General features: G+C 34.7%; 4 protein-coding genes across 4 annotated transcripts; 1 reads left to right on the top strand and 3 right to left on the bottom strand.

Annotated features, from left to right (window-relative positions):
- The first annotated feature begins 13526 nt into the window (after nucleotides 1-13526).
- On the top strand, nucleotides 13527-28294 carry LOC129000763 (uncharacterized). Its single transcript, XM_054427750.1, has 8 exons — nucleotides 13527-13735; nucleotides 16123-16247; nucleotides 17065-17313; nucleotides 23035-23266; nucleotides 23820-23921; nucleotides 24986-25125; nucleotides 26704-26854; nucleotides 27406-28294. Exons 2-8 carry the CDS (start codon nucleotides 16140-16142, stop codon nucleotides 27447-27449), a joined length of 1026 nt encoding a protein of 341 aa, XP_054283725.1. The 5' UTR covers nucleotides 13527-13735; nucleotides 16123-16139; the 3' UTR covers nucleotides 27450-28294.
- Nucleotides 27985-45097, bottom strand: LOC129000762 (uncharacterized). Its single transcript, XM_054427749.1, has 12 exons — nucleotides 44953-45097; nucleotides 44006-44152; nucleotides 43105-43289; nucleotides 42103-42216; nucleotides 41341-41426; nucleotides 40855-40990; nucleotides 38913-39052; nucleotides 36436-36809; nucleotides 35683-35856; nucleotides 33519-33635; nucleotides 30026-30136; nucleotides 27985-28199 (listed from the first exon to the last, which is right to left on the bottom strand). The coding sequence occupies exons 1-12, from the start codon at nucleotides 45092-45094 to the stop codon at nucleotides 28063-28065; spliced, it is 1863 nt and encodes a 620-aa protein (XP_054283724.1). The 5' UTR covers nucleotides 45095-45097; the 3' UTR covers nucleotides 27985-28062.
- An 18029-nt stretch (nucleotides 45098-63126) lies between these two features.
- LOC129001596 (GPI mannosyltransferase 1-like) lies at nucleotides 63127-64574 on the bottom strand. The gene has a single exon (XM_054428951.1). It carries the CDS (start codon nucleotides 64423-64425, stop codon nucleotides 63235-63237), a length of 1191 nt encoding a protein of 396 aa, XP_054284926.1. The 5' UTR covers nucleotides 64426-64574; the 3' UTR covers nucleotides 63127-63234.
- Nucleotides 64575-65761: 1187 nt separating this feature from the next.
- LOC129001597 (cx9C motif-containing protein 4) lies at nucleotides 65762-69834 on the bottom strand. The gene is made up of 3 exons (XM_054428952.1): nucleotides 69522-69834; nucleotides 66834-66943; nucleotides 65762-66071 (listed from the first exon to the last, which is right to left on the bottom strand). Exons 1-3 carry the CDS (start codon nucleotides 69577-69579, stop codon nucleotides 66042-66044), a joined length of 198 nt encoding a protein of 65 aa, XP_054284927.1. The 5' UTR covers nucleotides 69580-69834; the 3' UTR covers nucleotides 65762-66041.
- Between the last annotated feature and the right edge of the window lie 2255 nt (nucleotides 69835-72089).

Below are 72089 nucleotides of genomic sequence, written 5' to 3'. Positions count from 1 at the left end.
AGCGAATTTCCATTTGTCTGGTTTGATTTTTAATTCAAACTATTTAAATAACATAAGGTTAACCCTAGGTTTGCTGCTACAGGGCTGCTAATAAAGTGTGTTTTTCAGTGAAATGTTAATAGCTTAGTATAAAATAAATAAATTTGCCAAGTTTGATCAAAATGTATCCATAAACAAGCAAACTACAACAGTTAATAATATACTCCATAAGAATAACTTGGAAATTTTAAATTAAATAACTTCTTGATAAATTTTTAATTTAAAGATTGTTTTAATTTTCGGCATAAACAATAAAATATGAAAAACACTTTGATATATAATATTATTTTAATTTTAAGTTCTTTAAAATGGTCTAGAGAGAAATTAAGAAATTTTGTGTTTTGGGGGTAAAAAATTAAAAAAAACCTATTGTTACCCCATAAAACCCCATTCCCATGGTTTAATCATGCTGTTTTGAGAACTCATTCAAGTTTATTCCGCCCTACACTTTCAAGCCGAATTTTCGTCAAAATCGGACAACAATTACTCAAGTTATCACTTTCACACCTTATATAAATCTCATCAGTATAACATTTTGAACGGATGCTGTTTTTGGCCTCTGGGGACGTCAAAATGAACAAATAAATAGGTCCCGGGCCTAGGTCTCATCGTACCACCTACGGTAGGTAGTAGCTACTTCCCTAAAGGAAGTTTAATAAAAACAAATATCACCCTACGTATTAAATATCATTGCTTTAACCACTGAAACGATAAACCCTCTGTTTTTCCATCACTGTGAGGAAAATAAACAAAGAGTCTTTGAAGAGTCCGTAAAGGAATGGATGGATGTTTTTGTTTTTCGACGATCATTAAATCTCTGATCTTCTTTTCCAACAACAGTAATACAAGTTGCTTTATCCGAGCTTGCACGCTTGGTTGGTTTTATTTGACATATAAATGTTCAGATAAAATGATTTTCATGGAATTGTAAATCCCTACAAGACATAAGTACTGTATGTTACGGATATATAACCAAAAGTAAGTATTGAGAAAATAATGCATATCGATATGAAAACAAACTTAGTTCCAAAGTGGATTATAAATACTCATAATAATCTTCCAACTGCCTAGAGTATAAAACAAATGGTTCGTATGAACCCTGTGAAATTAATGTATTCATCATAAATTAAAATTATGCTTAGTCATTAACACTTTTAATTAAATTTTCCTAAACAACGACGAAATTGAGGTCACAGGCACTCTTTCTCGACTATAATCAATTAAAGTCCCCTTAATTGAGAACAGTGCTACTCCCCAAGAAAACATAATTATTTTTCGAAGAACCACGAATTTATAATTCTGGTCCTCGTGAAAATAATGTTATTGAGATGAAATGAAATTAAATAATATTTTATTTCCCATTAATTATATATACATAATTACAGCATTTTTTTACTTAAAAATAATACAGCAAATATTATTATCTAGAAAACAAAACAAAAATTATATTACTGTAGAAATAAATCGAAAAAAGTGTAAAACAAAAAAAACTTCTATAACTGTCGACATAGGCAGGGCCTGTGCGTAGACTCGAGTTGCGAAAAAGTTAATTTAAATGGGAGGTAAAAAAATGGGAGGTATTATTTTTCCTATTGTGAATTTGATCTCAATTAACTAATTTCTTGCTTAAAAAAACAACAGTTAAAACTACAAACAAATAATATACATGTAGAAATAATGTCAGACTATTACAAATAAAAAAGGACTATATTTGCAAGCTGTTAATCGGGGTTGTGTTCATAGTTATAATTTTTCTCATCTTCTTCAAATGTTATGGTTGGCTTTAAATAATCCATGCTTAACACCCTTCAAATATCTACTTTCAACAGATTTATAGCTTTTATTCTGAGAGCAATGCATCCAACATAACACCTACAGTTGTCGGCTTGAGAGAGTTCACTTTAATGGGTTAAAGTATATTTTAAAATACAAGGTTCGAACTAGTTTTCATGTAACTCGCATTACAACGAATTATTATTACTTCTTAATATTGTTTGTTTGTGTTTGTTGTGGTTTGTTGGTTGTACAAACCTTGATTGTTTTTTAATCTTCATTAAAATGAACACAAATCCAATCGCACACGGTTGTACGCATTTTTCAAATACACATACTTACATAAGTGGACCTTGTTTAGTTCGGTGAATTAACTTCTTGAAAATAAACATCGATTGCTCAAAAATCGTTCAGATATTTAAGAGCTATAACAATAGACGGTTTACTAGCAATGTTTCCACTTTATTAAAAATGAACTTTGACAAAATTTAAATTCCATACAAATTTATCAAACGTACCCCGTTTTACTGTATACGATAACTTAATTTACAACAAGACTTTTATAGGATTGTGTAAAGACCGTTATTTAGGGTTCCTCTATTAATTAACGTCGATCTTGTCAAACGAGTGTCAAATTAATTATCAGGAGAGCCGTATTGGTTCAGTTTCACTTGAGGATAACTATTTACCAATTTGCTCGTCATACCATGAACCTGTATATATTTAGCACCACAACAGCTTTGAGGAAAGCAGATATAAACTGGTAAAATTAACGCACAAAGATTCTATGTGAAACTTCAAATACAATTTACCCTGAACAAGCCTTCAAGAATAAGGCTCGTCACACACTGCGTCCGGTCCGGTAAAATCGGATCCGATGTTTTTCACCGGATCCGGCAAATCTCCACACACTGCATCAGGCGTTCCAGTTCCGGCGACCAGTCTGAGTCTATGCGAGGACAGCGGTATTGTGAGTTGAAGAAGTGTTGAACCAACAACATACAGTAGTTTGTTTTAACCAAATTTCAAATCAATCAACTAAAGCAATGAGTGACAGTGACAGTGAAGAGATCTTCGTAGTTGCAGCAGCTCTCGGACGTATAGCACAGGGTACGCATGTACTAGCACAATCAGTAGTTTCTCTTCCAATGGAATTTTGTAACAAGTCGTACAGCGTAAACAATAACCACACAACCACGTCTGCTGCTACTGTCAGTGCCCACTGTCACTGTCACGAGGTGAGTAGAAGTCGTCTGCACATGCGCGAGCTCTCCGGCGTCGGAAGCTTGCCGGAAGCCTATCGCTTCTCGACCGAAATAATTTTACCGGACCGGACCTGAAGCTCCGGACCGGATGCAGTGTGGGGACTTCCATTTGAATTAATGGTTTTTGAATTCACCTGATCTGGCATGCCGGATCCGATTTTACCGGACCGGACGCAGTGTGTGACGAGCCTCCACTCTCTCAGCATTTGTATTTGTAACTTGTCATAATAATCTGGAACTATCTAATGTTTAGAAGACAATTAGTCTTAGCTACTTTACTGAGCGTGTCACTTTCTTTACCTGTGACAACTCTTGCTTCATTACACAACTATTATTAGACAAAATAGACCAATGTTTAGTTAATCAAACATAGGCTTATAAATGAATTATTGTTTGTATTTCCAGAAGTGAATTGGGACGAATAAATAATAATTGCAAAGTTTATACTTATAACCAGTCTCGAATATCTAATGGAATTTACGATTTGGTTTCATGTCAATAAACAAAGTATGTTTGCTTGGTTCCATGAAAGAGAAAGACGCTTTGCCAACACCCTCAAGAGATTCGACTTTGTGAATGGTCTGAGTTTGTTAACAACTTTCCATCTGTAAAAATCTCTCACGTCCTTTCGTACTTTTGACCTCACAAGGAAAAGAGCTTATTTGTGCCTTATTTATTTTTATTTTTAGGTTTATACATTGCATACTACATTCATACCATGTTTTTTCATTACTTATAGCTTTTAAGATCACCTACATATTTTCTCAATACTAAATAACTATTTTCTATATCTGCCAGATAAGTTTAATATCTGAAACTTTTGTTTATTATTAAAATCATCTTTTAGTGTTTGTATATTTTTAGATTTCTTAACATGTGCTTTTGAAAGATTGATTAAAACACGATGTGTATATATAGCTTTAAATATATTGAAGGTTATTTTTTTCCAAACTGAATGTCTTAATAAAATAGTCTTAAAGATTTAAGTTAGGTGGAAGGAAATCCCATTACACGTACACAAAGGATTTAACTAAGTCCCATTAACTGATCCTACTTTGGTTCAGGGTAAGGTTTCCTAAAACTGCTTGATTAATAGAATAGTTGCAGGGTTCATTGAACCTGTGTAAATGCCTCTTAATCATACAAATATATTTTAACATGAATAAATTATTGACCATCATCTTGGAATTGACGTATTTTCTACGACTGTGTACGTTGATACCAAGTATTTAAAATGTAGTTTTCGGCAAGGATATTTCAACTCGTTTACCAACACCAAGGATATTTAACTGATAATTTTACAACACCCAATACACTGCTTGTTATTTAAGTACAAAGAGTTATTATTATTATTATCAATGGAGATGGGGTGAAACTGGGCGCATTTAACCCCAAGTATAAGTGAAAGATGGGCGTGGAGATGTAAGATGCCTTGTGTAGCTTTGTGCTGACTAAGACAATCTGTTACTATTATAGCCATGACTATTTATTAAAATTCCAATCATCAAGGTCAGCTGGGCATAGTTTCCTAACCTCAAAAAGATTCACCAATTAGGTTCCCAGAGTTAGAGTTAATACAGTACTGTATAAAATAATACTGTGTAGTATAATTTTAATGAAGATTGAAACACTGATGTAGCAATCTCATAGAAGCGTCAAATACATTACCTCAAAATCAGTCTCTCTGTATGTTTGTAACTGCCTGTTGTATTAAATTTCAAAGACCAATTTTCTATGTGGTTTTAAATATAGCCGTAATACGAGTTGAAATGTGGATGTGATGATATTGAGGAAGCGTTGTATCCATTACATTGTTGTCAACATATTGGTCCTTTAGATCAGCTGATAGTTAACACTAATACGATTTACTTTGTATGATTACTGATATGCAATGTTACGACTTTGAGGTACTAAATTAATAACCAGCATCATAATTAAAGAACGGTTAAGATCATTTGCTTTAACCGATTATACATTGTTATTATACATTGGTTGGGGAGCGAGATGGCGTAGTGGTTAGAGCGCGGGACTTCAGTCCCTGAGGTCCCAGGTTCGATTCCCGCCAAGTCACCAATGGATTTTATCTAAGTGATAATGCCGCAAACCCTGGGTGTAGTCTGAAGTAATGTGAAAACCAATCCCAGGCTCGTGCCTAGCGTCCTAGGACAAAAAAAACCGCTTATATGCATGCATGTTATACGCTGTGTATGAGAAAAGCACACAACAAGCTTTTTAGCTCTACATAAATCACTATAAAAAGCTATATGGTGAACCTTATCATCAAAACTGTAAGGCAATCAGACACAGCTTTTACTGGAAATACTGTATGAGTTTGCTTAGTATAGCTAAATTTGTAATAATATGGTAATACCTGTTTAATTCAACCGTATTACACTTCCTAAAACGTGTTAATCCATTACCAACGTATTCCTCTTATATATAATTTCTAAATTACCGAAGATGAATTGAATAGACATTGCAGTATAAGTTTGCTGAACATCTTAACATAAACAACACATCCTTCAACCATGTAGCTCTTTTATTCGACAACCAAATTTAATAATATCACATTAACTGTTTAACTAGATTACTGCAAAATGCAACAAAGCTGTTTAACAGTAATGTCCAAGTAACAGTGTTTGGGGTTTTAAGCCAATTATATTAACAGGTATTTTAGGTTTTAAAATTAATTGCCTTGTTTTAATTATGCACTGTCCTTTATGTAATTCATAGAAAGTTGAGAACACGAAGGATATTCAATTGTGGCGTAATTAGCTGGAAATATTTTAACAGTTTTATTAACTATTTTTTTTATTAGTGTCTACTTTATAAGTTTCTTGTACAGTAGAATTTGCTTCTTTAAATTTACAGTATACTATAGTATTACACATCCACCATAGCCATAATGTTCTACCACTTCACCTAAACAACAGAGACAAAATATTATAAAAAATTTGCAAAATATCACAAATTATTCATGAAATTTCAAACATAAGCATAACTGTAAAGAGCCCAACTTTGACAGTTCTCATTGCATATCAAATTTTTTGTTGCTGCTTAGTTCAAATATTCAATGGCTCAATTTGCTGTTTTCATAAATGCAGAAAAGGTTATAGTGCTGCACCCTGTTGGTAAACCTTATAGCTTGAAATGCTTTTGCATATCATTAAACCAATTTTTGAAACAGCTGACTAAATTCTTTAATTCCCTTTAAATATGAATACTCATAAGGTAAACATGGGGAACTGCAGAGCCACTGAAGCGGAGCCCGAAAAAATTTTTCAGGTAAGAATTTGCCTAAATTTTAATCGGAAATGTGAGCTATCATCATGCCAAATTTCAACCCAATCCGTCTAGTAGTTTATGCGTGATTGAGCAACACACACACAAACTCACAAACTTTCAGATTTATAATATTAGTAAGATAAGATAAGATAGTTGACATTCATTACCGGTATTTACCTCTTCACTTTGAAATATCATGATACGAAAATTATTATCTTGAAACCGAGGTAAAGCTAGCTAAAAGTTAAAATAAACAACACAGTTCTACTTAAACAAAATGAAGATGACAAGTCAGTTATTCCAGACTGAGGTGAATCAATTAGAGCAAAGAACTGGGAAACTTCAAAGTTATTATTATAGTTCATCTTGCTAAGTTGGTTTTCTGAATATAACCTTTAACACGTGATACATATTCGACTCATCTTAGTGTTTTATGTGTCGATATAATTAATTTGTTGTTTATTTTTTACCATTATGATTACTACGTAGTTATACTGGGGTTATTATTTATATAGTATTTTTCGAGTATTTTCAATTGTTTGTGTCTCTCAGCAGTTTTCGCTAATTGTTATATCATCTCAACTATTGTAAAACACGTTTAAAAACCTTATTTGCATATCATAAATGTATTTCCATTATTATTTAATTGAGTTTTAATCGATGGCACTAACATCAATAATGATTTTCAATAAAATGATACAATATATTATTTAGTGTTCATGATTTAACTAGCAGTTTTAATCAAATCAAATCAAATCAATCAAATCAAAAAATGTATCTTCCTTTATTTGGAACACGATCACATTATCATAGAAATAATACATAGTCCTTACAAACCATATAGATTATGGAGTTGTCCATAATTAGTTTAAATGTAATAATTGTACTTATGGAACATTTCTCTCGAGTTTGAGGCCTAACAGATTCTAAGATCGGGAATAAGTTAAGCTTTTCTCCCGTTAAGGCTACGGCCACGCGGGCGTTTTTTCACGCAAGAACGCAGCGCGAGAAAACGCCCGTGTGGCCGTAGCCTAATTGTTACTAATGCTACCAATTATGCACACAACTATTGTAAAATACAGTTAATTTCTATTTTTATGAGGAAAGTGATAAACGTATATATTTAGGCGTGCAACTAAAAGCTTAAACACATAATTGATTGACATACGGCTGGTGTCTCACCAAAAGTAAACAAATAGCTATCTTTTGTATTATGAGATGTATAGTTAACTTCTTATAGGACACTTCTTTTTTAAGATGTTTTTTTTTAAGATTTGGATTTTGAAAAATATGTCTATAATTTTTCAATATGGCCGACAATTTTTTTATTTCCATTTCGGCCCCCTGTATTTTATAAATGTTTTAGAATGTAAATGCGATTTAAAAACGTTTTTATTCTTTTGAATGTTTCTCTAAGGCTACTCGTATAGGAGTTACAAGGTTTTACACCTAAAAAATTGCTTATGGTGTACATCTGGATCATGTAGCTCCTAAACATGCAAGTTTAGAGAGAAAACGCGAAGAATAAATAAGTCTTAAAATTGCATCTACATTTATAAAATCATAAAATAGCTTACGTTAAAAATATTGAATCCGTTGTTTAAAAATATGGCCACCATTTTCAAAGATGGCGGCTAACTTAAATATTAGAACACTCGGTGTTTTGGGGTCTTCATTGACAATAATGAAAGTGCATTTTGAGGATATCGATTCAGTAAATTATCAAAATGATGTAAACGCGTGTTCTGTAGCTTATTACTTATAAAAGGGTATTTTTATCGTATTATTTTTAACGAAAGTGTAGAAGGGAAAGCTTCAAGCTTATCAAAACAATTTTCCGCTTTACAGACCGCTTGTTCCTAAATACCTTTCCATCTTTCACTCTATTGAAAAGTACCTGTACCTTCTCATCCAATGATTCATCTTGATCTCACTTTCAAATGGCTTAAACATCCCATTAAACCACAATAGTGTAAATTATAAATTAAGCTTATTATAATTGTCAAAGGTTACAATGCCTATTGTTATTATTTTTTTTATTAATTGACACGATGTAAAAGTGACTAATGGCAGAAAACGAGCTTCAAAATTTACAATGGGATGGGAAGTCTACTTGTCTATGCCAATAGTCAATGCTATAATCTACTGTTTGTTAGATTCCTTTGTACAATGACCTTTTTTACTATAACGTTGATGTACATTAGCACAAAATATGTAACATTTTACAAAAACATTTGTATCATTCAAGATCTTTTGTTAAGATGAGTTAGGCTTTCCTGTAGTTTTGAAGGCCGCTTACAATTTGAATATGCCATTGATTAATGTAATGTTGATTAAGTAAGTAATGTAGTGTCGTTGTAAATTAAGCCATCTTTTAATTGCTTATAAACTTACTGCTTAAAACTTTATACAACTACTATTGATTAAATGGTGTTACCGTGTATAAATAAATAAATTATGTAAGTTTATTTAAATTAATAACGCGTATTTCGTTTATTGAATTCAGGACATATTTTCCTTGGAAATATATAAAGTGGAATGTATGTCACACAGTTTTTGCAAAAGAATCAATCAGTCCAATAGTGTAAAATGGATTAAACCTTTAACGGACAACGAAAAATGTGTCGCTTGAAATAAGCGCATTCATTAAAAAACTCAGCAATCTGTTTGCTTCCGTGCCTTCCAATAATTTACAGACTGCAGCAGCGAAACAACTCGTGATTGGCACTCCTTGAAAAAGTAAAAAAAAACTACCAATGAACGTGTTCAGCTTATATAATATCCTGTGACAAGATATAATATGCGTTTCTACACAAGGATGATTAGTGTGAAAAAAAACATTATTTATAATATATACCATACAAACAATAATTGTTTACGATTTTCTTAAATTTTGTTTTCAACTAAAAAACCCTAATATGCAGTAATGAAACGACCAAAACTTTTTTGAACACTAATTGATGTGTTTATTATCTGAAAAAATAATTGACGAATGAAAGAATTGTTGTCAATACTTGATGGATGGATAGATTAATTGGATTAATTATTGTCTGAACCAATGAATTTATGAAAACTAATGAACAAATTAGTGAATTTGTAGATGGATCAATAAATTTATAAAAGTTATGTTGAAAGCTCACTGCTGGTCACTGTCAGTTTATTTACGTTGTCAGTCACCATTTATCGTGTTATTGTGCTTATTTAAAATCGGACCCTGTCTTTAACTTACTGATACTGGACAAAGAATATTTAAATGAGCCAATACCAGAGTGAGCTACAGTATACAATAATATGTTGTACCTTACTTGTTGCTACCATGACAGTTTATGTGACATGAAAATGCTTCAGTTTACAAAAAGTCGTTCTTTTGGTTCGACTCAGTAAATGTTCAAATTCGCCAGAAATTAATATTTAACATACACACACTCTTTCGAATCAACTCAACTACGTTCGTCAAGTAAAACTGGCTACAAATGCAACATTGAAATGGAATTTAGCTCTACTAATAGTCAAAGACACATATACAAACAGAAGACAACAAATGTACAAAATATGAAGAACCCAACTTGAAATTTAAAATAAATGCAGTTGTTAGATATTCTACCTTTGCAGTTGCAATAAATATGTGTATTTAAATTATGAAACATACTCTTGTTGGTTGTTTAGTTATACTTCTAACTATTGATACAACTAGACATTTCATACCTATATTAAAGTTGTCGCTAGTTTTAAATCAAAATCTATATAGTTGTGAGCCACCGTTCTTGTATACGAAATATGAAATTTGAAGGTTTTGGCAAGAATTGCTATGACAGGATATTATTTTGGAAATGCCATGTTCAGTGTTAAGTAAGTTGAGTGAATTATTTATAGCAGTAATTGAAATTACGTTGAAGTTAATCAGACCGATTTAAATACCTCCTCGTGGACGGTTTCAATTGAAAAGGGTTTTATTAAAACGCAAGTAATTATCTTAAACTGTTCTGAAAGATTGGGATCTAATGGTTTGGGTTCCAAATTGTAACATAAATTACATCACAACTCGCGATCCTTAACATTAAAACATTAATAATATAACATTCAGTATTTAATGATAAAATGGAAGTATGTTTCATACAAGCTTAATTTATGCAGCAAACTACTACCAGTTTACAGTTACTCATATATATAGGAAGCTTGTGGTACTATCTTCCCAAAATAAATTTCGTGTTCGGTAAATTTATTGCTATCAAAAACCACCAAAAACTGGTATCAAACTGGTATAAAAAATTTACTGGTAGTGATTTTTATTTGGATTATAATAAGCTCACACTAGTACACTTAATTCTGGTTATGACTAGAATTCTATTATTTACTATTATTGAAAAACAATATCCAAATGCTCCCAATTTATTCAATAAATAGATCAATAATGGAGTAGGTCTACCTATTTTTAATTAAGCATTAGGAAAAAAAGTGAACAACTTCCCATTTAAGCTAAGAGATTACTACTGATTAAATGAGAGACTAACTTGAATAGTTGTTTTATCAATCATTAATATAGGGTGGACCAATAAAATATGAACATAATAATCCATTGACAAGTTTTCCTATTCTAATAAACAATATGTAGGCCTATAGCCTACATAAATTACGGCACATAACTACCCTCAACTTCTGTAGTAGGGCTGCCTATATCTAGATTAGGTATAAGGTATTAAATATACCACCGTCCAAAGATTGTTTTTAGATGTTATTTAAAAACTGTTTAAGTATCAGAATGATGTTTTATTTTCTTTATTGATTGTATTTTCCGTAAAAATTTGAGCAACGGTCAACAAGGAATAAATAATCCATAAAGATTTAAATTAACATTATTGAATGAGTCCAATCAAAATTTAATGGCTTTGCATTCTGAGCAGTAAAATAGGATTCGACAGATAAATAACGAAGGTACTGGTAATCTTTATTTCGCAGAACAAGCTTTTTCTCTATGTTAATTAAATATTTTACTAGATTTCACACCAATGGCAATGGACGTGTTCAGGAGGAACACCTGTTACTGTAGTAATTAATCGAGCAAACCCGTAGCGATTTACAGGTAAAATTATCTGTCGATTGGTTGAGATGCAGTTTTATTTAATATAGTAGCTATTCTCATTCATTTGCTGAAGGGCTTATGTGTGGCGTGCAACTGGAATGGATTTCTGTAACAATGGTTTTTTTAAGAATCTTTTTACGAAAAAAATGTTAATGTTCAACAACATTTTTCTGTGCAATGCAATTGACAGAATTCAATTTTTCTGAATTTCTGGAACATCGTGTTAAATAGTTTAATTAATACTCTTCAAAAAAATACCAACTTTTTTTATTCTAAATTGTTTTTCAGCTGAGTTGAATAAACTTATAATTGAAAAAAAAACATTGCCCACAAATCTTACAAAAGAATCTAATTTTACTCCGATCTGGTGCGATTTAGAACACTTAGAGAGAAATGCAAAGACCTCGCTGCAACAGTTCAGGAAGACAAAGTTGAAGAGAGCATAAACCACTAATATTTCATCTTTCTGGTCACACGTAAGAAAATCTCAAATCCAGCCCTGCTATTCCTCAAACCTTATATCTGGTTAATACTACGAAGTATCTTTTATCTATGGTACTGTGGTGGCCGTAGACCCGTTGGATAAATGTGAAGCCTATGCCAAATAGCCTACTTTTCTTCTGTCTTCAGCTATTTCCTTTATTATTATCCTATTACCTGCCTATTCCTTTATGACTCTGGATAGATGGAGCAGTGTATAATATTTTTAGGTGTAACCGTGTTAAACAGTGTATTTTGAACTGCACAGTAACTGTGAAAGAGGTTATCCAGATATTAGAGTTCCACGATTCCAAAATAAGTGCTGGCCCTGACAACATACCACCCCTAGTGTTTATTTTAAACATTGTGCATCAATCTGTACTTGCAAAAAAAAACTACAGAACTATCGGTAATCTATCTTCACTGGAAAATGTCTGAGAGTGAAATCACAAAACAAATCGTTAATGTCTTCCATACGGTCACGGTAAAATCGAAAACATCGTTCGTGCATGGCAAAATCGTAAACATCCTCCACGGTCACGGCAAAATTGAGAAAACCATTCGTGGTCTTGGCAAAATTGTGCACATCCTCCAAGGTTAAGGTAAAATCGTGTACATTCTGTCGTGGTCACAGGACATCATCGTCTTCCACGATCACGCTAAAATCATTTATTTTCGATCGCGAATCTTCATAAACCCTATCCGTGGCCCTCGCGTAAATTTACGCGTTCGGCTCTGCACGACTCTACCCAAGCTTAGCCCGAAGCCCGATAATAATTTTTCTGCCCGTACGTTTCTCTCGTGCAAGCAGTTGATCTGACCAGACCCGAAAATATGGAGTACCTGCAGACCCCAAGTAAAAGGTACACTGGGCGATTAGGAATCAAGACCGGGAAACCCATGGTTTTCTGTCGGGAAAACTATAACAATTAGATAATTTTGCCTAGAAGTTCGCCATGCAACAACCCCATTTTTCCAGGTTGTGGAATGAAAAGAAAAAAATGTAAGATATACTTATTACTTACCGGTACATCAATTCCACTCAAAAATCCGAATGGTGAAATCAGGACATGTTTCGACTCATTACTGTAGTGTGTCATCATATAGGTACTAGTGAAGTATATTCACCAAATTGGCTTCCTCATGGTTCTTGATTACACAAAACATGAACACAACATATGTAGACATACAATAATAAAAATACTACAAAAAAGAAAGAAATAAAGAAGAAAAGAAAAAAATGATACTGTTGATACTAAAAACACATACGGACAAAGTCGCAGGCCTGCTGGGACGATCATACAGTCGTGCAGCGGTTCGGGGCCAGACTGACTGTTTCCTTGTAAGGAATAAAATAATAGAAAAGAAACACAAACACAGTAAAAGTATGTATTAGAGCCCCGCATAAATCCAAGGATGACACATATAATAATAAGGTAAGTATAGTAGTATGTTTAATAACGTTATGTTTAATCTATGATTGCACCGACATATATTTCTACCACATCACTACTATTGAGTACTGTACTTGAAGGTCTGTCACTGTCACTGTCTGTAGTCTTTCTGGTCTGCACCGCACCTGCAGCTGCAGTCTGCAGCACTGAGCAATCTCTGATCTAGATCTCTCTCTTAAATGCTGTTGCAGTTATGCTTTAATTTTTATCTAACTTAACGTTAATATTCATGATTGTACAGTTTGAGTTTACACAATAAATTGAATGTGTTTTACTATGATTTTATTAGTGTCACTAATTTTTAGTAGGCCTACCTAACAGGTTTTGGTGTTTTGATTCAATATCTTGCAATATTCATAGTAAGTAAGGGTTGTTTTGGCATTTATTTGTTATACTGTATCTATTTGATTTAGTTATTTACATTGGTTTCCATTACTAGGCTATATTGGGACACACAATTGTGTCTACAGAAAAGTCATAGGGTACTAGCCTATTCAATTCATGCTTTCATTTAAGATATAGGTAGGCCCTATTGCATTCACAGTCGAAACCTTTAGCCAAGTAAGTTAATTGTTAACCTTTATATGTCTCGTAACCCAAAGCCCAATAATTGTTATTAATTTTGAACCCAAAGCTAACACAACTCAATGACATCTCAGTTAAGCCTGATTTACATTGGTCGAGTAAGCTCGGCCCATTTACTTGGCCAGAGCTTACTGGTCGTGTTTTAGAAAATTGGGTTTAACTTACATCGGGGGTACAGTTTCTTAACTGGGCTATGCTAATATCGATTGAAACTATCAATTCGATTAGTAAACCTTCATGCGATTTTTTCACCATCAGCAAGTTTGGTTGGTTAGGTTAGGTTATGATAGTTTAATTTTATAATAGAAATATTTAAAAATATCGTTTATTAATCAATATTTTCAATTTGATAGTTTCAATTGATATTAGCATAGCCCAGTTAAGAAACTGTGCCCTACATCGGTATAGTTAAATCAGGGTACAGTTTCATAACTGGGCTATGCTAAGTAATATCGACTGAAACTATGGAGAATTGAAACTATTGATTAATAGGCTAATAGATATTTTTAAGTAGGTAGGCTACAGTATATCTATAAGGCCTACCTAAGTTATTAAATGAAACTGTCATAACCTAACCTAACTACCGGTAACCAAACTTGCTGATAATGAACAAATCGCATGAAGGTTTACTAATCGAACCGATAAGTTAGTTTAGATCGATATTAGCATAGCCCTGTTAGGAAACTGTACTGGTAGGCCTACCCTTAAATCGGCTGAGTTGACTAACTTGAAACATAAGTTTAATTGGTGATTAATTTACATATACAGTTGTGTAAATTATACGTAAAATGCCCTGTAAAATAGGTGTTACATTCCAAAGATGCTTGAAAAGGGTGTACAATTTGTTGGTTAGTTAGAGTAGGTTGATGAATTGGTGGGAGAGGAAAGAAATAGGGAATTTGGCAGATTTTTAAATTTTCATTAGTTCTTGGATCTATGTGGACCTGATGTTTTTAATTTTCTGTTTCCCTTCTTGTACTTCAAACCCTTCCTTACCTATACATTTTGCAAGGTTGTCAATTGCTGTTTAAGTGGCATTTGTCTGTTTTTGTAAAGGGCTTGTGAGATTTAACAGACATTCTTCATCACGATACAACTCAACAAACTTAAATGTTTCCTCTTTTGTTCACTGCATAAAAATATTATTTATATCAACTTTAAAATAACAAAAACATGTATAAGATTGCTAAAATGTGACTTGAGTAGTTGGCTATACTGAGAGTGGTGGGGGAGGGCAAGTGCTCAGGTTGAGTGACTGTCTCCCAGCCGAAACTACTTGACTTGTCCGCCAGCTGGGTCTGGCACTCGACTCGTTAAATTGTCTACACTGGTCATGTTGACGGTAGAGTACTGATTTAATCCCGGGCGATTAAAAAAAAGTAAAAGGGCCCTTTTACTCAACCAATGTAAACCAGGCTATATGATGTTTGATGTTATACAACTTAAAAGATAGGACTATGCTTCTCTGGGTTCGAAACAAAGGTAGGCTAGGTCTAATAATGTAAACTATTTCCTAAGTCTGTAATGTTTGATGTAAGTTAGGCTAACTGTGGACACAGAGAAGCAAGATGCACAACAGCACAAGATACAAAGCCAGGAACAACTAAGCGATTTTAACTTAGCCAGGCTATTTAATATCCAGACAAAGCATATCAAATATTGTTCTGGAAGTATGTGCAGCATTAGTTTGTACATTATCTTCTGCTGAAGAATGGGTTGAAGTTGCTGATGAATACCTAAGTAGTAGTGGCTATTCGACTACTGTCTAGGTGCTCTTGATGGTAAACACGTAGTGTTTCAGCCACCGTCGTATAGTTGACCACCTTTGCTCTCTGAACATTTGTTGAACGTTCGGCAAAGCGCCCACACTTAGTGAACATCAAAAATTCGCTGGCTGGCGAACAGCAATATGTTAGTGAAAATTGTTCAGCAAACATTGTTCGTCAAGTGTGGTTGCCCCTTTATAATCATTCAATATTTTTATAAAGTGTAGGCTATATATTTTCTATGTCATTGGCAACCTCATTTTTAAGGCTGATTGGTTGATATTTATTAATAAATTCTTTTTTCTAACAACTGTTACTTTTTGTATTTCATAAACAATTGGACGTAAGTAGGTGTACAAGATCACTCACCCATATATTTTAATATTTCCCCGCAGACCAATCATTGAGAACAATGGCAGCAACCACTAAGCCAGGCATGAGTCTGCTGGACCTTCCTGTGGAAATGGTGGAGAAAATACTCTCATATCTGTCGTATGACCAAGTAGCAAAATTGAGACTTGTAAGTAACCTATTAAATAAACAACTGCCTACATACCTATATTTACTAATAATTGTTTAAATTGGCCCACCTTCTTTTCTTTCTGTTTTCTTCTAAAAAAAGAGGTTGGCGACCTCTTTTTACCTTGCATTTGCCTGTCCACGTAGACTAACTGCCCTTGCGTGGATCGTATCCAGCAAAGCGAGGGACCTTCAGTCATCCGATCAAATAAAATTACTTTTCTTCAACCTTGCTTTCATTAAAAGACTAGGTCACATAAGAGAAGGATTACAAAACTCATAAATATTTGGGTTGGTAAGATTCATTGTTATTACTTATGATGATAATACCTTCTTGTCAATAATGGTTTTAAAAGCCCTAAACTCTGTGTACTGGACTAAAGGATGTCAGTTGGTTGGTGTGTGGGAATGACAATTAACATCTTCATATATAACTGTTAGGAAATCTGCATCCCTATCCACTTGTTGCAGAAGTAACATCTAAGCCTTTCACAAGTTTTTTTTAAGTTAGTACAGTGGCATCGCCCTCTCTGACCTCATCTCTCATGTTTCGCTTTTTCTCTTCAACTAATATAGGCTAATAGGTATATGCCCATATTATTATTATTAATTAATTTGATAACCACTATAAGAACAAACTTCTTGAGCCAACAAATATGCCTTGCTCAAAATTAAAACACTGTTAAATATTATCTAGGCCCTAGGCCTATTCTTAAAACTTTATAATTTTTGATAATAAGTCATTAAATGTACCTGATAGGCTGATAGTGACCCATATATCGTACACTTAATCCTACAAAGTTATGTTGTTTTTTCAGGTCAACCGAACATTCAATGCCATTTGCGGTAATAGACTGAACCAAGGGATGGATTTGGTAAAAAACTATCACATTAAATGCCACAAGGCAGTGAAGGCCAAGTTACCACGTAGAGAGTCTGAGCGAAGACATCACCCGTTGTCTAGACACATAGACATACTGATGGCAGTGGAGACTAGGTTGTCTATGTTGGATATGACTTTCACTAAGTACATTGATTTCGACGAATGCTGCTTCATTCCTGGAAAGGTGGGTGTGATAGATGTAATAAGTAGGCTATATTACATTACAAAGCCGTAAAGTAGGTGTTTACAGTACAAGCATATTCCCCCGTATAAACTTTCCGAACATTGGATTTCATGTAAGTGTAAGTACACCTTCTCTGATGATTCAAACTATAGCAACAATACTATAGACAAGTAAAACACAACGAATACGTACAGTCACAACACCGTTTAATACACAGTACATTTTATGAAAGTGCCATGAGCCAGACCAAACATGTGAAATATTATTATTGTCTCGCTTCATTCTTACTCCGGTTATACTGTTTTCTGTGAAAAAATCATGCAATTACAATGATAATATTTTTTGTAATAGCCTATTCCAGTTTCAATAGCTTGAATTACAATGATACCTAACCTTTTTTTCCCTGCACCCTTTAGATAGTAGTTTGTATTTTGCTCTTTTAGAGGAAATCTACCTTGATATATCTGACACCATTTATGCCTTTCCTACAACATGGCAAAGGCCTTTTACCTCCTTGAGCATGGTATTCTTCTGAATGAGCTGCAAGCTCTTAGAATTTCTGGAAATCCTCTGCGATGGATATCTTCCTATTTTAAAGATTGACATATATATGATAGTCCTTAAAGCACAGGGGTCCTGACAACATCCTCCGGACATGCAAGTCATCTCCTTCCCCAGCATTGGACAACGGTGTCCAGTGGGATCGAACCTTTGGTTCATTCTGATTGTAGTGCCTGACGACTACTTACCTGTATATAAATCTTTATTTTAACAGATGATATTTATTTGTTTACTAATTCATTCAATTATTATTGTTCACTTTAACTTTTTACTAAATACACGTATTTTTACTCTTGTCTAGCATTTGTGAGTTCACAACTTCAATTGGTGACCCCGACGTGATCCGAAATGTCAAACGGAGAACAATCAGTACACAGAATTCAAGTCAAGATCCCTCCTTTCTGGCACTCAGATCCAGAATTGTGGTTTGCACAAATCGAAACCCAGTTTTCTCTAGCGGGGATCACGGTCGACGAAACTAAGTTCTATTACGTCTGCGGTAACCTAGATGCGAAATACGCAGCGGAAGTGAGGGATATCCTCACCAACCCTCCAGCAGAAGAAAAGTACAACAAATTAAAAAAAGAACTTATAAAACGGTTTACCTTGACCCAGGAACAGAAGACGAAACAACTTTTGGAACGAGAAGAGTTAGGTGATCGGAAACCATCACAGTTCCTGAGGCACATGCGTACTCTAGCCGGAACCATGATACCTGATCCACTACTGAAGTTTCAATGGCTTAGCCGTCTTCCTTCAGCAACACAAGCCATCTTGGTAACACAAAAGGCTGCAGACCTCGATACACTGGCGGAGCTTGCGGAAGTGTCCATGAAGTCAGTCCTCACCATCAAGTATCGGAGGCGTCCTTATCAGCTCCCTCGATGGAAGAAATGATGGAACGCTTTACAACCACGTTGACATCAAATATTAGACACAGAAAAATTTCAACAAGAAATAGCAGGAATCAAAGAAGACATGAGACGTCCAAAATTCCACAAGACATCAGACACATATCCTCGTAGACGATCATGGCAATGCTCCAAGAATCGATTTGATCGCCATGACGTCTGTTGGTATCACTGGCGGTTCGGCGACGCAGCAACGAAGTGCACCGACCCTTGCAGATTCAAAGGAAGCAGATCGGGAAACGACCCAGGGAGTCTCTAATGGCGACAAGCGACTCCGACCTCACATGTTCCCGTCGCCTATTTGTCACCGATAAGGTAACCAAACAACAATTTCTAGTTGACACGGGAGCTGATGTATGCGTCTACCCTCGTAATATGTTAGATAAAAAAAGACCTAAGACTGACTATACTCTATATGCAGCTAATAATACTGAGATTACGACGTATGGTCTTGTATCTTTGCCTTTGGACTTTGGTCTACGCCGCTCATTTGTTTGGCGTTTCATCGTAGGTGATGTATCCAAACCAATAATAGGGGTAGACTTTCTACACTATTATGATCTGCTTGTTGATGTACGACGTCAATGTTTAGTTGACCAGTCAACTTCGTTTTTTTCCAAAGGTCAACCTCCTTCAGTTCATTTAGTGAGTAGTGTCAAAACTATTAAGTCTTGTCAACAGACAGTTTTCTCTCAATTACTTCATGAATACCCAAACCTCACCAGACCTTCAGGTAAACCTGATTGTACTTCCAAACATGACACAGAACATCATATTGAGACAACACCAGGACCTCCGGTGTTCAGTAAACCCCGCCGCCTGGCACCGGATAAATTTAAACTCGCCAAAAAAGAATTTGAATCCATGGTTCAACTAGGTATAGCTAGACCCTCTTCTAGTTGCTGGTCTTCTCCCCTTCACATGGTTCCCAAAAAAGGCGATGAGTGGAGGCCATGTGGAGATTACAGGGCTTTGAATGCTAGAACTATCCCTGATCGGTACACTGTTCCCCATATTCAAGATTTCTCTCACCAACTTCATGGTAAGACAATATTCACCACCTTAGATCTTGTTAAGGCTTATCACCAGATTCCGGTTGCTGCTGAGGATGTCCACAAGACAGCAATTACCACACCTTTTGGCCTGTTCGAATTCCCTTACATGTCATTTGGACTATGCAATGCTGCTCAAACGTTTCAACGCTTTATAGATGGCGTACTTAGGGGCTTAGACTTCTGCTACGCTTACATCGACGATATCCTAGTAGCTTCAGAGTCAGAAGAACAACACGTATTACACTTAAAACAGCTCTTTGACCGTTTTTCTACTTATGGGATCCTCATTAACCCAAGTAAGTGTGTTCTAGGAACATCAGTCGTTAACTTTCTAGGGTATGAAGTATCTGGAGAAGGTATCAAACCTTTGCCAGAAAAGGTTAGAGTCATCAACTCATATCCTAAACCTAAAACAGTTAAGGAACTAAGGAGGTTTATTGGCATGATAAATTTTTATCGAAGGTTTTTGCCTAACACGGCGGAGCATCAAAGCTTACTAAACGAACTCCTGAAGGCTAATGTGAAGGGAAATTCACCTGTCAACTGGACCACTGCAAGTAATGAAGCATTTGAGGCTTGCAAGCAAAGCCTTAGTAAAGCTGTGATGCTGTCTCACCCTGTACCAGATGCTCAATTGGCCATTTTCTGCGATTCTTCCGCCCATACTGTGGGGTGTGCGTTGCAGCAAAAGATAGGTGATAGCTGGCAGCCGTTGGCCTTTTTCTCAAAAAAATTAACCTCTGCTGAACAAAATTACAGTGCCTACGACAGAGAGTTGACAGCAATATATTTATCAGTAAAGTACTTCAAACATATGTTAGAAGGTAGGCAGTTTACCATTTTCACAGATCACAAGCCACTCACTTTTGCATTTAAGCAAAAAGCTGACAAATGCTCTCCCCGCCAATTTCGTCACTTGGAATACATTGGGCAGTATTCAACGGACATCCGTCACATCTCTGGACAAGGTAATGTGGTAGCTGACACCCTCTCCAGAATTGAGACGATTGCCGTTCCATTGGACTATCAGGCATTAGCAGACTCACAGAGCAAAGATGAAGAGTTAATACGTCACATGCAGTCTGATTCCAGCCTGAAACTTCGACAGATCCCAATACCAGGAACACAGGTTTTGCTTTACTGTGACATATCTACTCCCATCCCTCGTCCCTTCATCACAAGGCCATTTCGACAAACCGTTTTTAACAGTTTACATAATCTCTCCCACCCAGGTATTAAAGCTTCATTGAAACTTGTCAGTCAACGTTTTGTCTGGCCTTCAATGAACTCTGACTGCCGTCGATGGGCCCGTTCTTGTATGGCATGCCAAAAGTCCAAGATATCACGTCACAACTGGACTCCTGTAGGTATGTTTGCTCCTCCATCTTCCAGGTTTGAGCACATACACATTGACCTTGTTGGTCCACTACCTGTCTCCGAAGGTTACAGGTACTGTTTGACCTGTGTTGATCGTTTCTCAAGGTGGCCAGAAGCAGTACCAATCGAAAACATAGAAGCAGAAACTGTAGCACGAGCACTTTTTACCACTTGGATTTCTAGATACGGAACACCACTACGAATTACAACAGATCAAGGTCGGCAATTTGAGTCAAGCCTGTTGAAACACCTAGGAGATTTGTTAGGTTCGACTCGTCTCAGAACAACTTCCTATCACCCATCGTCAAATGGACTAGTTGAACGTTTTTACCGTCAACTGAAGGCAGCCATCAGATGCCACGCAACAGCTTGATGGACTGAGGTATTGCCCGTCATACTTTTGGGAATACGGACAGCATGGCGTGATGATCTACAAGCTTCTTCAGCTGAACTCCTGTATGGTCAACCACTTCGCCTACCTGGAGAGTTCCTTACACTTAGCGATTCCAACCATGAACTTGAACCACAAAGTTTTGCCAAAAATCTGCGTCAACATTTCAACAACTTAAGACCAGTTGATGGAACAAGACATGGAGGTAGGACGCCATTCGTGTTCAAGGATCTCAACACATGCACTCATGTCTTCGTACGTACCGACATTTCTAAGGGTGCACTCGATCCCCCCTACTCAGGTCCTTACCTCGTCATTAGGAGATCTGACAAGACTGCAGTAATTCGGATTCGAGGCAATGATGTAACCATTTCAATGGATCGACTTAAGCCAGTCTATTCCTTACAACTCGACCATGATGACACCAGCGTTTCCAGAGGCACCATAACTACTACTGCTCCCTTTTCTCATTCTGACATTCAACAACGAGGTACCTCGACATCTAAACCTATTCTGAGATCTACACCATTAACTACGCGCTCTGGGAGGCAAGTTCATTTTCCAGTACGGTTCCAGAGTTGATTTTTTTTGTGTTTGCTCAACTACACAGCTCAACCACTGGCACGGGGGTACTGTAGTGCCTGACGACTACTTACCTGTATATAAATCTTTATTTTAACAGATGATATTTATTTGTTTACTAATTCATTCAATTATTATTGTTCACTTTAACTTTTTACTAAATACACGTATTTTTACTCTTGTCTAGCATTTGTGAGTTCACAACTTCACTGATATTTTACAAGAATCACTTGAATGGTTCCTACCCCTTCTGGAAACATTCCCCCCTCTGGTTTTTGCTGATTACGTTCATTGTCTCATTTCAAGCCCTAAGTGAAACATTACAATTGAAAACCCCCTTGCTGGCTTGCTTAAAATGTCCACTTGGTGAATCGGGCACTTTTAAATTCTGAACAAAAAATAATTCAAGAAATGTTATAACAGATAGCCTGGTTGTTGCTTAACTTGTAGTGAAACTAAATCCCCGGGCCTACTCATTCAAGTAAGTACCCAAGTACAGTATTCAGTATTCACTCAATGCACATTTCACCATCTTGTGACGCATCTTCAGAGGTTTTAATTGTACTATTACACTAACTTTAATGACTATTGTTCATATCTACAAATATTTATCTGCAGTCTGAGCAACGAAATGGAGGAAGCACCTCCTACCATCATTACAACTTCGGCGCAAGTCCGCCGTCGTTCTACAGTGAATACAAACTACTATTTCAAGAACGCAAGAAACAAAAATAAAGGTGATAATTTTAGCCTTAACATGAGTTGGCTAAGAAATGTTGTTATTGTACTGATTAATTTTAGGCTTTCAATTAAATTAATAATACGAAGAATGTGGATGTTAAAGGTCCTAGACGAAGCCCTCAAAGTTATCCGTATGGTCTACAGTTGCTCAATACCACTGCCTTCCTCGGGTCCCCAACCACAGTACCCGATTTTGCCTCGTCCTCACGAATTTCTTCAAGAGTATCGCGACGTCTCATCAATGGCCATGGAACATTTTGATGAAAAAATACTCCCCAGAATACGGGAGAAAATGCTAAAGAAAACCACCTGGACGCGTCTGCAGAATTGGAACAGTAAGTTGACCTAAGTTTTCAAGTTGTGTGCATACTTCTTTACCTAGTGTCTTTTTATCAAGCTATAACTCATTTATTAAGCCAAGTACAGGAGTGTGTTTTAGCCGCTCTACAAACATTATATTTATATTTTGTTTTATATTTTTTTTACATTGATAAATGTGTAACAAACACTTAAGACAAGACACAGTGAAGTAGTATGCAGAAAACACATTTAAATGTTTGTCGTTTGAGTATCTTCAGTAGCAGATTTTATACTCTGATGTGTTTGACAAGAGTGTTGTCAGCCTAAAGTATTTAAGCAAACCAAAGGATACTGTCCTTTGTACTCTTATTGAGAAACTGTATGGTGTCTTCATCTGGATCTTTTGTCTTTCTTCTACTATAATCAGCATAAAAATGACTACCATTTGCTTTAATTTTTCTTTGTTGTCCTTTTGTCAACTCAACGAAATATTTTTTGTATTGAGTCACATCAACAATCTAAATAAAACATGAGTTTTCTGAAAGTGATTCTGTTCTGTATTGAATACATTGAGCTTTTTGTTTTCAGATTACAAACTTCCAATTAATAAACGGTTCAAATGTTTGGAAAGCACTTGGGTTCGACATCAGCCAAGTTTTATTGCCGATGTTAAAGAATTACAATCTAATGGTAAGTTGTAGTAGTGTTTGAAATACTTTCTAACATAAACAATGTAACATCAAAAATTTGATTTCACTTGTCTCGTTGTATACCTAATGTTCCTGTCTGGCGAATGATCCGTCTATTGGGTCTGATGATGATTGGAGTGTCGAATCAAAATCGATCACCACTTACCATCTTTCATATGTATTCACCATCTTGTGAGTATAAGTGAAAATATTTTATTACTAGTGTTATTAGACGTATATCCTTTTTTCAGGTAATTTAACAACATGTACGATGCTGATCAAGAAGTTATACAATACAGATCGATAATACAGTTGCTTTTTCCATGTGCATTATCAATCTTAAACATGGGTTGCGTTTTTGAGGGAAACATGTTGAATTTTATTCACAATAAATTCTTGATAATACTGAACCATAAAGGCCATTTCCACTGGCGTCCTGGACTTCCGGTTTAAACAAATTTTTGTTTTTGTTTAAACAAATCGCTGGCCCCTGCTATGAAATGAGACCATTCACAGTCAGCGATGGTCTCGTGTGAATCCATTATGTGATGGTACTCACCAAAACTCATTCGTATTTTATTATTAGGATGAATCCACTTATTTCTTTTCATAACCGAGTATAATAAAACTAGGTCATCATCACTATCGCTATCACTCAGTTCGTTAATCCAAGGAACGTAAAACCCAGGCTTACACCAAGGAACTTGCGGATAAGACATATTTGCACATGTAAAACAAAATGCACGAATAACAATAATAATAATCAATGAGGTGAGGTAATAAGTGAGATTGTTACTGTTTTGACTCCAAATTAACAAGTGGACGCTTTGAAAGTTTCTGTGCGGTGTGGAAGGCCCACGTACTGGACGTCAAGCACGCCGGTGTGAAAGGCCTTAAATGCAATATGCATATAAGCTAATGGAGAGGAAGCAAGACTGCCTACTTATGAGCTGCTTTTGTCTGTTTACAGTGACTCTTGGGTAAAAAGAAAAAAAACTGTATGAGTGTTTAAAAATAACCATATAAGAATAAGTAAAAGTTATGGTAAACTATTCAATTTTTCAGTTAACAAGTCAAGTTTGGTGAAGAAGAAGACAGCCACAGCAACCAGCCCTCCTAGTAATGCTGTGTTGTATAAGCTGTACCAATCCGCGGAGAAGCATAACCAAAGATTCAGGCATACCTTAAAAAAAATTAAACATGAGGTGAGTTTTTTTATTTATTTGTTCGTAAATGTGATAAAAAACACACCACATGTCTGTGGGGAGTGATTTCTGTAGATGATTTATCATACGTTTTCGATTACTGCAACCATCCACATTGTTTTGACAAAATACAGTAGACCCTCATTTATACTTGATAATGGGTGGCTGAGTAATCGTGGGTAATCAAAATCTTTCTTCAGAATCAAATTAAATTAAAACACACACAATATTTCATTTATCAACTCATTGGTTAATTAGTTCCATTGGTGGATGGTGGAGTTTACTATGGAAACAAGGTAATCTGCCTGCAAGATGATGGTTCTTCTTGGTCTTGCTGTATATTACTTCCATTTAACTGACACACTATATATATTTTTTTGCAATCGTAGTTATTCTGCAGTGTGGTTACTGTAATCCACTCGTAGATAATATGAAGTCTATTGTAATTCCTTTGACTGAAATATATATGCAGTAATACATCACTGAAGGGAAGGGCCAGACAGTTGTATTTTTCAAAAAACATTCATTATCTTATCGCTTTAGGCTTCTTTTATGCACCGCAGTATGGCCCGCTCCATTGTAGCCGTCCACAAGTCCAGAGTGCCAGACTTACAAACTGTTACTTTGTCGTGATTTGAAGTTACATTGGGTCTTGTAGGAGCATTTATGCACAGTGGCGGGGTTCAAGTTGTAAGTGCTGCCAACCCTCCTTGTCCGGTAAATACAGTAAATATTTTTTTTTTTTTTTTACTTTTGTTAACATCCTTGATTCTAACTGATATTTTATGATTATACTACCTAAACACGGATATATCTAGTAATAAATGTAAACTAACATATTTTACAAATTATTTTGAGTTTAGACAGAAAGGTGTTAACTGTTATCACTCAAGAGTCCATGTTACCCGTTAGTAACTGACTAAGGTTGGTAGTACTTACTGCCCCTTCCACCTAGGTGACAAAAAAAATTAGCAAGTTGAGAATTTTGGCAGTCGCTTGTCTTTAGTAAGGCATCACAAACCGCTGCCCCTGTGCATAACTGATTTTGTATGTCAGGCCTCTTAGCCTAAAAGACGTATTTAGTTCCTCGATAAATTAACACTGAAATAATTCAGTAGCTACTCTTTTCTGTTGTGTGCAGAATATCTATAAAGCACAAGGTCATTATAATATCTCTTAAATATTGGCTAATAATGATGTCTGTGGCCTCAGAAGGCATAAGTCATGTTATCTGAATCTATACTAGTTAGTAATTTATCTAGATTCAATGGATCCAAACTTTATATGTATTGTTTGTTGGTATCCCTATTCTTTAACCAATAAGCGATGCTGTCATCCGTAAAAAAATGATATATCTACTTTAATTTACTAATTACAGAATGTGTAGATGCTTGCATTGTATCACATTTTAGTCCCTTGCATTTTTTCCCATACAGTTTATGCATATTCTTTTTTGTAAAAAATCCAACTATCTGAAATGCTATTTCATCTAAATTGCTTAGTTTGATTTGAACCCTTCTAATCAGAAAATGCTACATATTTTGTTTGCTAACAAGTAACCAGATTGTATTTGTGCAGAGATGTGTGCTGAACAGACGTTTAATTCGACAACAGAATTCAATTGTACGTCTACGAAGGGAACTGCAAGAAGCGAGAGCTGAAATGAGTGTTATGAGCAAAGATATCAACCAGATCAAGCTGGAGATCACTCCTTCCAGAGTAGCTAATGGTCAGTTGTAGCGATGAAAACTATTTATCTAATTAAAATGGACGAATAAGCATTTTATCTAACGACATCATTACTAAAACAAAAGAAAATAATCAGTCCATGTAATCTTCTAACATGAAAAATATGGTTGACTAATAACATAACACTATTATATCTCCCTTTGCTTTAACTAACCTGTAGAATTGTTCTCAAGCTCTTTCCAGAATAGACAGTAGAGAATCAGAGGACAATTCACCTTTAGCTCAGAAAACCTGATCTTTCAATTGGAATGCACCCAGTGCACATTACGTAAAAAATGAATTGACACCGTCATTAGGTTAAAACTAACAAAAAAACCATAGCACAACATGCCCAAACCCACTACCTCAAATTAGTGAACATCAAAAATCGTGAATTGAATATCAATGTACTGTACTTGTGTTACTTCTCCTAAATAAAAGTGAATAAATTCAGCATTAACCATTTACTATTAAACATCCATTGGACCGCTTAGACTTCTTCACCAAAAGATCAATACACCAAACCTAAGTGTATTTTTCTTGTGTTTTTAGGATTGAAGAGGAAAAGAGAGGAGTGTGAAGAAACCTGTGATTAACGGTAACATTTTCAGTTGATGCAGTTTCACTCGAAGATTAGATGAGAACGAACTTTCATATTGTAGTTATAAAAGTAGAACACCACAAATTGAGGAGTGTATTATACCACTTTTGTAAATACTTTTTTTCACAGCCTACACATGTATTTTTTCAGTACCGTGTAGGATAGAGTTTTAATCTTATTTATTTATTGTTTTTGTAAAGTAGTTAAAGGTTTTATATGTTTTACACTTTAGGGGTGGTTCCAAATTTAGAACCACAAATTAGGAAATGTGCTATCTTGTTTGTTTTCTATGTTATTTGTAAATCTTTTCCACATCTTCAGAGATTATGTCAATATGTAGGATAAAGTTTATAACCATATTTTTATTTTGTGAAGTAGGTCAGAGTTTAAAATTATTTTACGTTTAAGTAATGAAGGTTTAACATTGGGACTTTATCATAAATTGAATCGATTAGTTTACTAACCTAGTTATAAATAATCTCAAAACTCATAATGCTAAGTGTAATAAAAGGTCAATAAAACACTAAAAATATTGTATAATAAATAAATATTGATTTTATTCAGTTTTAGGTTATATTTAATAAAAGGCCCCACACATAGAACATTTTTTAACTTTCATTTACTATTTGAACTTTGATTTTTGCCTCTTGGATTAAATCGGCCAGAAAGTCTTCCACAACTATCCGCAGTACTTTTTGCTGGGCTTCATTTATTACATCTTCAACAAGAACTTTGGCTTGATTTTCTGTAAATTGACAAAATTATATTAATGCATAAGCTTAAATATTATGTACCGGGTATGGGAATCTCAAAATATATTGTTTGTGTTTTAACAGCTTTCTTTGCCTCCCTGTCTATAAACCTAATGCAATACCTAGGGGTTTCATTTACATACCCTTTCCATCCGTCCTGCTCAACTGATTTTTAAATTTGAGGTGTAATTTTAAAGCTTACAAACTGTTGGCCCGTCCTCGGTACGGGAATCAAGCAGTCCATTTAAACTGTATATAGTTATATCAATATGTCTATTCCTAATTCAAGCTTAGTTTAAGCAGTTCAAAATTTATTGTAAAGAAAAAGCTGCCAAGATTAATTAAAACTTGGATCGTTGTTAATTTTCCAACCTTTCCTCAAAAATTTGGGTGGTAAAACAATTTTGATAAGCTTTCTTTTTTAAGCTTCGATTCGTATACAGCAATGGTTATAGAATCTTACTTAATTTCTATAATCAATGACAAAATCACAGAGTAAATAAACTGTTAGTTATATCAAATTATATTGTACTAAAACAAACTAAAGATTTTTTAGACTGTTCAAAATATAAATTAGAACATCTATTATTTTACTATGTATATTTAAATTAAGTATAAATAACACATAGTATAAATAAGTCAATTCATTTTCAATTTTATCCAAATGCTGAATTTGTGTCGAAAACGCTGAATGTTCACAGCTGTTACGTTAAGTAAATTGTATTATACCAAAATATAGAATAGAATGTCAACATCGACTGCTAGACTTTTTAAAATTTAAAACTTAATTTCTAAAATCTAAAACCCTAAACTAAAATTATGGCTTCGACATTCCCTAGTTCTCAAAATTATCTTTTCATCACTCCTTAACGAAAGTAAGTATTTTCGATAACAGCTGACATCAATGAAAGTAGTCGTTTCCCAACCTCTAATTTAGGGCGAGGGAAAATCGATCAGCTGATTTTCTCTCGCTCTAAATTTACTTTCCCTCGCTCTCAATTAGTTCTCCATTTATTCACTACGCGCTAGTGTTTTGTTACGGTTTAATTTAATGATTTTAATCAGCTGTATGTATTTTTAAAAGTTGTGTTATTCTTTTATTTGGATGTTTGAACAAAATTTATTGAGAAATATACGTAGGTTTCTTTTTGGTTTTTTATTTTATTTTGATGTTCCATCAAATTAATTGAGAAATAAAATATTTTTAATATTACTGAGGTCTGCTATTCTGTGTTTGTGTATTTTTGCGTCGTGGTGAAAAGTACCGTTCATAACTCGTACCGAAAGTTATTATCCGACACTTGCTCCATTATTCCCGTCCTCAGCTTCGCCTCGTACATGAAAATAGCTCTCACATCTTCGCCTCAAACAAAAACTTGAGCGCGCAACGGAAAATGCCACTTTTGGTCCTAGTAATGAAATATACTATTCTTTCAACACAAAAATTATGAAAATCCATCAAATAGTTGATTCAGAGCAGAAACAAAATAATTACGTGATAAAGGTAGAAGTGGAAGATACTGAGAAAAATCATGATTACTAAATGGCCAAGAGGTTCTGTTGTGAAGGTTGGATACGATAGAATGGTGGATTAGTGCACTTAACCATTTCATACAGACTACACTTAAGAAAATTAATTCACTAATTGATTTCTTTTACAAGAGACTATAAAAATCTCATATTTGAATTTTGTTAACTTTCATTTTTGTTATAAGGATTGTAATAATTATATTATAATCAATCCTTTTCTTTAAGTATAAAATAAACGTCTCTCCAGTTGTGGAGGTTAATAAAATGATTAAAACACAGTTATCTTTACCTGCATCGTTAGCAGCCATTTTCTGTCGCTCTCCCTCTTTCATTTCAGAAATTCTGTGTTTTGCTTTCTGCAAAATTGCATCCACTATTTTTGAAGCCTCTCTTATGAGTTCTGAAAACGCATAAATAAATTAACACAAAATACAATAAACACCCCCTGCTGCAGCAAATCTGCAGACTAAGTGAATTTCCATTTGTGTGATTGGATTTTTATTCTAAATTTTTTTCTCTGTCTTAATGGACACACTTTTCTGTCCCTAAAGAACTTATGATATGTTATCAAATAATGAAATAATGAAATTCCAGTTTTATATATATATATATATTATATTGTATCGAAAGTGGTTTTTACACAATATAAAATCGATTGTACAATTAAGGAGAATCTTTTACACTGTTCTGCGGCGGTTTGGTTTGATTAAGTTCAGTTTGGCTTACTCCAGTTTTTGATAATAAACAAGGAAACATATATAAAACAAAAGTTGTTATGTTGTGTGATTTGTTAATGATATGAAGATATTTACAAAGACATCATTTTCATGTATTTGTGTCCTCTTGTTAATGTGTATATAAAATGGTCAAATTTTTAAAATGATTTTTTGTTATTATCATAAACTAAACTGATCCAAACTAACCTAAGCTTCTTGGAAAGAACCATAATAATAAGAAACTCAATGTTTACACAAATTAAATATTTGATCAATATTTACATCCAATGAAAATTTAATCGCATAATATATTGTAGGTTCTCTGCATATCATCATATCATATCATGTTTATTAGCACATAAACGTACAGAGGTTTTAGATAAATGCACAGGTGCTTCGTCATTCTTCTTATAGTCTAATATTATATAATGTCCTTTTAGCGAATTTCCCTATAGGGAAGTAGCTATTACCGTAGGTCTCATGGTAAGACCTAGGCCCGGACCGATTTACTTTTTCATTTTGATGTCCCCAGAGGCCAAAAACACAATTCGTTCAAATTTTTATATATCTATATATAGAGATATATATATATGTGTCCATCCGCACGATAACTTGAGTAATTTTTGTCCGATTTTGATAAAATTTGGTTTAAAGGTGTAAGGCGAGATAAACTTGAACGAGTTCGCGAACCAGCATGATCGGACTATGGGAACGGGGGTTTACGGGGGGTTTTATGGGGTAAAAATAGGTTTTTCCCATTTTTGACCCAAAAGACATAAAATTTAGCAATTTCTTTCCATACCATTTTGTAGAGCTTAAAAAAACAAATAATTTAGTATATTGAAGTGTTATTATGCGCCTAATGGTTACGGAGAAAATTCCAAAAAAATGTAAATTTAAAATTCCCATGTTATTCTTATGGAGAACAAGTAAACTGTTGTAGTTTGCTTGTTTCTAAACATATTTTGATCAAATTTGGAAAATGTTTTTATTTCTTACTAACTATTAACATTTTACAAAAAAAAAAACAGTTTTGCCCTCCCTGATGCAGCAAACCTACTTAAACTAATACTTGTAAAACTTTGTGTACCGCACTTGTTAAACTAATTCTATTTAAATAGGAAAGAAATTTTATATTTTTAAGTAGACATTTTAGTGTAAATCCAATCAGGCAAATGGAAATTCGCTTAGTCTGCAGGTTTGCTGCGGCGGGGGTATTTTACAATGTATTTATTAATAATAAATAAAATAGTTTTTTAACATTTGAGGAACTCTTTAAATAGACTAGTCAAAAGGTTTAATAAAAAGATAACGTCAAGCTTAAAACTAAATAACAAGATTTATAGATTTTAATTATAAATAAAACATAAAAAATGTACAAAACATGTAATTTTAGTCAATAGCGAGGTCTTCATTAAAATTTCACAACAAAAACGATATATATAAAATTAAATATGTAACATTTAAAAATCAACAAGATTAACATGGAGAAGGAACTTTTTACCCTATAAAATATTATGGAAGTAACAGGACCTGCTTATAACATTTGAGAGTCATTTAGAAAATCGTCAACTTTATAATAGGCCTTTCTGATCAAAATACTCTTAATGTTATCTGCAAATTGTGCTGGACTCATTGCTGTGTTTTTTAAGTGATTTGGAAGTTTATTGAACAATTTAATTCCCATGTAATGAATACTTCTTTCTAAAGATGTCGTAGAATGATGAGGGTATATAAGCAAATTCTGGTTTCTAGTATTGTAATTGTGGCTATTTTTTTCTATAGAGTACCAATTTAAATTATTTTTTACATGACACAGAACCTCAAAAATGTAGATACATGGTACTGTAAGTATTTTTAAACTTTTAAATACTTCTTTACATGAGCTTCCAGGCTGTTTGAGGGTCATGGCTCTTAGGCATTTCTTTTGTACTTTCAATACATTTTTTATTAAATTTGTTGCGCCCCATAATGTTATTCCATATTTCACTAGCAGGTAAAAATAGCCATAGTACAAAATAAGTTTTGTTTCCATGCTGATACAGTGTGTAAGGCAACTCATATTAAAACAAATGCTATTTAATCTCTTACATAATGGTACAATATGTTCATGCCACTTCAGATTTTCATCACATATTACCCCTAATAATTTCACAGACTTCTGATTCTTCAAATCATCATTGCCGACTGTAACCTTTATTTCACCCTCTCTATATTGCATACTTCTGAAGTGAATTATATTTGTCTTGTCTGCATTCAGCAACAGTCCATTTATTTTAAACCAATTTTCTAATTCTTTTATTATTGTCTCTGCTGTAAATTTTATTTTTTCTGTGCTATTATCTCTAATTAATGCTGTAGTATCATCTGCAAACATTACTATATCTGTCTTTATATTCATTGGAAGATCATTAACATATATATTTCAAACAAAGCTGGGCCTAAAATTGATCCTTGAGGGACTCCTGAATTTACAGTACAATATTTTGATTCATACGTCATGTTATCTATACTTAATGATGTTTTTTGCATTCTTTTAGTTAAATATGATCTAAACCATTTCAGACTGTACCCTCTGATTCCATGTACCTCTAGCTTTTTTAACAGAACATCATGGTCTACACAATCAAAAGCCTTTGACAGGTCACAACAAATTGCTGCAGTGGTCTGTGACCTGTCCCATGCCCTGTAAATATTGTCAGTTAGAGAGATGAGTGCTGAGTTGGTGGAATGAGATTTTCTAAAACCATGTTGACTTTTGGTTATTAATTTATTTTTCTCTAGATATTCCTGTAATTGAACATTTACAGCTTTCTCAAATATTTTTGAAAAGACAGGTAACAATGAGACTGGACGATAGTTTTCAATCAAGTTTTTATCCCCTTTCTTATCTATTCTTCTGCGGATTGTACCCTAAATACTCATTTTAATGAGTACCTAGTTTTGTTGCTAAAGGGAAGCAAAAAAATTGAGTTTTAATAACATTAGTGTAAAATAAATAAATTTGCCAAATTTGATAAAATTATATCAATTATCATGAGATTTTGAAACGTAGTCTAGTCATACCTTCAGAGACAGGCTGTTCCTTTTCCTCAGGTTTCTTTGGCAAGATCAAACTGATGACCTGTTGAAGTGCTCCATTGATTACAAGTGTTGTTCTTCTCAATGCCTCATTAAAACTCTCTAAAACAATTAAACCTAAGATTAGTAACACGATACACAGAGATCATGGTATTTAAGTGTTTGTTTCTGCTAATCTTCAAGTTACCAAGTGCTAAACCTTGGCTGCTCAAAGCTGCTTAAAGTTTGGGTGTGTTGCTAGTCTAGTGGTTAGTGCCTCAGACTACCGTGTGGGAGAGACAGGTTCAATTCTGGCATATCCCAACAACTTTTATGGGTGTGGAGAGTGGACCGCTTTCCCTTAAAAGCCTTCAAATTGACTTAATTGAAAAATTTCCACTGGCAAAGAGACCAGCAAAAAAAATCTTGGGTGAAATGTCAGTGGCAATGAAATAGTCAAAGTCGTTTGATAGTGCAACAAACTGAGAAGCCACAGTTCACGCATCCCATAGTTGTCATTTAAAATGTTAACGTAAAGTTCATTCTCCCACTGTTATGGCTCAGAACCAGCTTTGCTTGATTAGTTAGCTTGATAAGTTCCATGCACTGCACAGACCTTGGGGACAATGTGACACGCTAATACAAGGTTAAAAGGTGGTGAAACCTCTTAAAAGTTATAAATAAATTATAAAGAAGTACAACAATGAGATCTGAAAAAAATGTTTTAAATTAAATAATAAGGTGCGGTTATTTTACTTTGTATACGTTGTAAATTGATATTGAAATTTTAATGTCAACTTTTTTCAGGTAACCATATGCACCATACTTAGTATAGGTATACTTAGTATAGGTCTACCTGGTAAAAAATAAAAATACAACATTTTAAAGAGGACTAAACAGAGAAACAAAATTATTTAAAACTAAAAGCAACAAGTACGATGAAAATTAAAAAAAATATATGCTTTTATAGCAAATCAATTTAAATCTGAATCCAAAGTAAAATAAGCCAAAATAAAATTCTCCAAAACTTGACTTACCATTTCAAAGAGCAATAAGCAAGTAATGCAATCAACACACAAACGCACAACATTTCTCTACGATTTCCAACTTGCTACAACAACAACCCCAGAATATCTTTAAACTTTGGCCAGTTTTCACTGCCTGACTTGAACTACTGCCAAATTAAAACATATTCCATTTGGCAAGGAATACTAATAATTTGATTACTTTTTATGATTCATTGTATGATCATTTTTATTAGCACAATACTGTACTAGTCAAAGTTATTGTTCAGGTTTGTTATATTGATCCCAAAATACAAATTTTTGTATCCAAAAATTTTGGGGAATAATGATTTTCCATCAATAAATTACTGATAACAGCATTAGGGATTGTGGAAAAATGAATAAACAATTAATTTAATATTTACAGTATTCCTGTTATTCCAATCTCGAACCATGTTCCGACTAGCAGGAAATCGAAACAAGCAAATTTATGTAATAACAACATTGTATCGATGGTGAAATCATCACGTTTGGGTAGCTGCGAAGATGTTGGCAATATGGCTGCTATTGCTGATCACAAGATATGTCAAGACTGTGTTGCAGCGTATGCGGATGATAAACGTCAGTGACAATGTTGCTAGAACATTTAAATGTACCAGCAAGCTTTTACTATTACTTTGCCAAAGTAGGCAGTTATGTTATATTACTGCGTTTGCCAGCGTGTGTGGTATTATTATTATTTCCAGATTCTCCAACTGACATTTGTGGTATTGCTGAATTTTTCACATTTCTTGGAGGTATCACTAACGTTGCCAACATTTGACATCAATAGCCTTCCTGACGTTTTAAACATAATTTAATTGCTAGAACATTTAACATTCTCAGCGTCACTGTTAAAATTGCCAAAGCACAGCAATAACAGGGACATTGCCATCTTCGTCAAAGAAAACCTTTGACGTTTGCGGCGACATTGCAAGCTTTTCCAACATTTTTCAAGACATCACCAGCCTCAAAGACCTTCGTAGTGACATAGTTAACTAAGTACTATAGTTTAAACAATTAAATAATTGTTGAACTTCAATTGAAATTTGGATTTTCAAACGACGGAGTTTGGAATAGCTGGACTCTATGTATTTATCATCTTCAAGCAAAAGGGAATTACAAACCTTGTGGAATACCCGCCAAATGAACAGCTCTGTTTAGTATCTTAGCAGCTGTATGTAACAGTGACCCGGCTACATAGCACATGTCTCTCATGACACGAGCCACTAGTCTCTCCTCAGCACTGCCAGACTCTGACGCACCTTGAAGACCAAACTTGCGACACTCCATGTTAGGTACTACAACACCATCATAACATAGATAGCAGTGATTAATATGTTTGGAAAGTGGTATAAATTACTCATTGTTTTAAAACCAATCAATTTTAACCTTGTTTATTTATAAGTAACCTTAAAATCACAGAAAAAACATAAAATATAAATATTTTACCACTTTCCCTCATGATTGTTTGATAAAACAAAATTTACTAGTATACGATGGACATTAACCGATCGAAGACAGAGGCCTCTAACAAAATTGCAATTCGCAAACCTTTTTGGCTCCAAGCCCTGACAGTCGGGACAGTATGGTCCAATTTACTGATTGTACCCTTTTTTAACATTTGACATCTTTTTCGACCTCCCTCCAACTTGGTTGATTTCCTTGGTGGATTTACGAGATTTTATGGTTGTTCTTTTGTACAGAAACAGCTGTAAAATTTTGTAAACTTGATTTTTAATTAATGAAATTTGTTTTATTTCCAGTTAAACTGCTTTTTTAAAACTGGTTTTGTTAGGTCTAAATAAAGCTTTTCTCTTGCGATTTAATTATTCATAGTTACATAACACTAACCCCGAATCTAATCATATTGAGCATACCTTCAGATAAACCATCAGAAGTCTGTTCCATGACGGTTATCCCAGAAGAGGTTGACTCTTGTACCTCCTCAAGATATTCTCTTGACCCTCCCATCTCTTTCAGTTGATCCACCACTATTTCACTCAATACTCCCTCAACGCCTGACTTGTCCCTTTGCTCCATCACTGACTCCCGAGTCTCTTGTGAAGGTGTCCGAGAGTTGTCCTCGGGGAGAGGATCGGCCTGTCCTAGACTCACCAACGTGTCCCGAGCCTCTTGATACTTTTGTTTGAGGATCAACAGACAAGTGTGAGTCAGATCTCGTAGACCTTCCGGAGCAATTAGCTGGAACAACAAGTCAGCTGACACCGGCGTCTCTGGCACTGGCTCTAGCCTGTAACACATGTGCGGTTTTATTTGAATAAATTGCCATATAAATTTTACTAGAGTTTATACGAAATTGAGAAAGGATATGTCTAGGATGCCTACAACAGATAAGTATATTCCTAGCTAGGATATTAATCAACAGATATTATCATAGATAATTTGTTTAAAATTTATTCTAAGCAATCAATTCTAAGTTCCATGTCTACAATGCATACTGTTTACCAGGGACTGGGACAGTCCTTGTATATTCCTTTCTTGGCAACAATGAATACACAATCAAATCCTCACTTTCTTTAGACATAACAATCATGGAGTTGACATGCTAAATAGTAAATATACAAAACTTTGTGGTAAAAAAGGGTTTAACAGTAACCCAGTCAACCCTAAGTTAACACGCTTCATTTAATTTGCTTTAGGATAATACTGTATTTTATAGTGGTAACAATTACTGCCATGACTCAATCCATAAATTACCTAAGGATGAAAAGTTTGCTATTACAAAGTAACCTATTGGTAAGGCTTTCTGTACTGAAACTAAAGAATTTTCATCTTATTTATTTAAGTTAACACTGATACAGATATAACTACAAACAAGCAATGTGATCATCATTTTCTTGGAACTTTAGGCAAAACAAGAACACCATAGGGTTTCCAAACATCACTTTAGTTTAGCCTATATTTACGACGTAGACCTACATTTTTGCAACCTCTTAAAGTTGCATAATCATTTCATATGCTTTTACCAGATCTAATTTATTGATTTATAAGCTTGGATTTTATTTCTTAACAAAAGCAGTAATAAAATAGTAAATTTTTGTATGATAAAATAAACGAGTTAATTTAACGTGGATTCGGTAAAACCTAAGAAATTATATAAGCATTTATTTTTATTGTATCTACTTCAAATAAAATAGTACAGTAATCAATTTCTCATGTACATAACAATTATTACTTTCAATGGAAATAATTAATTGTGACTTCAAAGAGATATTGGTTATGTTTTACAGCGCAATATCAATATTTGTTTTACCTTGAATAACTGAGACGTGATGAATGTACTGTTTATTTCCAAGTGCAAGTGTTTATAAAATAAAGCACTAGTGTTCTGTATGCATTTACTGTACACAACTCTACTGACCTGCCTGAGATAAACTGTTACAAGACAGAGACATGAGTTGTCAACTACATGTTAACTGTCTGATTGCAATGTGAGTCATGTGACATTGTCCCAAGGCTATTGTCTGATCTGCATTGTTCCACTTTCAAATTTCAACACAACTAGTTGAATCTGTACTTAGATAACTACATGTGTAATACATGTTCTGCTCACTTAAAGATGTGTAATATAATAATTTACGATTGATTTTCATCAATTTATTTATTAACTTGGTACAGGTACAGAACAGGTACAATCAATTTTCCAATTAAATTTTATTTTTCACTGTTGCAAAATTATAAAAAGAATTTCAACAAAAGGTTTGTTTATTTGTTGATATTATGATTTTAGTGAGTTTGAATGTTTAGTTTGTCGTGTGTTTAAAACTGTTCGGTGAGTTGACTTTTTTGGTAGGCTATAGACAAGTATGTAAATGATTCTTTTGAAATTAAAAATAGTTCTTTAGAGTAAAAATGTTAATTTTTTAAATACCTTTATAAATCAATAAGATCCTCCCATGATTAATTGGTTTTTAATGAGTGATCACAGTCCTTATTAACAGTTTAGTAACCTAATACATTATTTTTTGTGGAAATAGATGATTTAAAAAATACAATCTGAAATACAACATACGTATGAGGATTAATAGATCTACAACTTTAGAATAATTTTTGCTATTGGGCATTTTTATATTTCAATCCACAACAGATTTTAATATGAATTAATTATTACTCAAAATTATATCACAATTATTTTTATTTACATCATAATTAATTATTTTGTTTTGAATGAATAAACTAAATTCATAATTTGTTACCTAAATTTCAATTATATGTTCCCAATTGTGTAACCGGGTGCAAAGCTCTGATTGTTACTAAGATACAATATTCTGATTGTTACTAAGATACAAAGCTCTGATTGTTACTAAGATACAAAGTTCTGGTCGTTACTCACAGTCTCAGTCTGTCCAGTTCAGCAAGGCGAGCTACTTCTTTGCCATGCTCGTAAGCTTGTAGCTTAGCCTCGTCCTCACGAGCCTGTGTCACCAATCCTGTCAGGAAATCGTTGATTGACTCTTGGTAGACTTCCAACAACTGGAAAATACAATGTACTTTGTAAGTTAACAACTTAGGTAACCTATGAGTTGTGTTTTGTTTTATTCATAAACCATAAATTTGTCTTGATTGTTGGTGATTCAGTTTAGGTGTACAAAATGAATTGTTCCTGCGTTTCATCCTTGGTGAATTACTAAACCTCGGTGAAAGATTTAATAACAAAAACATTCAATTTTTCAGACTTGGGTGCAGGAGGGTAGAATTTTGACACTAAAAATGTCTTTTGAATTGGTTTTTTAACCTTTAAGAATCCATCTTTGACTCTGAAAACATTTAGGTAGCCTACTCTTGGGGATTTCAAAGCTATAATCCTTGAGGCCAACTATACAAGGGGCTGTCCTGGCTCTTTAATATCAATAGAATGATAAAAATAATGTCCAACAAATTATTTTCTGTTTTATGAAACCTTTCCTGAACTTTTACAATGGAAAATTATCACGGATAAAAATTACAAGTGGACTACACCTCTTTCTGAACCAAACAAAACTTTTTTTTTTAACTTCATTTAATTTACAATCTGTTCAAGTTGAACAATAAGCAAATGATATAAATAGTAATACAAAAATAACTTGAAGAACATGAGCTAGTGATTGACCACCGTCAACACTAGCTAACAAAGAGAATTTTGATAACACTTAGCCGAATCTGAATGGTAGGTCCAATATCGTATGTCGCTTCAGTCTGTAAATGGTGTTATGATTGTCCAATAAATTAAGTGCAAGATGATTTGAATGATTTTCCAATTTTATAATGTATTTTTCACTAGATTTTGTAATTTCTTCTTTTACTGTTCGAATTTGAAGATCATTGTGAAGTGTTCTGTTGGTAACAAACCAAGGAGCGTTGACAATTTTACGTAATAATTTTGATTGGTAACGTTGAATAATTTCAATGTTTGAGGTACTTGCTGATCCCCAAAGCTGAATACCATAAGTCCAAATTGGTTTTAGAACTGTTTTGTACAGTAACAATTTATTTTGTGTACTGAGTTGTGATTTAGATCCAAGAAGCCAATTAAGTTTAGTTGTTTTTAAATATAGATGTTGTCTTTTAGTCCAGATATGTGCCTTCCAATTAAGCTTTGCATCTAAGTGCATGCCCAAGTATTTTATTTCTGTTACTTGAGGGAGGTGAATATTGTTCATGGATACTGGAGGACATGTAGCCTGATTTAAGGTAAAAGTAATGTGTGCTGATTTATTTTCATTAATTTTGAACCTCCATGTTTTAAACCAATGAGAAATTTCATCTAAGTTTAGCTGTAAATTTGCTGTAGCTTGAGCTGGATTGTCGTGGACAGATAAAATCGCCGTGTCATCCGCAAATGTAGCAACCATAGTGTTTACACTTTCTGGTAGGTCCGATGTATAGAGAATATACAAGTATGGTCCAAGCACGCTTCCTTGGGGAATTCCTGATTCTATAGGGTAAAGGTCAGTTAAGTAATGTTGATGTTTGAGTGTCAAAACTAGTAAAAGAGAGGTTTTGTTCAATAAATTACATACAGGATGTGAGCATACTGCAAATAATGAGTTGGTGGCTCTTCCAGTCACATAACAGACTACGAATCCATGGCTGTAATGTGTTGTGAGTTCGCATTGCCACCACCAATATTTATCAGTCAATCTCTTTCTTTTACTGTACCGTCTCACTACTTGTACTATTTGATATTTTCTATGTACAGGCCAAAACCCACAATGTTAACGGTATGCAAGGGTAAGTGAAACCGGCACTACGTTGCAAAAAAAATGTAAAAGGTGTTAGATAAAAGAAATACAGACCTGGGTGAACATGAGGTTGTGTTCCTCACGCCGCCTCATCTCTCGTTGCCGTCTACCTTCCTCAGGCAGCTCTCTACGCCACCTGGCAGCCTCGGCCTGTAGCGCCTGCGAGTGTGCGACACCTTCATTCTTGAACCTGTCATAACACAACAAATCAACAGATTGAACCTGAGAGAATCAACTGTTTCACAAAATCTTCCTAAAAACATTGCCACTGAATGACAGAAGACCACTTAACATAGCAAGATGTTAACAGTACACAAGATAACATATTTCTGATAATAATGACAAGACACTGTTTGGCTTTGAATAAAACTATATCCTTAATGAATCATGTCTTAGAGACTAATGTAAAAACAAAACAATATAATTAATTTATTCTTTAGACCTTCATCAGGTATGGTGTCATGTGCATAGCAACAAGGTGTTATAAAGAAGATAGATATAATGTTTATACAAGTGTAGTGTGATGAACTTAACACTTACCTTAACAATTCAGTGGCCAAGAGGTACAAAGTCTGTCCAATACTGGTTCCCACGTTCAGACCAATAAGGTTATCCAAAACACCAGCCTGAAAAAAAAATTGACAAAAGTTCATAGAATTTTAACAATGTAAAAATATTTTTTGTCAAACTAAAAGAGGAAAACACCTTTGCTTCTGCCCTTATTGAAATGGGTGGTTGTAATTGATACATGCAACATAGTCACAATTCTTCAAAATATGGCCAATGTATCACACCACATTTACCTGTTGATTAGTGCTGCATTTCTGCAATTTTTGTTGTGGGAATTCGCAAAATTACTGCGACACAATAATGTCATGTCCATCATTAATATTTGGTGGGGAAACCTAATAAAGTTCCTGTTATGAAACATTGTAAAACTAAAAACAACTCCCACAAAAAAATCAAATACTTGGTATCATTCATTTAATTATAAAATTGACTATGCATCTAAAAGTAATATTTTTACTGAACCGTTTCCAAGTTTCGGGTTATCCTTAATTTTTATTGGTAGTTGAGGACAATGGGTAAAGAAAGCAAAATTACTAATTACATGAGAAAGAGAAGACAAATTGTTGGTTTGCTTAGGCTGCTCTAAATGACAAACTAAGCATATTCCATTTTAACACCATCATATTCAGTTTGATTAATAAAACTGAATCAGGCTTGTATTACACCGAACATTATCTTATGTTAAAACTTTTAGAGAGCAAAGATTGGTCCCCAGGCAGGCACCATACTGACCAGTCTAGTCTGAAGGATATGTTTGTCTGCAGATTCTGTCCTTTCAGGTTCACAAGCTCCAGGAGTCTTAATTTCCTGCATCAACTCCTTCCAGAAATGTCGTTTGTGCTGCATCTGTTGAGGTGTCAGATCATTAAGATGTGCCTACATTGGAGACATCTAGCAGAATTTGACTTTTTAATAATCTAAGTGATTGGTTTCTGGAATTTTGGATGGTTCCCGCAGCGGCCAAGTCAGCTGACTGAGTGAGAAAAAGAATTGGCTTAGAGAGTGAGAAAAAGAATTGGCTTAGAGAGTGAGAAAAAGAATTGGCTTAGAGAGTGAGATAGAATAGCGTGGACGCCGTACGAGCAATCTTAGCAGCGGCCAATCTTAGCTCATTTCGGCTGCAAAATTCCAGTTTGGCTATTCTTCATAAGTATTTTGCTTCTTAAGGTTTTGTATTTATTGCACACACCTAGGCGTGTGTGTATTTTAAACTGAATATGAATGTGAGGTAAGTTTAGAATGGCATGTGATGATCTGTGTAGCTTGGTTACTGACTATCAGCTGTTTCTTCAGCCAGGATTATTAATTTCAAGCCTAATGCTCAGGGATACCTGATGGGTTCAGTTTCGAACCACTACAAAAGCTACTGACGTTTGACTGACAGGATAAAAACGGCAACCTTTTCATTGTTAGGCAAGTTATTAGACCTCTGTAATCATTAGGCAAAACAAAAGGTTGCACGTCTTATGGTGTGGTCAGAACAGTATACACAACAACAGTTACAGATAGCCTATGTATAATTAATAGAACAATAGTAAATAATCACTGCCACCCCTGGAACGTGGACGCAGTTGGTAATTTAAGTAAACTTAAACTCATCATCTTAATGTACGTCCTTTGTATCTTATTTGAAGTGCCTATCTATAAATTTGTACAAAACATCTTTGGACCAATAAAATCTCATCTTATGTTACATCTTTAACCTCAAATGGGTGGGAATCTTTTTGTGTTTACCAGCGCCTGCATAGATCGGCTGTGGACAACTCGTTGTATCAAGATGGCCGCCTGGTACAATGACTCGTCTGTCATCGGTGGTTGAGAGCTCGGCAGATGCTGAGTTTCTGGACGAGCGGAAGACTTAGGTCGATGTTCAACTTGAGCAAAGAATGTCTCCGCTTTGGATGACCTGGCTCGTAGTTCTAACAGTGGCAAAAGATTATGTATTATTTTTCCAGATTATAAATATCAAAATATCAATTTTTAAATATTATTAATGAGCCTGTATATGTATTTGCAAGGTAAACAGGAAAAATACTGACTAATTTACTATTATGCTGACACACAAAGTTTCAGGTGAAGGATGTAATTGGAATTAGATACTACTGTGTATCCAGGACTATTTATTTGTAAAGTAAAAAAATGGGGAAAGGTAATTGATTTTATTAGATCCTGCAGTGAGAAAATAGATTGGTAAAATCCACACTTTTCAGCAGTTTTTATGAATAGTATAATTCAAACTTTCAACCCAACAGCAATGGATGTTTGTATGTTCGTAATAAAAACTCCCTATTGGCATGTCAACTTAAAAATGAAAAATACATGATAATATTACATACTACATAAAAGTAAGCCTACATAGTATGGAAAAGAATATTCAAAAGTTTTTACCGAGTCATAGGAAACTTCAACCACTGTTAGATAGTCTAAAAACAATATGCACGTTTTCAATATTTCTCTAGACAGACCAACTACATTTAAACAATATTACTTGTACACTAAGAAATTTGAATGGTTACTTTTATCAAGCAAAGAAAAAGAAACTGCAGTGAAGTAGTTCACTCGTTGAAAGTTCAAACTTAGTTGAAATTTGTGAGTTATTTATAAAACACTTGATTGTACCAACTACAACACTCACTCTGCAAGTCCTGATGTAGTTTGACCAAGTTGTCCATTGTCCACCGTGTTTCCCGGACACAAAGCTCTGTTTGTTTCTTCGGTTGAGAAGCTTTGTGAAAGTCAAACACAGGTCTGCTGGTGGGGGTGTACGCCAAGTCACAGACATCTGGGCAAATACACAATGAGGATCCAACTTTACCATATACTATGTTAAGTACCATACAGGAAATTTAAATCCATTGCCTCAATTTAAAAAAAGTTGTATACAACAGAAAAGAACTACATTATCATCGACCTTTTGCGAAGCACAAGTATACAATAAAAGTAAAAGTATACAACATGAGCAAGTAAAATACATTTTGGTTTAGTTCAATCAGCTACGTAGCAGAAAAAAGCTCTACTAAAATGTAATCAAACAGTTATAGATAAATGTGAAAGCTGGCACTTGTTCAGATTTTAAAATGTTATTAAATACTATATATAACCCTTTGGTTCTTGCCTTTAGGAGGTATTATGTAAAAAAACTTTATTTTCTCAAATTAGCTTTACCATTTTGAAACTAATAAATATAGTTGAATTCTGAATTTTACCAACATGTTTTATTTTAAAAGAGCTTTAAATTGTGGATAATATAACACATGTTTGTATTTGACAATTGTGAGATTTGAACAAGTAAACCTCTAGTTTTTGTATATCCTGGTGTCCTTGGGGTTGGTTTAGTGGGAAAAGTTTTCATTTCATAATTTTGGGACCAGTGGTTTGTCTGAAATCAATACTGGACACTTTACGAGGTTCACGCTGTATAGATGGCAAAGTATCTAAATACTATTTTACCCCTCCAGGTGTTGATGAGGATGTTTCATTAAAAGTAAAATATGTAAAACAGTCATTAATGATTTGAGTTTCCTTAACCCTCCAGGTGTTAATAAGTTTACTGTACCTAGGTATCTTATCATAATATCAAACCTCCATCAATGTTAATCTCCTTGTGTCTGTCTCTGAGGTTGACTCCATATCTCTTTGTAGGGTTCAGTTCAGAAGTAAGCCGGAAATGTTCGTCCAACACACTCATCTTGTTCTTCCTTGGGTCGTAACCTTTTTCCTTCATACACAATTTTCTTAGAGCTGCAACAATGTTTAGCAGTCAGAAAATGAGCGTTTACAGTGTTTGTAAAACTTTAAGAAGCCCTCAAAACCAGTGGAACACTACTAGGCCCATCTGTGGGTCCGGATGTCGGGACGAGGTTGGCCAAGCGCTAGAGTTGCTTAGTCACTCCATCTTTGGCAAAAGGGCCTTCAAAGAAGGCTCGAGGTTCTACCTATAGGTCTAATGAGGGTCAAGACGCTGGGGTATTTCAGCAAACACCTTCAAACTCTGGGAATTATCGATTACAATCAGGAGTGTCGATTATGCAACCAATCCGATGAGCCTGCCAAACACATCATTCTGGATTGCTACAGACTTGGGGATTGGAGAAGGGCTGTGTTTAATCAAATGCAGCCTGATGATGAACCAGATGCTAACATTGAGCAAAGCTCCCAGAACTGGTCAAAGACACGGGCAGATAGGCTTACCCAGTTAGAGGCAAGTGGAGCATGCACAATAATCTTTTCATTTCATTTCATTTCATATAACTTTATTCATTAAAGTACAATATATAGATACAGGAATGGCGTCAAGAGCAATTTAATAAAACTAACTAACTAACTAAAATACTCATCATTATCATGCATGGCATAACAACATACCATCAATATTAATAGCTTTTCAGATCAAATAAATTAAAACAAGCAGTGCAATATGAAAGTTTATACATGAAAATATCAAAATTAAAAATATAGATAAAATTATTTTAAAACCAAAAGTTTCAATTGATATGAAACAGAGCAATTAATAACTTATAGAACTAAAACTCTTCAAAGGAGTACATAGCCTTGCTGATAAGAAACTTTTTCAATTTTGATTTAAATTTATTTTTGGAAGTTTCTAATTTGATTTCTTTAGGAAGTTTATTATAAAATTTGGAACCGGCATATTTAGGTGTCTTCGTAAAAAGTTGCAGAGTATGTGAGCTTGTGGCCAGGTTTTCTCGATTTCTAGTGAAGTAATTGTGATAGTCTCCAATAAGTTGTAATTCATTAAATCTGTCTTTTACTGATAATACTGTTTCATAGACATACATTCCATAAACAGTCATAATATTCTCAGTTTTAAAATATTCTTTGACTGAAGTTCTGCGTTTTAAATTGCACAAAATTCTAATAGCTTTCTTTTGCTTTTTTAGAATTGATTTTAATTTTTTCTTTTTTGCTGCACCATAAAGTGAAACTCCAAATGATATGATTGAATGTATGTACGAAAAATATATAATTTTTAAAGTTTCCTTTTCACATAGGGGTTTTAATCTTGTTAGCGCATAAAGGCCAGATGAAATTTTAGAAAGTAACTGATCAATATGATGATTCCAATTCAAATTTTCATCAATTTCTAATCCCAAGAATTTGATGTGGTCTTTATTTTGAATTATGTTGTTATTAACTACAATTTTTGGCAGATTTTGCGGTTTAGTTTTTCCTGCTTGGAAACACATAAAATTAGTTTTATCTGTGTTCAAACGCAAATTATTCGAATTAAAAAAACTGTTAAGTAATAATATATCAGAATTGGCCTTGGCTTCAAGTTCAGCATAGGTTCCTGCGGCTATTTTTAAATTTGCATCATCAGCATATAGGCAAAGCTTGCTAAAATCACTGAGTTGAGGAAAATTTCTCAAATAAAAGATGAATAAAAGAGGGCCTAGGATCGATCCTTGGGGCACCCCATATTTTACTTCCCGAGTACAAGAATTGTAAGAAATTTTATAATTTTTGTTATTACAGTGACTAAGTTCTACGTATTGTTTTCTATCAAAAAGATATGACTTAAACCAGCTCAATGCAGTACTATTTAGTCCACTACTACTGAGCTTTGAAAGCAACAACTCATGAGAAATTGAATCAAAAGCTTTACTGAGGTCCATGAACAACCCTACCACTTTAGATTTACTCTCTAAGCTATCAACGATGGATTCAATGAAAGCTGTGGCAGCTGTTATGACAGATCTGCCACTTCGGAATCCATGTTGGCAGTCATCAAATATACCATTATTTTCAAAGAAGCATACCAGTTGGTTATAAACAACCTTTTCATAGATTTTTGAAATTGAAGGCAGCAAAGCAATCGGTCTATAGTTTGATACTGTTTGTCTGTTTCCTTTATTGAATAGCGGTTTTAATTTTGTTATTTTGAGTTTGTTAGGGAAAATTCCTGATATCAAAGATGAGTTAATGAGATGAGTTATTGGTTTAAGTAGGACTGATTTCGCTTTTTTTAAAAGAACCACAGGAATACCATCGTAGCCAGCACTATAGGAATTTTTTAGACTTTTAATAATTTTATCAATGTCGCTCTCATCAACAAAGCTAAATTTAAAACTCCTTTTATCTGAAGGATGTACAGTATGCAGAGTGTCATCAACATTTTTTTTGAATGTATTTATATTATTGAAAGTTTCAGTTTCTTTTACAACATCTGCAAAATAATTTATGAATTGGCCACAGACCAGGGAGGGGTCAGAACATACATCATTATTTACTACTAGGTTTATATTATGATTAATAATAGTTTTGGCTCCTACTTCAGAGTTCACAATCTTCCAAGTTGCCTTATTAACATTGTCAGAACTACCAATTTTTCTTTTATAATACTGTTTTTTTGAAGAAAACAATTTCTTTTTAAACTGCTTATTAGTTTCTCTAGCCTCATGTAACAACTTTTTGCAGTTTAACTCTCTAGCCGCTTTGTTAAGATTAATAATATTTTGTCTTTCCAACTTCAGTTCATTAGGAATCCACTTACAGTTAGTATGTTGTCTTGAGAGAGTTGATGGAAAGAATGTATTAAAATAATGCATAAATATTTCATAAAAAACATCATACTTGCATTCCACAGGACATAAATAAAGATTAAGCCATGACTCATGTTGTAAAGCAGATATAAATTGTTCGACGTTTTTATCATTAAAATTTCTTTTATGTTCAAAATAAACAGAAGAATTATTCAGGCTATTTTTCGTATTAGTAAAAACTTCAATTATTTGGCCATCATGGTCCGAAAGTTGTGTATTAATACCCGTAATTTTATAACAGCCGCTATCTAAATTTGTAAAAACATTATCTATTGCAGTTTTAGTTGTATCGGTGATTCTTGTAGGAAAATCAACCAATGACTGGAAGCCATTAGCTGTTACAACATGCAGTAAGTTTTTCCTGCTGGTGTCATTTAAGTTCAGCATATCAATATTAATATCTCCCATAAAAATAACATATTTATATTTAACACTGATTATTTCAAGCATTGTATCGAGTCGTTTGATAAACTCAGATTCATTTTGCTTAGTTGGATTCCTGTAGAAACCAATTATAATAAGTTTTTTTCTGGGGATAATTTTATCTACTTCTACTAAACAACACTCAAAAATCTGCTCAGTGACAAGATTTTGAATTTCAGGTATTATAATTTCTTTAAAAGTAAAAAATGGTTTTGCTAAAATAATTACGCCACCACCTCTAGATTTTTTCCGCCCAAAACTGGCAGCAACATTGTAACCATTAATATTTAGTCTATCCAGAGAAGAACTTATCATTTTATGCTCTGTCAAGACAACAATACTAGGTGTTAGTTCAGTTAGAGTTACTTCTAAAGGTTCAATTGATGATTGCAACCCTCTAATGTTTTGATGGAAAATACATAAATTGCTTATTCTAACGTTACAATGGGGGTTGCTTGATCTACTAAAAAATTAAAGGTATCGTTTTGGCTTACAGAATCTACTTCTAAATCTAACAATTGTGGTACATGAGCAGTTTTATTCACTTCCATCCTTGGCCTATCACTTTTGCTCTGCTTTAACAACTCACAGAAGGTGAAGTCGCCGGGCACTACTCTGGTCACACTTTCATTCACAGCTGTCACTGAAGGTCGTGATGGTGGGGTAGGTGGCAACGTTGGTGCCTCTGGTAAAGGTGTAGGCAGGGCTGCTAATGGTGTTATTGAGGCAGGCGGTGCTGGACAGGTCGATGATGGGTCTTGGCTCCTACAATCTATTGTTGTATTTAGGTTGTTATCGATAAAAGACTGGATTCTATTGTTAAATTCACTGTGTGTTAGGCCGTTTCTTAGTTGTCTAAGGGATTCTTGGTAGTATGAAACAATAGTTACACTTGCTCCTGTTGATTCTTGAAATTGTCTGAGGTTATTGAAGAAATGGGGTAACGCTACTTTATCTCTTACGCATCCAATGGGAGAGCATACGAGGTGTTTTAGCCCTTTGTTTTTAAAGTCTGTTGTCAAATCTTTGAAAGCTGTTGTGTAATCAGATATGTCCGGTTTACCATAATAGTTGGCTTTTGTAACCAAACTGTAAACGGTAGCACAATGCGAAGTGGATTGCACTGCTAAATGTGATGAAATGCAGTGGTGCGATTCTGGTCTGCCAAAGTGTCGCCTAAAGACGACTGCCACTCCTGCTGTCATGTGGCGTGGATGGTTAAAATCAGCTGAAATACTGTGTGCGAACGCTACGGATTGGTCATGCTGGTAATCTTTAATAACATCAAACATTGGTTTTTCAGTTAACTGCATTTTAGATTGGTTTGAAGCTTTAGTCTGTTCTGGATACTTTTTGCTGTAGGTCAATGATGTTGGTTGTTTATGCTCTTTATATGCGATAGAATTAGTTTGCTTAGCTACAGAAATTTGAGCTGACCTTCGTGAAATAGTGTTTATAATAACATGAGCTAGTTTAGTCCTACCTTTATTATTAATGTGCAAGCCATGTGTTGTGAAGTGGGATCTATTCATAAACTTCAGGTCAATCAGAAAAACATTGTTTAATCTAGCGACTAATTCAGCTATGTAGTTATTTACTCGCGTTAACAGATGGTTCTCAATACTATTGTAAGGCTTGTCATATCTCATAGGGATTGTTGTAATAAAAACTGGTCTATTCTTACTATGGGTCACGAGTTTACCTTCTAATTTAGAATAAATACTGTGGAAGTCATTATTCAGGCTGTCATTGCTCCCTCCTAATATTAAGAGAGGAGTGTTGAGGTTTTCGATAGAAGATGAATCGATAACTTGAATCAGAGTCGTGTTAGGTCTGACGTAACCAAACACATCTACTTTCCCAGCACTAATGTTATGGATTTGTGTAGCCAGCATCTTCCCTTGACTATCTGCACACAGGGTAATTTTCATCCTAGGGGTAGAATGTCCAAAGTTTCTTCTTCTTTCTCTTCTTGTTGTCTTCTTCTCTTCACTTCGATGAGCCTTATTTATAGGAGTTATATTAGCCTTATTTTCCTCTACAGTTATGGGACTAAGATTTGATGTCAGTTCAACATTTTCAGACATATTTTCTAGAATTCTGAATTTATTTTGAATATTTACGGGGCAAATCTCAAATTTGCTCTCCTGTAAAAGAGTCAGCTTTTTGCTTGAATTCTTGTTCTTGTTCTTAGGTGATACAGTCAGATTTTTTTTATTTACTATAGTACTCCATTCGTTATTATGGTTAACTTCTTTTGGATTATGTTCACATGTAGTTAAAATATCCTGAGTAGGTTTAGATCTATTTTCTTTAGCTTGATCCACACTTAATGGGTCATCTAATGGCTTATGCTCTAATGGGGGTGGAGCAGTTAAGTCAAAAAATGGTTTCAACATCATCTCCCTTAGTGTATCTGCAGTTACACATAGGTTGACATCACTATATAACAACGCAAGTTGACCCCGTTTAGCAATTACATTGGACTCAGTAATAACGGGGAAAAACTTCTCCCATGAATCAAGCGGAGATGGTCCTTGGATGAGCTGGATGATTACCTCAGCAAACAGAATCATATAAACGCCACAGTCGTAGTTATTCCTCTGCTGCGGAACTTTGACCACTGAGATATTACAGTTTTCAAAGACTCCAAAGTATTTCTGTAAGGAGTTTGCTATTTTCAGTGCATGGGCATAGTTGTACTCTTTTAGTGAATCAAAATATACAAATTTATTTACATCCTTTATATACAACAAAAGACTCCAGTGAGAGCCTGAGCCTCCTGGCTTATCCACAGCAGGCGAGTCATTTACTGGTATCAAAACATAAGATTTGTCAGTCAAAACGGAACCTTGAAGCAAATAGTTAATATCTTCCAGACATTTTATGGCTTGAGAAATAATTGGTTTCATGATAAAAACATTTTCATCTGAGATTATTTTGGAGGACAATAACTGGAAGTAGTGTTCAATAGCATCATCTGTGAGCCAATCTCGCTGAAGAATGGATAAACTAATTTTTTCCCTTTCAAGCAGTTGTGGCTTAAAACTCTGAACAGGTTGAAGGTCACTGACTGTAATATTATTTTCTTCATCGCATGACTCGCTAATACTAAGAATGCTTAAATTACTAGAGGGAGTGGTACTTGCCGCATTGGACCCATCTCTATCCAAATTTAACAACTTCAGAACTTTTGTCTAGTATGGAGGCTTGGGAACTAGCAATGCTACTTTCATTCATAATGGAATCATTTTTGGATTTTATTTTAATGGAACTAAAGTTAAAATCTTCAATTTTTAAATTAAGCTTGTGGTCTTCTAAGTACTTGGATAACTCTTTTTTGGAACGAAAAACCTTACCCCTCGGTGATGTGATGTAAACATCAATTTTCCCAGCACTGAGGCCTTTTTTCCTAACAACCTCAGCCCTCTTCCATCCAGAGGGAATTGTTTTATTTACATCAGAGTTCATATTCAGTTCCAATGTAAATAAATATAAAAAAAATATAAATTCAAAACAAAATTATCTTTTTACAAATTCAAAGTGTAATCAATAAAATATTAACAGACTTTATTTCCTAAAGGCTTCCATTAAAGCATGCTTCCATTCAAAACTGTATTACATATCCAATGCTGTTAGTAGCTTAAAAAATAAAAATAAGTGGCTACTCAATTCACCACTAGTACTAACTTTGTAATGGCAATATTTGTTAAAAATTATAGTTTCTTCAGTATTGTAATTCCGGTTTCAAACAGCATGTAAACAAGGAAGTAAACAAACTGGCAGATAATAGTTGTCCATGTCCCGCTCAGAGATAAAGTTGACTCATCCCAATGTAGATAAGGAAAACTCAAGCAGTGCAACCCTCTTATCTGATCTGATAAGAAACCCAGCCTATCTCTTTACCTGCATAAACTGTTGATTTCTCAGTAAAACTTTTATGTTTTTCTCATCTTACTCACAGAATAAACCCTTTTTCAGAAATATTATTTTTATAAGTCACACACTGAAATAAAACTCACACAGCTGTACACAATTGTAAGTAAACAAACTATTATTTCTTGTAAAAAACTTTAAAAAACCAGAGAGCACATTTAACTCTGCACTATTGACTTTGGGTCTTCCCCCTCTCTCTCCCCGGTTCTTCTCTCTTCGGTTTACATGCTGGGACCCTGAGTCTACCCCTCCACAATACAATAGAAATAGAATACATAATCACCTCTCTCCTTCTCATGTCTGATGAGTTGCAGCTTATGTTCCTTCCTTCTGTTGATGTCTTCCTCCAGATACTCCAGACGACAGCTGAGGCGAGATCTGTTCATCAAGTTGTGTTCCTCCAACAACTGCTCCGACTTCTTCATCCTCTCCTCGTGAACAGCTTCGATCTCCTGCAATTGTATAAATTGCTTGGTAGCTTAGTGGTCATAGTGCTAGCCCAAGAATCAAGATATTGCAAATATAAAAATTATGCGTTGTAAAAACCAGGGCCGGATCTAGACGATTTTTGAGTGGGGGCAAACTAAAATTTGCCGCCCCTCCCCCCCCCCTTCACCCACAACAAAAAATCCCTCACAAATTAAACAAAAATGGAGGGTAAAGTGGAATAGGTAGATATAACGAATTCCTTGACATAACGATTTTTTTTAAAATCCCCTAGAACTCTCCATAAGACACAATGTATATTTTACCTCTACATAACGAACAAACTATAACAACGACCTTGATTTAACGAATTTTTCGTGATTTCGGCTAAAATAAGACACCTCAATATAACAAATTTATCATTGTCAGAACCTCTACATTGCGAATTTAACCTCTGCATAACAAATTGTCTACGTCTTTCCCTCGATATAACAAATCCCCCACCCAATTATTGTTTTGGGAAAATCTGTTTCTTTATCAAATGAAATGGAAAGGTCACGTCAACGCTTGCGCTAACATTCGTCTACTCCGTTTTACATCTTTGTCTGCTGTCTCTGCGCGCGCTATGTTGCAATTGAGAACTGATTTCATTCACTGAGGACTGATGACGACGTAATGTTTAGTAAGCTATGATTGGGCGATATGGGATAACTATGGTGAATTGTACAATTTTTTTGATAAAGAAAAACCTAAGAAAGAATATAAAAACAAAACCAAAGAGAAAGAATAACAACATCGTTTTTTTAACATTCCTTTTACGAGTATTTTTACTATCCTTAAGTTGGCTATGATTATACACTTTTATAATGACTTATCTAATAATTTATTGTTTTCAATACGATTTGTTTCAACTAGCATTAGCAACACCAATGCTATAGTTAATGATTATTATTGACATTCCTCTGTTGTGATAAATCAGTACTGTACTGTAAGTAGCCTACCGGCCTATCGCGGGCAGTAGCTTACAAAACTTTCTACTGTTTTGTTTTGTTCTTTACATAATTTATGACTACGCAATACAGTGTTTGGCTAGGTTTTAGGAGGGTTAGAACAAGCTGTGATTTTAAACTTATAGTTTTTAACCTGTACCAAGGTCAATGCCATTGTCATGATTGCGCAATATTCAAGATCCCTCCCCTTTATTATGCCGGATAATTTAGGTTCTACTGTACAATTTAAACACTGTACTGTAAAGTATTGTAGCCCATGCTACTTTAATTGTACTGTATTTTAATGAGGTCAAGTCCCGACCTATATTGATCGACGCTGGTTCTGAACCTCGACTTAGCGAAATTCCTGCAAACCTAACCTCTATAGCTCTATATAACGAACCACGGCAGTGAGGCAGGGCGGCATGGCGCCTTGACAGGGATGGCGATCAGCTGAAATTATAAACAAACTTTGCTGTGCTGCTAACTATGCTATTAGGGCTCTCAGTATTTTCTACTCCGTTGCAATTTATATTGATTTCTATTGTAAAATTATTGTTTGTTTATTACGTTATGCAGTTTTGAAATTACTTAATTGACGTTCCTTATGACGTTCGGCTCATTAAAAACTTTTTACAAACTGTATTAAACAAATTTACTGCAACCAGAAATTTGCCGCCCCTCAACCCTGCCGCCCCTCAATCCTGCCGCCCGGGGCAACCGCCCCCTCTGCCCCCCCCTTGTTCCGGCCCTGGTAAAAACCCAAAACTGTAATATTTACAAATGAGTTAAAATAAGAGATTACAACTGGTAACAGGTATTTTAAAACCCATATTTGCTCTCTCATAAAACAAATGAATTATAGTTATAATGTATGTGAGTTCATTAACTAAACCAACTTTCTAAATAATTACATCTTTAACTAGAATCCCTTGAGCAAATTAGGAGACATTTTGTTTATAGTGAGATTGTACTGAGTGCAAAAAAAACAGATGTGTATTGTTTTCAAACATAAAAAACACAAGGTTGAACGTGGAGCTGAAATTCCAGTTAATACCCCCCTACGTATTTTTGGATTTTTATGACAATGTATGGATTTAAACATGACTAGTACCACTTATGCTGATTTCATGTTCTTAGTTTCTGAATCACTACTTGTAGTAAATGTAATAGTTGTTTAAATATGTTTTATTGCCGGAGTGATTTTTTTTGTCCATTTAGGCTATCAAAGGGCGTCTTCATCAGGTAACAAGGTGACAATTTTTGAGTTTCTTTGTGTGTTATTGTTTGACAAAAACTTACATGTAATTACTAAACGAAAAAATTGTAACCAAGTGGCATGATGAAGAATCCTTTTGAGAGTCGAAACCGCTATCTTAGACAGACTACAAAAATACCTACAACAGTAAAATGATTATATCTATCACTATTATATTTACTTATGCTGAATAAGGGAGAGTTTGGGGTGATTTGGATAAAAACTACCGTAGTAGGGTTTGGCGGGGGTTAAAATAATTTAATAATTTAATATTCTTGAAGGGTTTAAGTTGTAATGAATGTAAATGCGGTTGACCTTCTCTCTAAACTGCCAATCACTTTTCTCCATCTCAGCGATCAGTTTGAACCGGATGTTGATGTTGTCAGGACAGTCTAGTGGAGGCAGTCGAGACTCCCAGGCTCTCTTGCGTCTCAGTCTGTCTACGATCTCTACTTCATGTCTACCTGGTGGTAACCCCTTGCCTGCAGTCACACGTGTGTGGAAACAAATTACAAATCTCAACAGTATACAATTTGTAAATAAAAGATAAGAATTGTTGTCTGGGTATGAGTAAGTCAATCATAAATATACCATCTTTATCCAAATGCTGAATGTTTGTCACACACGCTGAATGTTTGCAGTTGTTAAGTTAAACAAATGGTATTTTACCAAAAGCTGGCTTAAAACATTAGCTGCTAGACTTAAAAATTAAATATCTAAAAAACTTTAACCCAAAATAAAAATGATGTCATCAACATACCTATCTGCTCAAAATTCAGAAGAAGAATCATGAAAATCCGTCAAGTGGCTGAATCAGAATCTTTTACAAAAAACTCATTAATGTTTTAATTTGTAATAGGACATTTTTTCAATATAAACATTGCAAAGTTCATTTTCAAGCAACCTGCAATATACATTATCTATACATACCCCAGGATAGCTGGTCCAGGTAAAGTACTTCAGGTGTAGAGGCCCCGCGGGTGGTGTATGGGGGAGTCCATGGGACAGTCTGTGCTTCACTCTCACGATAATCTGTCTGCGTAGCTCGTATCTGCGTAGCGGCACATCTGTGTAACAGACCAATAAACATTGAGGATGTAACACAATGGTCTAGTTGTAGGAATTTTGTTAGAATAGCACGCTTGCCCACCTGAATGGGAAAGAGTTCACTCCGACACAAGAAACACAAATTACACAAAATTTTAAATATTTCACTGTTACGCTGTCAGTGGACAGCATTTTCAACTAAGGTAGGTATCAGTTGGGAAGCAACCATAGCCTCCTCTAATACAAGGCTGTGGGGAGGTAAAAGTGGCAACGCTTCAGACTCAGCATACTGAAACAGCTGTTGCACTCATTTATAATGGACCGTATAGTGTTAAGTTGAAAATTATGTGTTTCATGTGTTGGAGTGAATTCCTTCCTATTCAGGTAAGCCTGCATCCTAACAATACTAGATGGATCAGACACCTGTTTTGTCCTGTAATAACCGTTAATAGGAAAGATAGGTTATTTCCAAAAAATCTATGTGTATTACAGTAGGCTATGCTCAAGAAAGACTCATGATTTGACATAGATGATTAGACTCAGATGTTTTTAACATAACTTAAATATCACAATTTAGATGCAATTTTCAATTCAAAGGAACAAAAATAATTGTAGTTGATGAGCACGGAATAAACAAATGAAAGTTATAGATTTCCAGCATTGATCAGAGATGAATAGCAATACATTGATACAGTTTTAATTAGCTGGTAATTAAACAACATTATTCTAGCTGGTACACACAATTCTCCTGTCCTACCTGGTGGGTGGTTTCTGCGCTGTAGTTGGAGGAGCTAAAAGCCCAAGTGATGCGATATTATCAAACCCCAGGAGGGGGAACCTTGAAGTCACTTCACTCGGAGCTCCATCTTTGGCTTCTGTCACTGGCCTATGGTGACAAAAAATTACATTCAATTTCATGTTAGACAAATTTTCTTAGAGAAGTAAGCTGTTACTGTAGTCCCTTCATATTTTCTTCCTATTCTCATTCTCTTAGCAGTATGGCTAGTTTTTTTTTTTTTTTTTTGCTCAGAGGATGAGAACCCAGTGAACCCACCATTCACCCTTTCAGTGATACGCGACGATATATTGTCGTGTGTCTCTTTCCCGATAAGATATAGAACAATATATCGTTGTGCGAATTTCATCCGAAAAGTGTGAAGCGACAATATATCATGCCAATCCGACTTTTGACCGTGTGAGCTTAAAGGCTCTTATCGGTTGACTCGGTTATCCTTCAAAACAGCTATGATTCCTTTTGATTCTTCATAATATCGAGGCCCAATTTATTGTTCCTTTGCACTTTTAAGATGAAAAATTTTATTTTTATATTATTACATTTTGATATTCATCTATATATTATATGTAATAGTTATGAGTTATTTACTTAGTTTAGAGTTAAGTATTCACTCACCTTCGGAAGTACTTGTAACGGTCAGTCCCTGTAACTTCAGCTGTGATTGTTCTCTCTTGAGAAATGGCTCTGAAAAGTCATATTTTTTTTAAACTAAAGTAAATTTGGACTAAAAGAGGACCCCTATGTGTTATTTAGAAACAGAGTCACAAAAAAGTTTTGAAAAGTTCCTACTATAGCCAATACAAAAGTGTTTCACCTACATGTTAATTTTAACTCATTTTAAACTGTATCAAACAAAAAAAAACCACAAGTTAATGAAGAATTATTAACGTTAGACATGTAAGACTATTGAAACTATTACTATAGATTTTGTAACAACGAAACATCAAATTTTGTAGCCACTCACCTTACCATTTTGTTTGCTGGATCAAAACTTTAAACTTTAGAGTATTAAAATGAGACCAATTTGCAATCACTTAATTCTTTCCCTGAGATAAAAAAACTAGCTGTTTCATGATTAATCATTTAGTGCAAATATGTTTGTCAATTAATTAAATACATTGAGTTATTGGTTCAAATTCAAAGGTTAAAACACATTTTAGGTTATGCAAAGCAATTTAATTTATGTGTTTATATTTATCATGTGTTTAAAATAAATGATTTCAAACTGTTATCAGTGTTTCCAATAAACCATCCAGAAGCTGATTCTTGTGACCAAACCAAGGCTACAAGAAATTAGACAAATTCTAAAAGAAAGAAGCATTGTATTTTTCTCAATTTACACTATAAGAAATTAACTATCGCTCACAAAACTGAAATGTGGAATGTTTACTACAACTCAATTCATATCTCGGTTCAGTGTGGATGTACTAATCTACTACAACTAACATTTTAACTATAGGTAACCGTTTTATCATTGAGATGTGGATGTTACTGCAGGCATATAAACATAGTGGTAAGTTTAGATAGGGGATAGGACTAGATAACTGACTCCGAGTACAATTTCTCTTGCCAAGGGACATAATTTAGCCAACCCAATGATCAAGAAATATATCAGGATCTGCTTTCAAACCATCAATGAGTACTTTTCTCAAAACTAAATGACAACCGTCATATAGAAAGGTACACTCATCCTTCGCTCATATTTCATCTTAATTGATAATGATTATTATTTTATCCTTGGACAAAGGTTCTGATTAAGGTACCCCTGTAATTGGTGTTGTACTGCAGGACTTACTTGACCTTGCCCCTATACGAGGTGTCCACATTGAGGGGAAGTTTGTGTGAGGGGCGAAGTACTAGGGTGGCTCTAGGAAATCTGACCATGTCACTGAACATGGAGTCAAAGATGGGCTGAACACTCTGCAACAACCCCATGAATCTTAATTAGGACAACTGAACCGTACAGTGTACACCATCCCAAACATACAAAATACAAAACCATTGAGTAAACTTCTCTTTCTAGGTTCTATTGTAAAATTTAGCTGATTTTTTGGTTTGTGTGTTGTGTATGTTTTATGTCAGGTTATGTTTAAGTAGCTGATGTTGACTGCATTTTTAGATCTTGTTATAATATTTTATCCTCTACCTTTCCTACCTTACTTTGTGTTATAGATTGTTAATCACGTGTTATTTATTTTGTTTATTTATTGACTGTTTGTACATAACTCCTAACATGTTTCAAGTGTTATTCTTTAGTGAAGTAAAACCTTATTCTGTCCAGGTAAATATTCTCATTTGTTAAAGATCTATTAACTATTTACATTTTAATGTCTTATTTTAATTTGTATTTGTTGGCTTTTGAAAGCTTGGGACAAAAGCTAAACTGGAATATGCCAACACTCCTTAATTATATAGGCTATTAAATATTATGTTGGTCTAGCGTTTTTGTATCACTCACAACAAGATATAAAAATATGTCATTTTATAAATAAAAATACATATAAATAAAGTGTTTTGGTTCTGTTAAAAGTACATATTTAAAGCAGCATTTTTGTAAGAGACTATAAACAGTACTATAGATAAAACATACTCCCTCAGTAGATTTCTCATCCTTATGGAACAGCTGAAGACAATTTTATTGTTAGTTCTGTACGGTTTATGTAGAGGTTGTGTTTTGTATACAATTTGTTTCCCGTTATTACAGTCATTTAAAACCTCGTTTAACCAAATAATACGATCTAAAACTTGTCCCCTAGTTAGGCTATACAACCAAACAGTAAAGCACAAATCAAGAAATTAACCCTAAAATAATAGAAACAAAATTTCGTTGACACTAGCACCCAGTGTCACCGTACATGAACTATACACGAAAAACGTGCTTCAAAATTTACAATGGGATGAGAAGTCTTTTGTGTTGGTTAGTCTCTGACAGTACTTACAAATTCAGATGAAGACTGTAGCGATTCATGTGCAGCTCTGTAATAATCTTTAGGTCCGGAAAATGTGAATAGAGGATCTGAAATGGGATATAGAACATGATTTTGAAATATTTGGCTACAAATGCTAAGGTTTTAGGAATGCTAGAATAGGAAAAGCTTTTACTTGCTTATACTAACACTCTAGCATTTACTAAGCATGCAGATTTAACTCAAAACAGTTTTAAAAATTTGTTGGTACCCTACGATAAAGTTATTTATATTTCTGTTCACATTTCAATATTTCTAACTAATCTTATCTAAAATTATGCTTTCAACGGAATTCTTTTGCGATAACTTAAGGATTTTCCCGAGAAGACTTGACTTTCTGAAATTTGTTTTATGTTAATCATACTATGTGAAATGAACCCGTTTGTAATTAAATTTACAACATTTAACATTTTATGTTTTCTGTAAATTATAGCATTATGATAAATGGGGAGATCCTTATAACTTTGTTAAATGAGATCTCTAACCAGTAACCACAGAGAAAAGCAAAACTTATCTTCCATTATCTTCCTTGTAGACACACACTTACCATAAATGTAATCCAAAGGTCTAGAAGCTCTGTGTTTTTCTGCACTGAAGCAATGTTGTTTTGGGGCAGACACTTTCATTTTTGTTTGATTAAAGTGCAATAGTAAGCAATAGGTTTCACCATACAATGAGTGTGATCTTGAGCGTTGGCTTTAATACAAGAAAGAGAAGAAAGTAGACCCATCCAAATATCTACAGGTTGCTATGGTAATCAGTTGATGGGTCAATGTCTTGATGAAGCAGATCATCCAGTGCAGCTTTGTAAACTGTGACTTTTAGTCTGATGTAGAATATTTCTCTTTAGTTAGACTGGGAGAAACTTGGTTTTTTACTCATCGTGAAAATGTTCTCAACACTTAAATAATACAGAAGATGTAAATCTTAGTTAAACATTTGGCCTCAAGATAATTTTGAAAAACATGAATTTATCTAAGTATATAAAAGGCAAAGCCCTCACTGACTCACTCACTCACTCATCACTAATTCTCCCTTTTGCCATTTACCTAGGAGGCTGAAATTCGGTACATCGATTCTTTGGGCATTAAATAGGAAAACTAAGCAGTTTTTATTCTGATCGGGCTTTCGGGCTCCGCCCCAGTGGCTCTGGAGTTTCCCATGTTAACCTTATGATTTTTCATATTTAAAAGTAATTAATGAATCTTAACAGCTGTTTCAATTAAACAAGTTGGTTCTGTTCTATGATGGTCAATAGCATTAAAGTTACAAGGATTACCCACAGGGTGCAGCAAAATTTTTTTTTTTTATTTATGACAACAGCTAATTTGCAACCGAAAGGTGAGTGAGCGTAGCGAACGAACTTCAACCTGGAGGCGAGTTAGCGTAGCGAACGAGCTAACCTGAAGGCATGTGAGCGCAGCGAACGAGCTCCAACCCAAAGGTGAGTGAGCGTAGCGAACGAACTTCAACCAGGACGTGATTGAGCCATGCGAATTCTTGTGAAGTTAAACGGGGCAAATCCCGCGGGTACAGCTAGTCTAAATATATAAAAGGCAAAGCCCTCACTGACTCTCTCACTCACTCACTCATCACTAATTCTCCCTTTTGCCATTTACCTAGGAGGCTGAAATTCGGTACATCAATTCTTTGGGCATTAAATAGGAAAACTAAGCAGTTTTTATTCTGATCGGGCTTTCGGGCTCCGCCCCAGTGGCTCTGGAGTTTCCCATGTTAACCTTATGATTTTTCATATTTAAAAGGAATTAATGAATCTTAACAGCTGTTTCAATTAAACAAGTTGGTTCTGTTCTATGATGGTCAATAGCATTAAAGTTACAAGGATTGCCCACAGGGTGCAGTACTATTTTTTTTTTTATTTATGACAACAGCTAATTTGCAACCAAAAGGTGAGTGAGCGTAGCGAACGAACTTCAACCTGGAGGGGAGTTAGCGTAGCGAACGAGCTAACCTGAAGGCATGTGAGCGCAGCAAACGAGCTCCAACCCAAAGGTGAGTGAGCGTAGCGAACGAACTTCAACTAGGACGTGATTGAGCCATGTGAATTCTTGTGAAGTTAAACGGGGCAAAGCCCGCGGGTACAGCTAGTTATATATATATAGCCTATGATTTAGTGGATGGTGGTTATGATACCTACTGGCCTGTGGGTTTGAGATGTCTCTGTTTCATTGCATCCAAGCAAAAACTACAGTTAGGCTAAGATATTTAACTCTTATTAGTGAACTTCACTTCAGTAAACATTGATTCAACAAACTGTAGCTTTAACAAAGATTTTATTGCTTTTTTGTGTACTTTCAGAATATCGTTCAAGTTTTCCTTTATTGTCGCAACATGAATATAGATTCCATGGGACTGTATGTCAGACCATGTTTACAAGAGGCAAGTAGGCAGGCTTGTTACCTCAGGCAGGTTGTTTCATGTAACCTAAAATACACTAACTTAGGCAAGTATCATGCCTGCCTCCTGGCCTCGTGTAATTTTGCACATGGTTTATCTTTATAAATTAGCCCAAAACATTAGTTCAGCCTTTTTTGTTTTTGTGCACAAATAGCTGTTACCGTTACTTGAATAAACATGTACTACTCTGCCAAAACAAAAACAAATTAATTAGATTTGTCGATACAGGAAAGGGTAAAAGTCAATGTTAGTGAAACATACGATGTGGAATGATAATAAACAGACACAATTTTTATAGTGATGCAATAATATTGTAATCAATTGGGACTCTTTACTTGGCGTCCCCACCTCATAATAATAATTGAGCAAAATCAGCTGACAAATTTTAATGTCAAAAAAATTAACAGCTGATGTCTCAGATCCAGCTGATTATTTTTTGCCTAAGAGTGTATCACTCTTTTCACACTATATTATTGTTTCCAAGGTTCGGTTGACAGTACGATTTTACCCTGTCCATATGTTTATTTCAAATTACACTGGTTTCTGACCATAGGGCGACATCAATTTGTTTACAACGTCACAACAAACAATACCCACGCTGCAGCAAACCTGTAGACTAAACGGATTTCATTTGCCTGATTTGATTTTTCACTTAAATCTATTTAAATAACATTATAAAAATTAGTCCTACCCAAGTTTGCTGCAGCAGAGAGTGTAATGAAGTGTAAAATATTAATAGCTTAGTATAAAATAAATAAATTTGCCAAGATTTATCAAAATATATCCATAAACAAGCAAACTACAAACAATTTACTTATTCTCCATAGAATAACATTTCAAGTAACAATTTTGGAACAAACGGTTTGAAAATAGACATTTTTACTGGAGCATGACAAAAAGGTTTATATAGGTAGGGGGAAATATTAGTCAAGTATCAAATGTGATCTTTTAATTAACAAACAAAATGTATACAGCACATTTCATCAGTCTAACTTACCGTACTACCAAACGGGTTAGTATAAAAGACCTCACACTGTTTCCTTCATTCCTGTTTTTTCCTTGGTTGGTAAGACGTAATCAGTCGAGCCAAAACCGCCATGTTGGCACAGAAGAATGCGATTCCTTGCAGCCATATGTACATAAATGTGTTCCTTCCTTTAAACTCGAGCCAGTATGCAGGCAACAACCAGGCGAGTTGAGCTGCGAGCCACAGGAAGGCGAGAGTCGCACATTGTGTCTTCCCAATCTTCAAGTGCGGCAAACACAGCGGCAAGAGAGACAGGAACCAGATGAAGTACTGACATGTGAGTACAGAGTTGTATGCGACCATGACAACTGCTTGACACAACAAGCAGAACAGTAGGTCACGCGAGGAACCGTACAACAGAGAAAAGTTGAACAGCAAAATCAGTTGTGGTGCTAAAGTCAACACCCGTTGATAAATATTCGTGGAAATGAAGTAGGACAAGTACTGTTGGTAAAAATAAACAGAGAAGTTGTGCCTGATGTCGCGCCTTCTTAAATGAAACAGAAGACTTTCGTCCAAGTAAGTGTAACCATACAGCTTATAAAACATGAAGGTAAGCCAGCTCAACGCCAGGACACAACCAAAAACTAGTTTTAGTCTTTTTGAGTTGGGAATAAATAGCTTTATTATTTTTGAAAAAGATGTTTTTGAGCATTTGTAATCCGACGGGATGGAAGAATACATCGCCAAACTGAACGCAATAGGATACAGGCGAGTGTGTATAGCAACCCCGTGAATAACTCCTGCTAAAAAGTAGTTTTCTTTCTTAAGAAACAGAATCGTTAAAATCACTAAGACAGCTGCTAAAGAGTCCCCATTGCCTCTAGTGGAGATGACGATTGCTAGAGGATTGTAAAGCCAAGCCAAAGCACACTTTACACACATACTCTCACTCACGTTTGGATACTGTAAGGAAACTATTTTCTTTATTAGAATCGCAACAACTACATCCAGTATTGAAAAAAGGAATTTCCCCCAGGCAGGGTGAAAAAACACATTGGGAGTCAACATGTACGCTATCAGTGGAGTATATCTGTATGTGTACCTTTCGTACGGCGACTCACTTTTGAACACATGCCTGGCTGCGTCGGTAAAAACTTTGTAGTCAATGTCCGTGTACTGAACTTCAGACACTTTGTCTTGAATTTCAGCGTAGCAGATCAGCAGCAAACGAGCTGTTAGACCAATTCCTAAGTGGGCTAACATTTTTGGTTTAGACTAGAATTTACGTTTTCAACACTAATGTTCTTCACACCACTCAATATAGCACTACAGTTTTATTTTAAACTACAGTTTCACTAAGAGGTTCACACCCTAGTTCCCATCTTAGCAGCAGCTTTCATGACGCATCGCTTGAGTTGCTCAAATTCTTGTTGGCAGCAGTCCTTCTTCAGATTGTCTTGTTTTGCAGAGATGCATGCAGCGTAAGTAGCTCCTTCAGTCTTACACTCGGCAATCAACTTGGGAAACTTGAGCATTCGAGCACGAGCCTTCGTAACAGACTCCATTCTGAAAAAAGTTCTGACGATGTAATACAGTTAGTTAATAACTTGAACAAGAATACCTACAACTGACTTTTGGTTACTAAAGTAGACACAGATGTACTGGCTTTATGGAACAGCTGCCACCAATCATTTATTTAAAAAGAACAAAGTTGAATGAGCCAGTCTAAAATTATAATTTTACCTTATTATTTGCCGATAGATTGAGATAGTTGTTGAAGTGACCTAAAAGATGCCATGGTTTGCAATAGGTCAGTTATGTTGGTTTGACTTGGTTAAAAGACTGCATATTCAACCAAAATCATTAATTAATATCGTCATAGTCAACTATTGGTAGCTCGATCCTGACAACTACGTCCATTTTGACTCTAAAACTGGCGACAACTTTAACATGGGAATGGAATTTATACTTCTATCGATAGTCAAAGCTACAATCAATACATTACTTCAGACAAAAGCTTTAACAGTAACAAAAGTAGGCCTATATAATTTACTATGGCTTTTCATACAGTATTATCAAAGGCAAAGCAAAAATAATGCCACTCTCCAGGTAAATCTTAAAACAAGCAACAAGATTTGTATCATGGATTGAGTGATCAAATATTGTATTTACATATGTCTTTAATCGACATTTGTATGGAGTATGCGTTTTGATCTTAGGCCATCATCAGCACCTGGTCATACGCTAGGTTTAATTGCACCTTGGCTGTTTTGGTGTTTGAGAGGCTGTGTTAGTTAATTGATAGATTTATTTTCACACAAACATAAAAATACAACACGGGACAATGAAAAGAATAACTGACGTAGCTGCCGCAGCATTAATGCAGCCAAGATGCAAGTAAACCTAGCGTATGACGAGGAGCTGATGATGGCGCAAGGTCGAAACTCATTTAGAGAAATTTTGATTGAAGATGTAAGTAATTACAATAAATACTTTTTAGCTAAATAACTTATGCATTTTGGATGTTCTTGTAAAAAAAATTGACAACTTAAATCATCAACTACTTACAAGTCTACATTTTGTGCCAGCTTACCTATTTTACAGGACGAGGGTGCAATTGAATATCAGCACGTTTCAATGGTTTTTGGTCTGTATAGTAGAGATATGTGTCGTATAATGGTTTGCTGAGGACTGTGAGCAGACCGAGCCCTGCTGCTACAAACTGGAGGTGTCTCGTATATCTGTATATAAACGGCAAATCTTTCACTCGAGCACGTCTCACATCTATCTTCTTCCCCGATAAATTAGGATTCTCTTCCTTATGAAATTCAATTTCATCAACTCTCCCAAAAAACGACTTTTTCTCTTTCCAGGGACTACTAGGATTTTTGTTCATCCTTTGCTTGGTGCTGAAACAAAATTACAGAAAGATTAAAAGATGCAGTGCTTGACGGTTAGACGTTTTGAAAAGAAAAAGGCAATACACTAAAGAGGGAGTTACTGAAGGATAGGTATGGTGAATGTTAAAATTGAGTTCTCCTAGCACATTGATACATGTATACAAAGAGAAAGAAAGAGAATGTATACAAAGAGTTTTTTGGGGTGAAACAAAAAATTGTAAAGAAGACCTTTAGGGAAATACAGAAAATGGGAGATTGTGCTGAACAGATTCCTTTGTTGGCAGCAATATTTACCATGTTCCATCCATAGGCTAGTTATTCCCAAGTGCACATTGGTGACATATACCCTTACTAATTGCTGGAATTAAAGGAATTCACCTATGCTGGAGCAATATTTTTTCAAATCTAACTTAAAGCAGGAGCCAAAACCAACAATAGGCCTATGCGTATTAACGCATATACTTGAAAGATTTTATAGCTTTAATACTACAGTACCTACTTTATTTTACTTTAACACTTTACTTTGAGATGGCGACCTCACAAATATGTAGGTATTTTAAGCCAAGTATGAAATGGAGATGAGTGTAGGATGAGTGGCGCGATCTCGTAGTTGACTAAGGCCGACTTGTTAGTGACTAAGGTTGAAATATTCTTTAGACACAGCTTTTAATTAATAGCGCATACAGCCAACTAATGGACCTACAGTTAATAGTGGATACCGAGCTAATGTTCAAATTAACTAACAACAATGTGAACAAGTAGGGTACTAACCAAATCTGTCTTAATTCCTGAGCAGGATGTTGAAGCTGATCCCCACTTAACACAGCAATTCCTCAGATATTCTATGAACTGTGTACATTTCTCTTCTTGAAAATTGTTCTCTGAAATAAAGAAAACATTACCGTACTAAACCTCTTGATTTTTAGCCTGGCTACTCAAAAGTTAAATCGGTTACTAACTCTGCTGGAAGTCACTTTATTCTTTAACTCATTGACAACAGTGATGTTTTTAATTTCTCTCCCAATAATATATTTTTTTAGGTTAACTTAAGTTATGTCCTTTTACGTCTTTTAACATACGGTACCTATTTATTTCTACATGATATGATATCTGTGTTCTCCCTTGAACCAATCTAAATAGATGCAATAAAAAGGTTGTTAAAATGTTTATTGTGGACATTTTCCATCACGATGGTAAAAAACAATGGCCTCCATCATGTTAGCCTATAGGCCTACAATGTTAGCCTACAATGTTTTGGGATCTGGAATCTTATCCCGTCCTCAGGTGAAAAAAAAACAAAAACTTAACTAACACATTACAACTAACAATACCTACACAAACGCCCAACCTAAGTTGGAATACACTAGGGAGGGTAGCAGTCAAAAAATATGCACTGTATAGCAGTCAAGTAGGCCTAACGTAATGATACAAAAAATCGAAATAAAAAAAAATTTAAACGCCTGGAGATAGGCTACTATGGATTAATACCTGCAGGCATAACTTATAGAATTTCATAAAAATTGGATGACAGGTGTAGTCTGTATCTCTGTACACATTCACACATACAGACACAAAAATAAGTACCTACACACACAGACATCACTTCAAAAACCACTTTTTTGGGCCCAGGAGGTCCAAAACGGGCCTCTCAAAACTCAAACTCAAAAATCTTGATGAAAACAATAGGCCTACAGTATTTTCTCCATGTAATGGGGAGAAAGTAAAAGGTAAATTCACTAAATGGGTAAGCCTACAGTTTCTTAACTAGGGGCAATGCTTATACTGTATCGATTGAAATTATCGATTCAATTACTAAACCTTCATTCGTTTTTTTCATTATCAGCAAGTTTAGTTAAGTTTAGTTTAAAGGTTAGGTTATGAGTTTAATTTTATAATTTATAGAGTTAAAAGGATCAATTATTAATCAATATTTTCAATTCGATAGTTTTAATTGATATTAGCATAAGTTAACCCATTCGATGCTAGAATATTTTTAGAGTTATTTACTTATTTTGTCCGAAAAGTGCTAGGCTTGCGACGGGGACAAGGTCTAGTGTGGGAGAAAAAAAATACCGGTATGTAAAAATAAAATTTTTTATCTCAAAAGTGATAAGGAACGATAAATTGGCCCTCAATCGTATGAGGGGTTTTTATTCCGTATAGGTGCCCCCAAACGAATTTTTAATTTTGATATCTTACTTTATAGTTTTTTACCTCCTGAATCCAAGTATAGGCTACCATTATTTTTCACCGCTGATGAATATTTCTCAAGATATCGCCGTAAAAACATACAAAATTACAATAAACAAGGTAGGATGGATAACATTTACAAAGTGGAATGAACTGTGGGTAACTAAGCCTACAGCTGACTGTTTTCAACCACACGACAAGCAACTGGAAGTAACAACTTTTGAACTTTATTAACTCACTCTGATTCTATAATCGGCATTATGCCTAGTGACGTCATTTTACTTCATACTTTGTCACTTCCAAACTATGCTAACTTTGCTTAACTATGATTGAAAACAATCAGCTGTTGGCTTACTTAACCCATAGTTCAATCCACTTGTAAATGTCATCCATCCTACCTTGTTTATTGTAATGTTGTATAGCCTATTATTACGGCTATATCTTGAAAAATAGTCATCAGCTCTGAAAAATAATGGTATATTTGGATTCAGGAGGTAAAAAACTATAAAGTAAGATATCAAAATTAAAAATTTGTTTGGAGGCACCTCTACGGAATAATTACCATATGAGGAATCAAAAGAAACCACCACTGTTTCGAAACAACAACCAAGTCAACCGATATGACCATTTAAACTTACACGATCAAATGTCATGCCGGAACAATATACTTATCGTCGCTTACCGTTTTTCGGATGAAAAACAAACGATAACTTATATATCGTTCCATAGGACTTTTCAGGATAAAGATGCAAAACAATAGGTCTTATCGTTGCATAGCACTGAAAGGGTTAAAAAAATGTACCCCACTAAATAGGCCCTACCTTGTGTGTCATTGTCATAACTAAAAACCTAGCCTTAATGCTGCAGTGATATTAACGTAGCCCAGTTAATAAACAGTACAGAAACAGCCTAGGTGAGTGGCTCTCTAGTAGAAATAGCCTTACTTAGCGTAAATTATAGCATAAAAAATAATATTTGGCCAATTTAAAAGTTATATTGAGAATGAACGTTTCATCCTCTCTGTGGAACTTTAGCCTACCTAAGTTACCCGAATAGGCGCTATGGCCTATCAGTTTTAACTTAAGCAATTATTCTCTGGATAGCATTTTCACGTAAAAGCTTTCATGAACAGAGGCGATTGTAGGAACGGAAGTCTTATTACCTAATAATCGGAATTTATAACCTAATAATTGGAAGTCTTAAATCTAGCCTAATAATCTAGCCTGGGATGTGTAAAATCTTATTGAAAATATTCACAGGAAAACGAACCTTTTAAACACTTCTGAATCGCACACGCATGAATTTTACAAGGATCTTTCTTGTTCATGAATTAATTTGCTTTCAACACCAATAAATGTCACGGGCTTAGGTTAGGTAGGTGTTCACGTTCGTTCACTCGAATAATAGCACTAACAAACACTAACATTCATAGTCGTACTACTAAAAAACGCAAGTCTAATAAAGAACAAAAGTTGTTTTAAATAATGACGTCACATTTTACAGTATAAATAAAAATTATTACTAAGCTAACATTTCATATCGCCGTTAAGTTAGAGAAGTCTGGTTTTTTCCACCCCACACACAACACAAGTTATGATGACTTTTATGACGACATGACAAAAAGACCGACATCTGCCGTCTGCACTGCACTCGAGCTGAGACAAACCGTGAGTTTCGGTTTCGACTTACCAATACAACTCAAATGTCAATACCATAGATTAAATATTCTCCCCCTAGGATTGTTTTTCTTATAGATCAGCTGAAGACAGTTTTTTAAGCTTTACTTGGTCTGTTGGTTTGTGTAAAGATTATTTATATATACTAAGTTATTTGTTTCATTAGTTTTTTAGAAATTTAGATATCGTGGACGTCAAATCAACATCATCGCATGATCTCCCGTGACGCGATCACGGCCAAATTCTGACCATCATCAACATCATCCACTGTAACGAAAACATTGTCATCGTCTTCCGTAATTGTGGCAAAATCATTAATATCTCCCACGGTCTTGTCATGTAGACGTTGTGTCAACTGTGATCGCGGAAAAATTCTAAACATCTCCCGTGGGGGAAACAGGCAACCGGTAACCGGTCGGTGGGGCACACGGGAGGGATTATGGCTAACATATCTTGTAGTGCCAGCGTTCGCCGCTAGAACCGCTAAGTTGAAAAAATTGAAATTAATTTTATACATTTTAGCTATAAAATTAACTTTTTAATTATAAAATAATTTTTTTAATCATAAATTAATTTAAGATTTTTTATTATAAAATTTAACTGTCATAACCTAACCTAACCAACCAAACTTGCTGATAATATAAAAAGATATAGGAACAGGATAAAAATCAATTGAATGTGTACTTATAATTTTTAATTATAAAATTAATTTTAAAATTTAGTATTATAAAATTAACTATCATAACCTAACCAATCAAACTTGCTGATAATATAAAATACCCCCGCCGCAGCAAACCTGCCGACTAAGCGAATTTCCATTTGTCTGAATTGATTTTCAGTTAAATATATTTTAAAAACATTAGGTTTAACGAGTACCTAGGTTTGCTGCTACAAGAAAACTAATAAAGTGTGTTTTTGAGTAAAATATTGATAGCTTAGTACAAAATAAATAAATTTGCCAAGTTTGATCAAAATATATCCATAAACAAGCAAACTACAACATTTGACAATATTCTCCATAAGAATAACATGGGAATTTTAAATTTACAATTTTTTAAATTTTCTCCGTTACTAACAATCGAACAAAAATACTTTTACATACTAAATTATTTGTTTTTTTAAGCTCTTTAAAAAGGTCTAAAGAGAAATCGGGAAATTTTGTGTTTTGAGGGTCAAAAGTGAGAAAAACCAATTTTTACCCTATAAAACCCCCCGTAAAGCCCCGTTCCCATGGTCCGATCGTGCTGGTTCGCGAACTCATTCAAGTTTATCCCGCTTTACACCTTTAAACCAAATTTCATCAAAATCGGACAAAAATTACTCAAGTTATCGCGTTCACGGACGTATATATATATATATATAAATAAGTCTATATATATATATATATATATATATACATATATAAAAATTTGAACGAATGGTGTTTTTGGCCTCTGGGGACATCAAAATGAAAAAGTAAATCGGTCCCGGGTCTAGGTCTTACCGTGCCACCTACGGTAATAGCTACTTCCCTATAGGGAAATTCGCTAAAAGATATGAAATAAAAATCGAATATAGGTTTACTATTAAAAAAAAGTACTGTTCATAAATAAAATTATAAATGCTTCAAATTCTAAGTTAAGAAGTAATCGCATTCAAAGCAAAATCTTTGGCAAAAATATAGTTCCCAGGATGATTTCGAACTGAAAGTCCGAAACGCTACCAACTATGCCACGATCGCCGCTGGAGCTGGAAACACATCGTCTCGTTACGGTAATCGTGTTGCCTCAAGAGAAGACATTAGCCACTATGACGTCACCACACCTTTAGCCATCGTCCCTCCCGTATGCCCATTTAACCGGCGGTCCTAATCTGGGGGAGAGCACAAGTTCACATGTACAGAAACCTTATACTGACGTCATAAATATCGAATGTATATATCGATTGTACCGGGTGGTTACGGGTTTGTCTTCGGGATGTAAGTATCGGTTGCACCGTCATGTCAAAACATGTCAAAGTTACAATTATTATTTCACTCTCTTCTAGAATCGATAATAATTCCTGTAATTCGTCTACTTTAATTACAGTTATTGTATTATTGTGGATGCTATGAAATAAATTCTTAGTATTCAACGTCCTGTGAACTCAAGTTTTTATTTTATAAGTCAGGTAAATACGAAAA

The sequence above is a fragment of the Macrosteles quadrilineatus genome, unplaced genomic scaffold (assembly GCF_028750875.1).
Source record: "Macrosteles quadrilineatus isolate MER2022 unplaced genomic scaffold, UCM_ALF_1.0 Scaffold_8__2_contigs__length_117827958, whole genome shotgun sequence".
NCBI classification, from domain to species: Eukaryota; Metazoa; Arthropoda; class Insecta; order Hemiptera; family Cicadellidae; genus Macrosteles; species Macrosteles quadrilineatus.
This window is presented reverse-complemented; position numbering and strand designations above follow the sequence as displayed.

Bases quoted from the DNA above. Each gene is read 5' to 3' on its own strand.
- LOC129000763 (XM_054427750.1), top strand. From the start codon at position 16,140: ATGGCAGCAACCACTAAGCCAGGCATGAGTCTGCTGGACCTTCCTGTG. The intron at 23,922-24,985 runs GTAAGTTGTAGT...TCAATTTTTCAG, and splicing joins TAAAGAATTACAATCTAATG to TTAACAAGTCAAGTTTGGTG. The intron at 25,126-26,703 runs GTGAGTTTTTTT...GTATTTGTGCAG, and splicing joins TAAAAAAAATTAAACATGAG to AGATGTGTGCTGAACAGACG.
- LOC129000762 (XM_054427749.1), bottom strand. From the start codon at position 45,094: ATGAAGGAAAAAGGTTACGACCCAAGGAAGAACAAGATGAGTGTGTTG. The intron at 43,290-44,005 runs GTGAGTGTTGTA...TGCCACTGTTAG, and splicing joins ACTACATCAGGACTTGCAGA to AACTACGAGCCAGGTCATCC. The intron at 40,991-41,340 runs GTAAGTGTTAAG...GTGTTATGACAG, and splicing joins TTGGCCACTGAATTGTTAAG to GTTCAAGAATGAAGGTGTCG.
- LOC129001596 (XM_054428951.1), bottom strand. From the start codon at position 64,425: ATGTTAGCCCACTTAGGAATTGGTCTAACAGCTCGTTTGCTGCTGATC.
- LOC129001597 (XM_054428952.1), bottom strand. From the start codon at position 69,579: ATGAACAAGAAAGATCCTTGTAAAATTCATGCGTGTGCGATTCAGAAG. The intron at 66,944-69,521 runs GTTCGTTTTCCT...TCTTTATTTCAG, and splicing joins GATTCAGAAGTGTTTAAAAG to AGAACAATTTTCAAGAAGAG. The intron at 66,072-66,833 runs GTTAGTACCCTA...ATTTTGTTTCAG, and splicing joins CAGGAATTAAGACAGATTTG to CACCAAGCAAAGGATGAACA.